Source organism: Adiantum capillus-veneris, chromosome 26 (genome assembly GCF_014529385.1).
Source record: "Adiantum capillus-veneris isolate H3 chromosome 26, ASM1452938v2, whole genome shotgun sequence".
Taxonomy (NCBI): Eukaryota; Viridiplantae; Streptophyta; class Polypodiopsida; order Polypodiales; family Pteridaceae; genus Adiantum; species Adiantum capillus-veneris.
In genome coordinates, this window is record NC_140956.1 from 48428157 (window position 1) to 48500245 (window position 72089).

The 72089-nt window shown below is 42.0% G+C and overlaps 3 protein-coding genes and 1 non-coding gene across 5 annotated transcripts in view; all 4 read right to left on the reverse strand.

The window, feature by feature from the left end:
• Nucleotides 1-1949: 1949 nt before the first annotated feature.
• On the reverse strand, nucleotides 1950-18998 carry LOC147423393 (uncharacterized). Its single transcript, XM_086501476.1, has 6 exons — nucleotides 18715-18998; nucleotides 18497-18626; nucleotides 3355-3705; nucleotides 2701-2717; nucleotides 2404-2467; nucleotides 1950-2331 (listed from the first exon to the last, which is right to left on the reverse strand). Exons 1-6 carry the CDS (start codon nucleotides 18996-18998, stop codon nucleotides 2206-2208), a joined length of 972 nt encoding a protein of 323 aa, XP_086357602.1. The 3' UTR covers nucleotides 1950-2205.
• Nucleotides 18999-20922: 1924 nt separating this feature from the next.
• On the reverse strand, nucleotides 20923-26859 carry LOC147423394 (callose synthase 12-like). Its single transcript, XM_086502346.1, has one exon. It carries the CDS (start codon nucleotides 26431-26433, stop codon nucleotides 21103-21105), a length of 5331 nt encoding a protein of 1776 aa, XP_086358472.1. The 5' UTR covers nucleotides 26434-26859; the 3' UTR covers nucleotides 20923-21102.
• On the reverse strand, nucleotides 23398-23477 carry LOC147423395 (small nucleolar RNA J33). The gene has a single exon (XR_015186710.1). It is a non-coding gene; the product is annotated as a small nucleolar RNA J33 (small nucleolar RNA).
• A 44073-nt stretch (nucleotides 26860-70932) lies between the features above and the next one.
• The window catches only part of LOC147423396 (uncharacterized), a 19088-nt gene continuing 17931 nt past the window's right edge, over nucleotides 70933-72089 (reverse strand). For both annotated transcript variants that reach the window (XM_086500886.1, XM_086500887.1), the window contains one exon: nucleotides 70933-71928. In XM_086500886.1, coding sequence (XP_086357012.1) covers nucleotides 71728-71928 — 201 coding nt within the window. In that variant the 3' untranslated portion in view covers nucleotides 70933-71727. The remainder of the gene's footprint in view (nucleotides 71929-72089) is intronic.

Genomic DNA, 72089 nt, shown 5'->3' on the forward strand with positions numbered 1-72089 from the left:
ATTTTACAATACAATTCTTTGTGTTCCTTCAATACTAGCTAGTGCAATGAAGATATAAAACTTCATGCACTAAGCAAAACACTTATCAAACACAACATCAGTTCACTCAGGGTCTCAGACCCAAGACCTCACACACCTTCGAAGATGGTGAGAGCTAGCAGATATGAGAGTAGATTGAGAGGAGGAAGGAGTATTCTTACGAGAAAGATGTACATCTCCTCAAATAATGCATAGCTTAGCTTAGTAATTAGCATGGTAGAGGAGATGAGCATGCATTGAAGCTTGGCTCTTGGTTGGATTTGCATCACAAAGCCAAGAGTTGTTGGTGTAGGCCTCCCTTCTCATAAGCTTGGAGTAGGTGGTAAGCTTTCCATTAAATCTTGATAAGGAGAGAGAGAGAGCCTTCTTGCTTCACACATAGATTGTGTGAGTGTGTAAGTGAATAATGCCTTTGAAAAATCAGCCCCCTCTCTCTCTCTCTTGGTCGATCCCTCTTGCTATTTGCTCTTGCTAGCACCTCATTAGACCTCCCCAGACTTAGCCAATAGGATTTCAGGAGCATAAGTGATAGCCTTCTGACATGTGTCCCTCTTTCCCGTTTTATGAGAGCTCTTTGTAATAATAAATGCAACTACACTCTCATTGGACCCCTTTGCCTTCTGGCCAATAGGAATCAGGCAAGCCATTGGGCTGTTGAATGCTCATTGGACGCCTTGGGAGACTGTCCAATAGTCTTCTAGAGAGCTTAATTCTTATTGGTAAGTGTTTTTAAATTGATTAAACTAGATTTACTCTAGCCTAATTCTCATTGATCCACCTCCAAGGTCATCCGGTAGGATTTGAGTACACCTTGTGGGCATCTGGCCTAGGGAGCTGACATGCGTCCCTGATTCCCTTTGTGTAAAGGGAGCTAATTGTGTGTGTGTGTGTGTGTGTGTGAGTTTCTCTCTCATCTCCTACAACTAGGGCTCGCTCCCTCCTATGTAGGGATGCATGAAGACTTTTGGGACACACACAAAGCATCCAATTTCCCTAATGTTTGACCTTTGGACACAACCTTTGAATTTTGGAACCTTAGCATTTTGGAAGTCTTAATGGGCTGAACCTTAGAGTCTTTTGAGCCCATTGTTGCACATTGCTCTTTTGCAAATGGCCCCCCTTTTGGATCCCTATTTTCTCTCCTTGGGATCCCTACTGTGGCCGGTCTGCCAGCATAACCAATATTCTAGCATTTTCTGCCCCGGCACTTCCCCATATTAAATGATCAGTTTAACATGAGAAAATCATTTAGGAGAATTAGATATTAGTTTTTATGACATTACGTCTCTCTTGAAATCATAGTCATCCTCGACTATGGGGTAGAGAAGATAAAGCATATTCATTAATCCTTTTTCCTAGCGGGTAGAGGATCACTATGTTACCCTACGACATCGTTCCAGAATGGATGAATAGTCCATTTGGCGCTTGAAAGCCTAAGCTGCCGCAAGCATGTATGCGCATTAGTCCTATCAATCTTCCATAGTAGAGTGACAAGCTCTACTTGGTGTTTGAAAGACGTTGGGAAGGGGGAAATGGGAACAAACCCAGCACACAAGTAACCTGCCTCTCTATACCCCAGGGATTAACCTGCACCCCTAACCACAGAGAAACTCATACACACACACACACACTTTCTGCCAACCTTCACATTAAAGACTTGCCTACGAACAATCACTGCTACACGCACTCGACCATAACCGCAAACACTTGTCAACAAACCACCATATCCTGACACCAATGGATGCATACAACTCCCCAATCGGTAAATGCACGCACACAGGGAGGCGACACACGCCTCGACCACACACAACTCACTCAATCATTCCCTCCCTCCCTCTCTACACACACACAACCTGTCTGGAGCCAACGCTACCACAAACTCACTGCACGAGATTAGAGACAAACAAAGATTGAATTCAAACCACTCAAGATAACTCCAAGCACATTATGCATCACAAAAAAAGCATCTAAATACAATGATGGCGTCACTTGGCGATCACTTCCATGCTATGCGACGGCCCTCTCCCTTTACGACCTGGCGGGTGTGTGCCTTCACCAACTGCAGTTCCAAATAAAACCCTCACGATAGCCTCTCGACCCCTTCTCATACAGTTGGAGGCATCCCTCTTCTGCAAAAAACGGCTCAGCACAAACTCCTAAGGCCTCTCACTTTGCAACGCTGACCCCTGTTGACGGCCTCCAACGTGCAGCACCTCGGCCAAACTCTTGTTCCTTTCCCTTCAGATGGCACCAATCCTTGGCACCCCCCTTCTGGCCATGCAGCTCTTGGCTCTGTACATATGCATGCAAGCAGTCCACAAACTTGGTCATCTTCAAAAAATCTGCATTCTCTACAACAGTTACCTTAACCAACTTGCTCCATATGGCCTCGAATTCCCACACGAATGCTCGAAAATCACCGTCAAGGCTTTGCTTTAGGTTGTCGATCATCTGCTTCACTTCACTCCACTACGTGTTGGCCACATATCGGCTTCAGAATGCCGCTTCCAATGTGCTCCAATCCTGTTTTTCTTCAGTCTGCAAGCCCTCGTACCATACCTTTGCTTTTCCACGAACCAGGAGCGGGAAAGCTTGAGCCACTCCCTCTTCTCCTGACAAGCCGCTCTCCAGCAGAAATAGACCATAGTTTTGCAGCCAAACCTCAACATCTTTAGCACCTGTAAAAGTCGAAAAACCCGACCATGCCATTCTTGTTAGATTCTGCTCTTCAAACCATGACACTGTCTTAGACTTCACCAAGGAGCAATCAGTATATCCTCATTGGGGGCACCACTGATGGGAAGGGGGAAATGGGAACAAACCCAACACACAAGTAGCCTACCTCTCTATAGCCCAGGGATTAACCTGCACCCCTAACCACGCAGAAACTCATACACACACACACACTTTCTGCCAACCTTCACATCACAGACTCGCCTACGAACAATCACAGCTACACACACTCGACCATAACTGCAAACACTTGTCAAGAAACCACCATATCCTGACACCAACGGATGCATACAACTCCCTAATCGATAAATGCACGCACACATGGAGGCGACACACGCCTCGACCACACACAACTCACTCAATCATTCCCTCCCTCCCTCTCTGCACACACACACACAACCTGTCCAGAGCCAATGCTACCACGGACTCACTGCATGAGATTAGAGGGGAACAAAGATTGAATTCAAACCACTCAAGACAACTCCAAGCACATTATGCATCACAAAGAAAGCATCTAAATACAATGATGGCATCACTTGGCGACCGCTTCCATGCTATGTGACTACCCTCTCCCTTTACGACCTGGCGGCTGTGTGCCTTCTCATACAGTTGGAGACATCCCTCTTCTGCAAAAAACGGCTCAGCACAAACTCCTAAGGCCTCCCACTTTGCAACGCTGACCCCTGTTGACGGCCTCCAACCTGCAGCACCTCGGCCAGACCCTTGTTCCTTTCCCTTCAGATGGCACCAATCCTTGGCACCCCCCTTCTGGCCATGCAGCTCTTGACTCTGTACATATGCCACTTCGGGTCCCCTTTCCCATGCAACCCGCTCTCTTTCTCCCCCATCTTGGCAGCTTTCCTTCTTGCCTCCTCCAGCCCCGTTTGTCAGCTCTCCAAGCCCTTGAGGGGTCGCCCTTGCAACCCTTGGCGGCTATCAGCACATCACCGACCTGCGCTCTCCTCTGATTCCTTCTCTGGAGTGCCCTCTATCCCCTCCAAAACTCAGCGCTCTGCATGGCCGGTGACCAGCCCGGCCTCCTCCTCTGCTCTGCTCATCGCCTCCCCACTGCAGTCCTCGTGTTTATGATGTTGCCCTGTTAGCTGCAGACTCCTCAGGTGGCCCTCAACTGCAGCCCCTCGTCAACTACTGGCCAGCCCCACCTCTAGCAGCCCTTGCACACAGTGGCTCTGCACCAGCCCTCGATCATGGCCCCGTTCACCTCCTTTACTGCTCACCCTCTGTTTCTCATCCACAGACCCTTTGCATTCAGCCAACCTTGAGCTCGCGGCTCTCCCCCTACACCCGTCAACCTCCTGCTGGCTATGGAGGCCCTGTTTGCATGGCCATTTCTTTCAACTGCAGCGCCCCTTTCCTCTGAAGTCGGCCTTAGTCATCACGAGCCTACTTTCCCATGCAGACTGACGCTTATCTCTCCTTTGCCACCCACCTCAGCATCTTCTCCAGTTGACAGCTATAGCGCCCCCATAGCTCATTTGATTCCCTTTTTTTTTAGCTGCAGGCTAATTTTGCATTCACTTTATAAGAGATTTAATTTGGTCCTCTTTCCCACGCCGTCGATGGACTATTGACCCTCGTGTGGTCGTTGACGAAACCTCCTTCGACTTCACATCCTGCACACCCTTTTGACTCTTGAGCTCCTTTTCTTTAGAAAAAAAGTGCTTAGCTTCCCATCGCCATGCCTCCTTGCCATAGATTCAATGAGCTTCAATGCCCTCCAAATGGATAGTACTTCGGGGAAGAATCGACCAAAAGCTTCAATTGCTTTGGCAAGAATACCATAATTAGCATACATAAAAAGAGCACTGCCAGGTTGAATACCCTGTCAAGTAGCGTGTCCTACAAATATCTCAATCAAAATCCCATATCATAAACCTGATAGCACCTGCATCCAACCTCCCTTGTCTCGTTCCCAAGCTTGTGATATCAACATTTTCTCCTGTCATCTGTGATAGGAAGAAACACTGACAGTCTCCACTAGCAAGTGCTCCATCTCGGTATACCTCTCTCCTAGCTACATCCAATACCTGCTCAAGGTCCTTGCCATTTGCCTGCAAACTACCATGCCTGGTTTTCTTGCACTTCTATAGGTCGGCCATCTTCAGCTGTACCAACGTCGTCTTCGCAAACTTGATCTAAGCATGCATACTGCTTCATTTTTGTGCATAATAAAGAAAAAGAGTCTTTTAAGACAAAAATTTTGTTCATTTTTAACATTTGTACATTTTCTTACTCTAGGGAAGCATTGTAAGCATTGACAAGGTTTAGGTTATCCTTTAATTTTATGCGTTGCATCCATCTAGCATCTTCAAAAGGATAATTCTTAAACTTAATAAGATATCGTCGGATAGTCTTACCACCTCTTAGTACCTTGTCTTCATGTCGGAGAATGGACTCGGGTTGCAGCACCTGTTCTTGGTCCTCGATCTCCGGTGGGTCTTCAATAGTTGGTTCTTGAGGTGGCTCTCCTTTGTAAGGCTTTAATAGGCTCATGTGGAAAGCATTGTGTATGAGCCAATGGCTGGGCAACTTTAGTTGATAGGCCATCTCATTGATTGGCCTAAGAATCTGGAAGGGACCACAGTACACTTTTTGCTAACTTAGCATAGTACTTTTGGTGTCCCGTAGGATTCTTGCCCGTCGTGTGCCTTAATCAAGCCTTGGGAAATTTTAATAAGATCCAATCATTTTCTTTAAAGGCTTGGGCTCTTCTGTGCTTGTCAGCAACAGCCTTTTGCCTTCGTTGTGAGATAGAGATAGCATCCTTAATCTTTTGGAAAGATTCTTGTAGGTCTCGGCTATACTCATCTGCAGCGAAGATCTTCCCGTGTACCTTAAGTAGCAGGGGACTTTTTGATCTCCCCTCAATTATCTCAAAAGGTGCTTTTCCCGTGGAAGTATGTACAGTGTTATTGTAAGCATACTCCACTAAGGGTAAGTACTTCTCCCATTGGGACCTTTGATCTACTTCCGTTACATAGGCTTTTAGTAGATCAAGAATTGTTAGGTTAGCTATTTCACTTTGTCCATCCATTTGCGGGTGATAGGCCGAAGAGAAATTTAGCCTTGTCCCTAAATTCTCAAAGAGACCCTTCCAGAAATTACTGGTCATTCTAGGATCTCTATCCGACACTATGTACATTGGCAAGCCATGGTACTTGAATATTTGTGGAATGAAGAGGGTTGCCATTTGATGGGCTTTGATAGTCTTTTTGACAGGTATAAAATGAGCTTGTTTACTGAACCTATCTACTATTCCATATTCCCGTATTCCCATGGATAGACTTAGGCAATCCAAAGATAAAATCCATGGATATGCTCTCCCATGGTGAATTAGGGATTGGCAAAGGTTGGAGCAATCCAGGTTGCTTCCCTCTATCAAACTTCGTCTTTTGGCATACCACACATTTGGAAACATACTCTTGTATGTTTGCTTTCATGATAGGCCAATAGAAATATGTTTCAATCCCCTTAGGGTAGACTGAATCCCTCCATGCCCCACATAAGGAGGGCCATGAGATTCATACATTACTTTCTCACGTAGTGAGTTAGTAACACATAGCATATTGCCATAGAGAAGATAACCATCTTGTAAGGTAAATGGTTCTTCCATCTTCCCTAGTGTAAGGGCTAATATCACATCTTGAAAATCGGGATCAATACCGTACTCATCTATCATAAAAGATAGATCATTGTGAGTTGCTTTGGATACCGCATTCACTCTCGGTCGTCTTGAGAGTGAATCGGCTACTTGATTATGCTTGCCAGCAATGTGAGCAATATGAAAATGAAATTGCGAAAGAAAATTTGCCCACCTCATTTGTTTGTCAGAGAGCTTAGTCTGCGTCATGAAGTACTTAAGACTTTGGTGATATGTTTGCAAAATGAAAGGAGTCCCCAATAAATAGTGCTTCCATGAGTATAAGGCATGTAGAACTATGAGGAGTTCCTTTTCATATATACCTAGAGCTTGCTCAACAGGGTCGAGCCTTCGACTTTCATAGCCTATGGCGTGCCCTTCTTGGAGAAAAATAGCTCCAAGGCAATCACCACAAGCATCACATTGGACCTCAAATGGCTTTGAGAGATTTGGTAGTGTAAGCACAAGTTGAGATATAAGCTTTTCAAAAGCATTGTTCTCCTTGGCATACCATGTGTACCTAACATTTTTCTTTGTTAGGTCATGTAATGGTCCTGCTATTAGTGAGAACTTTTTTATGAAGCGTCTATAGTATGCACACAAACCTATAAAGCTTCTTAGTTCATGAAGATTCCTTGGTTTAGGCCATCCTTTTATTACCTCTAACTTTGATGGATGCATTTGGATGCCATCTTGAGAGATAATGTGACCTAAATACTGAATCTCTTGTAAGAAAAATTCACTTTTCTTTCGATTAACATAAAGTTTATTCTCTTTTAAAACTTGAAATATTACCTGGAGGTATTGCTTGTGTTCGTCTAATGAATTAAAGTAGATGATGATATCATCAAAGAACACTCCAATAAAGGTTCAGTGAGGCTTGAATAGCTTCTCCATCAAGCGGTTGAATGTGGATGGTGCATTAGTCAAGCCAAAAGGCATGACAATGTATTCGTAAAGACCAAACGTAGTGCGAAATGCGGTCTTTACAATGTCTTGATCAACTATCCTTATTTGATGATAGCTACTTTTTAGGTCAATCCTACTGAAGTAGGTGGACCCTTGTAGCTTATCAAATAGGTCTTCTACCCGTGGAACGGGAAACCTATTCTTGATAGTGATGCTATTTAGTGATCTATAGTCGACACACATATGATATGTGCCGTCTTTCTTTTGCACTAATAGCACAGGAGAACAAAATGGAGATGAGCTAGGCCTAACCATGCCCTTCTCAACTAACTCATGCACTTGCCGCATAATCTCCTCTTGTTGAGCTTGAGAAACTCTATAAGGAGGTTTGTTAGGCGGTGAACTTCCTGGAAGAAGTTCAATTGTATGGTCATCATTGCCTCGTTTAGGAGGTAGCTCACAAGGGATTTCGTCAATAACGACATCTTGAAACCCTTTGAGAAAATTGGATAACTCTAATTCCTTTTGATTGTGTATATTTTCTTTTTCTAAAACATTAGGTTCATTTGAGAGTCTTTAACAAAAATCATGTATACAAAAATAGAGCTCTTTATTGACTTATTGAAAGCTTGTGTATGTACAATGGGTATGGTGTTACCCATTTCCTTAGCATCTATGTACATATCTTTTTCCCTGAACTTAAAGGAGATTCTCCTTTCAAGGAATTTAACATTGGCAGCCATGCGATCAAACCATGGTGCCCCTAGGATTACATCCTCATGCTTGAGAGGAGAGATAAAGAAGTCCTCTGTGTCCACATAGCTTTGGACATGGAGCCTCAATTTCCGGATTAAGGGAGTGACTGAAGCTTCTTGCCCCTTGAAAGCACCGTCTGCGGGTAAGACATTTCCCATCTTGTAAGCTTGTATGCCTAGCTTGGTGGCCAACTCTGTGGATATGAAATTGTGAGTAGAACCGGGGTCAAAGAGAATAAAAGCATCATGTCTCTTAACTTTCCCAAGCATGGCATAGAGGAGATCCTTTGCGGTGAATTTCCTCCTCTTGGATTTTGGCCAAGGTAGCTCTAGGAGGTTCATGGCGGGTGTTTTTTTGGAGACAAGCGCGGTACACATGCCCTTGCTCGCCGCACTTGAAACAACAGTTATCCTTGCGATAACGCTCAAGCTCTTCAGGAGAGAGGTTGTTTTTACCTTTGTAAACTCCCTTCTCTTTAGCTTTGTTGGAGTTGCCCTTAGGAGACTTTTGGGCATTGTCCTTTCCCTTAGGCTCATTGGAACCCTTGTTTTTTGTGGGCTTAGAATTTCTTTTAGCCCCCGTTTGGAAATTGGTTCAAGAAGGCACCATAGTATGGTGTATAATCGCCGATATGGTGCGTGACCTTTGGGAGTTGACATACTCCGCCATTTCTTCAGTTAAGCCCGCACAAAATTGTTGCTTTTGCTCTCCAAAATCCAACTTCTTAAAGACAATGGCTTTGAGTTGTAAGTCCCAAAACTTGTCTACATCTTTGGGAATGGATTTGTAGGGAGAGAGCTTCAAGCTTCACCATTCGGTGAGTACTTTGTCTTTGGCATTGGTGGCCAAAAATTGCTTCATAATGGAAGCTCTTAAAGCTTTTCATGTTCGTGGAGCTTCACCTTGGCCCGTAGGCTAGACCACCATTGCCTCGAGGACTTTTGAAAGTGCATAGCTACATCCTGTAACTTAGAGGACTTCGTGAAGCCCTCATCCCCAAACGCCGCATTGAATTGTTGGATAAAGGCCAAGACTTTGTTTGTAGCACCAAAGGTGCCATCATAGGTAAGGAAAGAGATGCTCTTCCCTCCCTCTTTGAACTTCTTGAGCTTGGACGACCTTTTTCATGCGGCATAGGATTTCCTATGGCCTCTTCCATTTTATGGTTCAAAGGTTGCACCATCACTTTCTTTTGAAAATGAAGAATTTGAGGAAGATGGAGAAGAGGGTGACCTCTTTCTTGCCTTTTTCTTGCCTTGATCTTCTTTTTCTTCACCATCACTTTCATAAGAGGAAGAGGATGAAGAAGATGGAGAAGAGGGTGTCCTATTTCTTGCCTTTTTCTTCTCTTGCTTATTGTCATCCCTCTTTGAATTATGGTGTGGAGAAGTGTGCGATGGTCTTCTCGGTTTTGGGGGTGATGGAGAGCGTTTAGCCCACTGTCTTTGTGGCGCCATCTTTGCCGAGGTGGCAGGAGACTCACTTCTTTCTCATTCCTTCGGTGGAAGCTCTTGATTTCTTCTTTGAGAGGAGATGCGTCATCAAGGAGCAAATTTCTGAGCCCTTCATATGGATCCTCTTCTTCTTCCCGAATCGGAGAGAGGCCTCTTTTGGAAGTGTCACAAGGAGGCTTCATAGGTGCTCTCTCATCATGGTGGGGAGCTTGGAGAATCCCATGAGCACGTTGCTGCTGTTGCACTTCACTTTGGAGGGATGGATTACCCATAGCTTGATGAAGCCTAGAAACAAGGTAGTTAACAAGCATAGGGCATCATTAGTAGCTTATTCATTAGCAAAATCAAAGCTATCAACATTAATTTCACTCTCTTTACTATTGTCAGTCATTCTAACAACTTTTAGGTGTAAACTTTTTAGGTGTACTTTGGCACTTCAAGCCCTAGTTGCTACTCCTCTTTACCCCTTTAGAAAAAGCACTCAAGCTACTTTACTTGTGGCTCGAATACCATTAATTGCAAGGAATAGAAGAGACGGTCGTTCAACACCAAAACAGTACCGGCTCCTGTCAAGCTTCTAATAGCTCAATAGTGGTTAATCCATAAGCAAGCCCCGTAGGAATCCACTAGTAAGACCATAGCTCTCGACGGTGATGCCCCGTTAACTGCACGAAGGCAGGCGCACTGCAAAGCTGAAAATTCCCTATTCTACTTACTCACATGCAATTAATAATACCAACCATTTATAGCTAGCTTGAGGACCTCCCTTCTTGAGCAAGAAAAGAGAAACCTTGTGCTCTAATACCAATGTAACATTTAATGGTCTAGTAACTTGTGTGTAGCGGAAAATAGCATGAACATAGTGAGCATTTCATTGGAATAGATTTCTAATGAGAATAACAAGAGTGCTTGGGTGGAGAGAGAGAGCAACAAAAAGTATAACACCTAGTTAGATAGCATGAACAATACTTCAAAAGAGAGAGAAATTAAGCAATTGACAACAGTTGAGGACCGGATTTGCATGGAGACGGTCCCCCCTCCAAAAGGCTTTGTATTATGGTTTCTCCCATCAAGAGAGACATTTTACAATAGAACTCTTTGTGTTCCTTCAATACTAGCTAGTGCAATGAAGATGGAAACTTCATGCACTAAGCAAAACACTTATCAAACACAACATCAATTCCCTCACGGTCTCAGACCCAAGACCTCACACACCTTCGAAGATGGTGAGAGCTAGCGGGGTATGAGAGTAGATTGAGAGGAAGAAGGAGTATTCTTACGAGAAAAATGTACATCTCCTCAAATAATCACTCATATTAGCATAGCTTAGCTTAGTAATTAGCATGGTAGAGGAGATGAGCATGCATTGAATCTTGGCTCTTGGTTGGATTTGCATCACAAAGCCAAGAGTTGTTGGTGTAGGCCTCCCTTCTCACAAGCTTGGAGTAGGTGGTAAGCTTTCCATTAAAGCTTGAGAAGGAGAGAGAGAGAGAGAGAGTCTTCTTGCTTCACACATAGATTGTATGTGTGTACAAGTGAATAATGCCTTTGAAAAATCAGCCCTCTCTCTCTCTTGGTCGACCCCTCTTGCTATTTGCTCTTGCTAGCACCTCATTGGACCTCCCCAGGCTTAGCCAATAGGATTTCAGGAGCATAAGTGATAGCCTTCTGACATGTGTCCCCCTTTCCCCTTTTGCAGCTTTGAGTAATTAATAAATGCAACTAAACTCGTTGGACCCCTTTGCCTCTTGGCCAATAGGAATCAGGCAAGCCATTGGGCTACTGAATGCTCATTGATCCCCTTGGGAGACTGTCCAATAGTCTTCTAGAGAGCTTAATTCTTATTGGTTCTTTTATTAAGTGTTTTTAAATTGATTAAACTAGATTTACTCTAGCCTAATTCTCATTGGTCCACCTCCAAGGTCATCCGATAGGATTTGAGTACACCTTGTGGGCATCTGGCCTAGGGAGCTGACATGTGTCCCTCATTCCCTTTGTGTAAAGGGAGCTTGTGTGTGTGTGTGTGTGTGTGTGTGTGTGTGTGTGTGTGTGTGTGTGTGTGTGTGTGTGTGTGTGTGTGTGAGTTTCTCTCTCATCTCCTACAACTAGGGCTCGCTCCCTCCTATGTAGGGATGCATGAAGACTTTTGGGACACACACAAAGCATCCAATTTCCCTAATGTTTGACCTTTGGACACAGCCTTTGAATGTTGGAACCTTAGCATTTTGGAAGTCTTAATGGGATGAAACTTAGGTTTTTTTAAGCCCATTGTTGCACATTGCTCTTTTGCAGATGGCCCCCCCTTTGGATCCCTATTTTCCGTCCTTTGGATCCCTACTGTGGCCGGTCTGCCAGCTTAACCAATATTCTAGCTTTTTATCCCCTGGCACTTCCCCATATTAAATGATCAGTTTAACATGAGAAAATCATTTATGAGAATTAGATATTAGTTTTTATGACAATTATATTATCAAAGAACACTTCAGTAAAGCTTCGGTGAGGCCTAAATAGCTTCTCTATCATATGGTTGAATGTGGCCGGTGCATTGGTCAAGCCAAAAGGTATGACGATGCACTCGTAAAGACCAAACGTAGTGCAAAATGTGGTCTTTACAATGTCTTTATCAACTATCCTTATTTGATGATAGCCACTTTTTAGGTCAATCCTACTGAAGTAGGTCGACCCCTGTAGTTTATCAAAAAGGTCCTCTATTTGTGGAACGGGAAATCTATTCTTGATAATGATCCTATTTCGTGCTCTATAGTCGACACACATACGATATGTGCCATCTTTCTTTTGCACCAATAAAATTGGCGAACAAAATGGAGATGAGCTAGGCCTAACCATGTCTTTCTCAACCAACTCATGCACTTGCCGCATAATCTCCTCTTATTGAGCTTGAGAAACTTGATAAGGAGGTTTATCAGGCGGTGAGCTTCCTGGAAGAAGTTCAATTGCATGGTCGTCATTCCCTCATTTAGGAGGTAGCTCACAAGGGATGTCGTCAATAAAAACATCTTGGAATCCCTTTAGGAAATTGGATAACTCTAATTCCTTTTGATTGCCTATATCTTCTTTTGCTAAAGCATTATGTTCATTTCGAGAATCTTTAACAAAAATCATGTACACGAAAATAGAGTTCTTTATTGACTTATTGAAAGCTTGCTTATGTACAATGAGTTTGGTGCTACCCGACATCTTAGCATCTATGTACATATCTTTTTCCGTGTACCTAAAATAGATTTGTCTTTCAAGGAATTTAACATTGGCAGCCATGCAAGAAAACCATGGTGCCCCTAGGATTACATTCTCATGTTTGAGAGGAGAGATGAAGAACCCCTCCTTGTCCTCATAGCTTTGGACAAGGAGCCTCAATTTCCCAATTAAGGGAATGACTAAGGCTTCTTGTCCCTTGAAAGCACCATCGGCAGGTAGGACATCTCCCATCTATAGGCTTGAATGCTTAGCTTAGTGGCCAACTCTGTGCATATGAAATTGTGAGTAGAATCAGGGTCAAAGAGAATGAAAGCATCATGTTCTCTTACCTTTCCCCAAGCATGACATAGAGGAGATCCTTTGTGATGAGCATCCTGTCCTTGAATTTCGACTATGGAAGCTGTAGGAGGTTCATTACATGTATTCTTGTGTGGGCAAGCACGATAGGCATGCCCTTGCTCCGCGCACTTGAAACAACGGTTATCTTTTCGATAACACTCTAGCTCTTTAGGAGAGAGTTTATTTTTGCCTTTATAAACTCCCTTCTCCTTGGATTTGTTGTTGTTGGAGTTGCCTTTGGGAGACTTTTGGGCGGCGTTGTCCTTCCCCTTAGGCTCACTACGGTCCTTGTTCTCCATGGGCTTAAGATTTCTCTTAGCCCCTTGTTGGAAGTTGATTCTTGAAGCCACCATGGTATGGTGTATGACCGCAGATATGGTGCGAGGCCTTTGGGAGTTAATATACTCCGCCATATCCTCATATAAACCCGCACAAAATTATTGTTTTTGCTCTCCAAAATCCATCTTTTTGTAGACAATGGCTTTGAGATGTAAATCCCAAAACTTGTCTACATATTTGTGGATAGATTCATAGAGAGAGCGAGAGCTTCAAGATTCGCCATTCGGTGAGTACTTTGTCTTTGGCATCTCTAGCCAAAAACTACTTCATGATGGAAGCTCTTAAAGCTTTCCATGTTTGTGGAGATTCACCGTTGCTCATAGGCTAGACCACCATTGCCTGGTGGACTTTTGAAAATGCATAGCTACATGACGTAGCTTAGAGGACTCCATGAAGCCCTCATCTCCAAACGCCATGTCGAATTGTTGGATAAAGGCCAAGACTTTGTCCGTAGCACCAAAGGTGCCATCGTAGGCTACGAAAGAGATGTTCTTTCCTCCCTCTTTAAACTTTTTGAGCTTGGACGACCTTTTCTAGACGACAAAGGATTTCCTGTGGCCTCTTCTCTTGGGCGATTCAAGAGCTGCACCATCACTTTCTTCAGAAGAGGAAGAGGATGAGGAGGATGGAGAAGAGGGTGACCTCTTACTCTCCTTTTCCCTTGTTCCTCCTTTTTCGCACCATTACTTTCTTGAGAAGAGGAAGAGGATGAGGAAGAGGGAAGAGAGGGTCACCTCTTTCTCGTCTTTTTCTTCTCTTGTTTCCTCTCTTCCCTATTTGAATTATGGTGAAGAGGAGTATGTGATGGTCTTCTCCGTTTAGGGGGTGTTGGAGAGCCTTCTGCCCATCGTCTTCGTGGAGCCATCGCCGCTGAGGTGGCAGGAGACTCGCTTCTTTCTCGTTCTTTTGGTGGGGGCTGTACCGTTGAAACTTGGGTTCTCCTTTGAGAGGGCTCATCGAGTAGTAAGTTTTTGAGCCCTTTGTATGGACCACCTCTTCTTATATCGGAGAGAGTCCTCTTTTGGAAGTCTCACCAGGAGCTTTCCTAGGTATTTTCTCTTCTTGGTGGAGAGTTTGGAGAATACCATGGGTGCGCAATTGCTGTAGCACATCACCTTGGAGGGATGGATTGTCCAGGGCTTGTTGAAGCCTAGAAACAAAATAGTTTACAAGCATAGGGGCATCATTAGTTGCTCTTTCATTAGCAAAATCAAAGCTATCAACATTCATTTCAATCTCTTTTCTGTTGTTAGCCATACTAGCAAATTTTAGATGTAAATTTTTACTTGTACTTTGGCATTTCAAGCCCTAGTTGCTACTCCTCTTTACATTCAAAGATAAGCACTTAAGCATCTATACCCGTGGCTCAAGTATTATTAATTGCAACAAATAGAAGAGAGGGTTTCACAGATCCAAGGAAGCACCGGTTCCTGTCAAGCTTCTAATAGTTCAATAATGGTTAAGCCATAGGCAAGCCCCGTAGGACTCCATTATTAAGACCATAGCTCTCTACGGTATCCCTGTTAACTACATAAAGCAGGCGTGCTTCAAGGATGAAAATCCCTATTCTTCTTACTCTTTTGCGATTACTAGCTCTGATACCAATGTAACATTTAATGCACTAGTAACTTGTGTGTAGCGGAAAATGATAACATAGTGAGCATTCCATTAAGAACAAGTTCCAAATGAGCATAGAGAGAGTACTTGATTGGTGAAAGCAACATAGCAATTTACACCTAGCTATTTTGGCATGGACAAAACTTGAAAACAAAGAGAAATAGAACAATTGACAACAGTTGAGGACCGGATTTACATGGAGCCGGTCCCCCCTCCAAAAAGGCTTTGTATTATAGCTTCTCCCATCAAAGGAGACTTTTGTACAATACAATCTTTGTGTTCCTTGACAAAACTCGTTGGTGCCATGAAGATGGAAGCTTCATGCACCAAATTATGCTTGAAAAACACACCTAGTGGGCCTAGCCTCAGTCCCAAGACCTCACACACCTTCAAACATGGTGAGAGCTAGCAGGGAATGAGGAAAGATTGAGATGAAGAAGATGTGGCTTACAAGAAAGAAGTATCCTCATCACATAATCACTCTAATAACATAGCCTAGCTTAGTAATTAGCATGATAGAGGAGATGAGCATGTCATTGAAGCTTGTCTCTTGGTTGGATTTGCATTCCATAGCCAAGAGTTGTTGGTGTAGGCCTCTACTTCTCAATGCTTGGAGAAGGAGATGGAGTTCTTGCTCAACACATGAGTGTGTGTGCGTGTGCGTGTGTGTGTGTGTGTGGCAAAAATTGGTTAGTCTAAAATGCCAACCTCTCTCTCTTCTTGGTCGACCCCTCTTCCCATTTGCTCTTGTTGGCTTCCCATTGGCTCCTCCAGAGCTTATCCAATAACAATTAAGAAGCATAGTTGATAGCCTTGTGACAAGTGTCCCCCTTTCCCCTTTTGTGAGAGCTTTAGGTAATTAAAATAATTTATTTAAACTCTCATTGAAACTTTTAGTCTTCTGGCCAATAGGAATCAAGCAAGCCATTGGGCTGCTGGATGCTCATTGGACCCCTTGGTAGACTGTCCAATAGTCTTCTAGGGAGCTTAATTTCTATTGGTTTTTTTATCAAGCATTTTGAAATTGATTATACTAATTTTACTCTAGCCTAATTCTCATTGGTCCACCTCTATGGCCATCCAATAGGATTTGAGGGGAGATTGGGGGCATCTAGGCTAGGAGCCTGCCATGTGTCCGTTATTCCCTTTGTGTAAAGGGAGAGCTTGGGAGTGTGTGTGTGTGTGTGTGTGTGTGTGTGTGTGTGTGTGTGTGTTTCTCTGTCTTCCCCTACCTTTAGGGCTCGCCCCCTCCTTCCTAGGGATGTGGGAAGTCTTCCCATAATCATCCAATTTTCCCCCTTTTGGCCATTGGACTTACTAATTTATATTTTGGAACCTTATCCTATGGAAGTCTTAATGGAGCTGAACCTTAGGTCTTTTGAGCTCCATTGATGCACATTGATCTTTTGTAGATTGTCCCGTTTTAGACATAATTGCCTTTTTTGCGATCGTAACTGGTGACAAATTACGTGCTGAGCACTTAAAAACGGATCTCAATTGTCAAAAACGAATGAAGATTAGAAAATCTTGAACAATCCAACCAAAATAGATACAAGGGTATTTTGGGAATTTTTGAAATTTGAGGGGCATTTTGGGAATTTCCTCAAATTAGAGGGGTATTTTGGTAATTTTCCCTTTTCTATAAGGCAAGCGCATGGCAACTAGCGGAGACTGGGAGCCATTTGTGGGAGTAGTATTGGTCAGTCGGGACCATTCCCGACCTTTACAGTCGAGAGGAGTGGGGGCAACAGAATTGTTCGACTGGGGGGTGCCAATCATGAGGTCTGCGAACAAATTTTGCACACACTGTTTGGATAAGATTGGATTTCCTTCTCGCTATTGGCATGGCTAGCATCCATCACCAACAAGCTAGATTATGAACCAAAAGGTTAAGGGACTGTGAAGGTTTTTGCACTAAATTACACTAAATTTTGTAGGTTTTCTCACCTTCAATTTTTAAAAACCTACGTTTTTTTTTTAGCACACCCTAGCTCTCAGGGGAACCTGATTTCTCCTTTAAAAAGTTAACTAGTATGCCTTGATTGATTTGCTATGAAAATGGTGTGAATTAAACAAGAGGAGCAATGTTGTACCTTTCACCTTATATCGTCTCTTATTTTGAAAGCTCCATAGCATCTATCCTCGAAGCTTTCGCCAAAAACTCTATGACCTCGCATCACAAACGAGATGTTGCATTAAAAGATGTGTGGATGTGAAAATTTTCACATTATAATAAAAATGAAGAGAGATGCACTTCGTGCATTTGCGATGCTTGTGTCCATTAAGAAAAAAAAGAAAAAACCATACGTATGTATGGTGTGGAGTTGGCACCATTCTCCACATTTATAATAATACCGTAAGGAACGTGCCCTTCCCCCGCCACTTTTATTCCCTCCGGTGTTGAAGGGGGACTTATGCTTCTCCTCCAGTGTTGGAGGGACTTTCTTATTGTAAATATACTACAGTTGTACAAGGAAGAACTCATTACCGATGCTTTATGAAAACATGTATCATTCCACGTAACCATGCTGTGGTGTATTGTCCATGTGTCCATTTGTTGGGCATCACAAAAATTCTTCAGCCCTTGTCACCTTCTTCAACAATCTTTTGAATGAAAATTATGTAAATTTATTGCTTTAATGTGTACATGATGCAATCTAAGTACTTTTGGGATCACAAAAAGGAAATCAAAATACGTAATATAAGTGTACCTTTGGTATTGGTCGTGTGGATCAACGCACAATCTTGGATGGATCCGATGCTAGACCTTCCTTATGTTGTTCTACCACTTTCCATCAGTATACCTTCTGTCATCGTCATCCATTCTACGACTTCTGCAAACATGCCGACTTTCGCATTCACTCTTGCTATCATGCCTACCGTTACCTGCACTACTTCTAATGTTCTTGGTTTCAAGGTATGTTGAATCTGCCTTATTGTTCGTTCGTAGGCTCACACATACACACATACACAAAGTCACAGTCTTTGGGGCACCCCATCTAGCATACATATCGATCAAAACACAGCCAAGCACAACATCTTTCTCCATGAGTCCTTGCTTCGTATCTGCTGAAAACAATCCTAGAGCTTTTTGGCGCTACCCTTTTGGGAAAAATCCCACAATTAAGAGAGAGGCCATCACTTTGCATCTGTTGAAAATAGACTAGAGCTTCTAGCCCTGTTCTTGTGGGGCCAATCCTGCAATCACTAAATTCCAAGAGTCCACACTCCGGACACGAATCTTTTTGAGAAGTTTTGATGCTCTTGAAGTGCACCACATTTACCAAGCATGTCAACCAAGGGATTGCCAAGCACAACATGTTTTTCAACAACCCGTGACTAACAATATGCCCAGATCAGCATATTGCGTAAAGCTAGATGCCTTCAAAATGAAAGTGATTGCGTTTGGAGAGAGGCCTATCTTTGAATCTACTGAAAACAACCCAGATTTTCTTGGTGATGCCCCTATTGGGCATATCCTGCAATCAGGCACGACATCCCGCACAGGAAGCTCGTCAAAGACTTGTTGCACCATGACATGTGCACCACACTTGACATACATACTGCAACGTGGTCGGAAAGTATATGTTAGCTTCAAGAACCCACTATTGCGAATATCAGCATGAATCCTATTGCTCACAAAAGAAATACTTGTTTCTTGCCCCTGCCCCTATTGGGCATATCTTGCAATCAGAGACGACATTCCGCATAGGAAGCTCGTCAAAGACTTTTTGCACCATGACAGGTGCACCGACCAACATGTTCCTCAAGTATGTGTTCTTTTCACGTGATCCACTATCGCAAATATCAACATGAATTTGCTTGCCTTGGTACAAATCCTTCTTCTCAGCACAGTCTTTAAGTGATCTTACAAAAGAAATACTCGTTTCCTGGCCCTGCCCTTGTTGGGCATATCCCTCAATCAAAGACAGCATCCCGCATAGGAAGCTTGTTAAAGATTTGTTGTGCCATGACAAGTGCACCGCACTTGACATACATACTGACTAACATGTTTCCCAAGTATGCGTTCTTTTCAAGTAACCCACTATCACAAATATCAACATGAATCCTACTACCTTGGTACAAATCCTTATTCTCAACACGGTCTCTAAGTGAGCTCACAAAAGAAATACTCGTTTCTTGGCCATGCCCTTGTTGGGCATATCCTACAATCAGAGACGACATCTTGCACAGGAATCTCATCAAAGACTTGTTGTGCCATGACAGGTGCACTGCACTTAATAGGCATACTGACCAACATGTTCCCCGAGTATGCGTTCTTTTCAAGTAATCCACTGTCACGAATATCAGCATGGATTTTACTTCCTTGGTACAAAACCTTCTTATCAACACAATCTTTAAGTTATCTCACAAAAGAAATACTCGTTTCCTGGCCCTGCCCCTATTGGGCATATCCTATAATCAAAGAACATCCCGAACAGGAAGCTCGTCAAAGACTACATTCCGGACAGAAAGCTCCTCAAGCACTCTCTATGCTTTTTGACGTGCACCACATTTGGCATGCAACAACCCCGGACTAGCAATATTAGAGTGAATTTTTAAAGTGCACCACATTTAGCATACATATTGACCAAGGCAGTGCCAAGCACGACATCTTTTTTCAACAGCCTCTGATTAACAATATTAGCGTGAATTTTTATGCCCATATTAACAGCCACATGCCTTCAATATGCATGCTTGCATCTTGAGAGTGACCCTCCATCGTCACCTATATTTGAAGAGACCAATCACTTGTTGCCACATGGCATAGCTAACCTTGCTTCTTTCTCCAACTCAATGTTACATAATCAAGGTAAAAACTGCTACTTTAATGCAGAGCTTGACTCGCTGAAGGAGCTCCCTTGTTGGTCATAAGTAGAACTGCTATGAACAGTCTTAAGGATTTTGAAAAGATTGAAATACCAAGCGGGAGGCACACTTGATCTTGATCTCCTTTAGCTGCTCTCCCATTCACAGTACATGGCGTTTTGCAAAAGAAAGTTGATGGCTAGCACCCCTATATACCTTGATCCTGTGGCTAGCTCATTTGATGTTCAGCTATGCGGTACCAAGCTCGACACCCTCGGACACAAGAATCAGGCTGGCTTCAAACAAACACACTTAAGCCTCAATCTCCCCCCACCACTCCCCCCATTAACATCTCTATGAACAGGTGTTAATCTTGTGTATGGCTCATGTGACCTTCAGCTATAGGATATGGTGCCCAACACTCTCACCCACGTTTCTTTGCTGTGAAGTGCAAGGAAACTCTTTGTTCCCAGATCCAGAAATGACTCACCATTTTCAACCAATCTGCCGAAGCCAATCAGGCCTGTCGGCTTCTCTTTCTCCACAAAATCTTAACCGTAAGGCCCTGGGGGTCCAAAGTAATCACATTTGCACCTGAACCTCAAGCGCCCACATGGTCCCAAGCGTAGAGATGCACCTGGTTCTAGCCACATTTGCTCTATGCCTTGAGAACTTTTCTGCAGTTGGATCTTGGCATAAACAAGTTCTGTACATAGAAGCAGAGAGAGAGAGAGAGAGAGAGAGAGAGAGAGAGAGATGAAATAAAATGAAATGTTATATTAACGTCTTCAAAAGGCCAAAATGACCTATGAGACCAGAAAGTTACAATGTGGTGGATCTAATACAAAGTCAGAGTAACAAAATAACCTAACAACAGTACAAAACAAAGATATATATACTATGGGATCCTAGACTGGTCGATGTGAGCTAAGCAGAGAGAGAGAGAGAGAGAGAGTTTGAATCAGAGTTTTGACAGTTAAAACCCCTGTTGCCGAGAAGGCTTTCTCTGCTTACAATTTTTGCATCCGATCAATAAACCGAATCATATCAGACAGCCAAAGAATTGCAATATATTAAACATGTGCAAAAGAATTTGCCAGTTAAAAGGTACAAACTCAAAACTCAACTATCCACATGGAAAACCCTCATGTGTCAGAAACATGTGTTGCCACAAGCTCCAGCCCACCATTTGGTACACCTCTACAATTTAAAGCACATCACTTACAGGGCTTAGTATCCTGGGTTTGGCTTCTTCCCCACCAGTATGCGGGAAATGTGAAGCCCTCTACTAAAAGCTTCATTGAAAAGGATGCGTGTTTGCATTGACTGAAATCCTGGTAGCCATGAAAGAATTCCTACAGGTGTGAAAACAATGACCCCAAAACCCAGCTCATACATCCGAGCAACAGACACTATTAGCGGCCAAACCTTGATTCGCTCTAGAAAGCGCCTGAAAATCAAAGCTATGCACAGGAAACCCCATCCAGTTGGCGCAAAAGCTAGCACACTAACCAAGGCATCCAGGAGATGAAATGGAGTGAACTGAACAAGTACCACCACCAGGAGGACGATGAAGAAGATCACCAGGGCTTGTATTGACCTGTAGTAGATATGATTTTTGACAGAATATCTAGCTGCAGCCAGGGCAAGGGTGACATAGATGAGAAGGGCACCGACAACACAAGCCCAGGAAACGAGGTACACACCAATGCTCTTGCTATTGTCCGCAATTTGTAGATGGTAGACTATACCATATTGGAAGATGAAAAAACGCAAGCTTAGCACTACTTCAAGAACTGTTCCCCAAAATCCAGTACTATGTAAGTGCTCCTGCTCCTCATTCCACCACGCTTCCCAGCTCTGATCTGACTTAACTGAAATACCTCCTCTATACCAAATCCAGTCAAGAAAGTCGTCAAAATCCTCCACTGTTTTTAGCCAATCAAATCCCGACGGATTGAACAAAAAGGGTGCCAAAATCCAAGACAGAACCAAAAACCAACTTGAGATGGTGATGAGGATATATGCAGTTGAACTCCTGCTCGCGGCACTGAAGGACATGTACACTATTAGTAAGAGCATTAGCTCAATAGCTTTGACAAAATGGCTTCTGGCAAAGAGCCTGTAGATGTGAGCAAACTTCTCATGCATCACAACAAAGCCGCGGCCAGTAGCTCTATATTTAGCGCCACCATGTAATACCGTTCTGCCAAAGAAGTGGGCTCGAGTTCCTAGCGAGAAAGTAAAGAACACAGAGGAAAGCTGCAGTTGCATCGTGAGAAAATCCCACACAGAAGACGCAAACCCATGCTCGATGGTGTTTTCCACTATCATTGGCAGAGCAGTAAACATCCCAAGCTGAACAATGAATTGTTGATTGATTGAGGCAGTGAGAGCACCATTTGCAGAGGTACTTGCAACTGCGCTATCCAGACCGCTCAAAGCTAAGTAAGCACGGCCCCATAAGAATGCATAAACAGTTAAAACCACCATCATGTTGCTGATAAAAAATCCCACTGTTGTGTAGTAAAATGAAAGCATTCGAAAGAAATCAAGGTGATGCCCCAGACGGTACACATCTCGACTAAGAATCTGCTCTCCATTCCCACTAGCCACCTTAGCCTCAAAAAGTGCTGTTTGATTCAGGCCCACATCCCTGCCCTTACCCACCTGAATGTACTCATGGTGAGTCACATTGCCTCCTCTTAGTGTACAATTGAACCCAGCAAATATGTCTTCACTAATATTAATCACTTTGGAGGCTTTGCTAATGCCTCCCCTTGTTATAAACCACAGGCGGTCAAATACATCTGGATGGCCATAGTGCATTCTTATCTTGAGAGGATTTGCAAGCACTCGCTGACCAAGTGTGACAAAACTAGTTTCCTGAGCTGACATAAACCATGCCAAAGACGATACCGAACCAGTAAATATGTGCTCCCGCACTCCCAAAATTTGAGGCCTTCGCAGCCCATACTTCCTTGTGAATTCCTGAAGCAAATTTCGAGCTTTCAGTGCCTCCTCAAAGTAATTATCCTGATTCATGTCGATAGTCTGTACGGCATCTCCCCTTGTAAAAATAATAGCATGATTTTGATTTTCAGGCTTGCCTTCTCCCAGCTTTAGAGGACCAGGTAACTGAACTCGGTAAATCTCAACCTCCCTCTCCATGAGACGGTCGTACTTCACAAGGACGGAAAAAAATTTCTTTATACCGTCTGTCAGAACTTCATCAACATAGGCGACTCTGAGTGTCTCATATTTCTTCAGTAGATACAAAATATCCTCTGCTTGCACTTCCTTTTTTGCTTTCTGTGCTCCATAAATTTGACACGTAACAACATATGTAAATTTCATGCTGGCAGTAGCTCGTTGCTGAGCTTCCTTAAAGAGCGCACCAACACCACTACTAGTGTGCCCCAAAGACAACTTCTGGCTAGAATTGGGCGTGATCTCAGAAGCAGAAGAAACAGAGTTTGATTGTCCCCCTCGCACTGAAAAAGCAGCCATGAGCTCTATGCCCTGCCTCATGTCCACTTCTGAAGCATCATCCAAGTATGCAAGCATCTGCAGGGCTTTGTGATAGTAGGTCATGCCCCGAACGGTGCGAGCAAGAGTCTGGCCCCTGTATGAAGCCCATAACCTCAGCTGCAATGCCTTGTCTAAATTCCACAGCTCTTTGGCGTCCTTGATTCCCTCCTCTCTGCGCATGCGCTCCATAAAGTTTTCCCACTCGTCTGGAAAGATCTTATTGAGATAATAAAGGATTGAGATTCCATCCTCATTCTCAGCTAGCAGCTTTTCTTTGCTATACAATACATCTTCACTGTAATATGGCGTCAAAACACTGAATGCAAGCATTTTTTCGACTGGAGGAGCATGAGGCATCTTCATAAACAGCGAGTTGCTGAAGAATGCAATGCGCCTACGGGCCTCTAGATTTTTCGGTACATTGCTCATGGCTTCTCGTGTGCTTAGAGTGGTTTTAAACCTTCTCAACTGGCGGAAGAAGGCTTCATCCTCTGGGTGAGGAAGCTCGATGGCATCCTCAAATAATAGCTCCGAAACAACTGCAGTAACACGAGATGACATTGAATCCTCCTTTTCCAGCTGCAGATCTCGAATAACAACTTCGAACAGGTTTTGCAATGCCCGTACAACAGCAGAAAGGTCTTCAGCACCTGGGTTTTTTCCTAGAACCAGAACAAGTGCCAAAACTTGGGCCTGTACTTCTGGTAGCTCTTTCACCGCATAGTTTTGTGAAAACCTACCAGTGTCTAAGGAAACCTTGATGTCGTACAAAAGCCTATCAATGACCTCATGTTCCCTGCTGTTTTCCTTTACGATTCTAGTGAGGACATGCCTAGTGCTTTCATAACACTCAATTACTGCACACCTTCGGTACTCACTCCGGCAGACCTTTCTCCATAACCGCTTGTCATCTTTTCCAGTCCAGCTTTGAGCCTGACGTAGAGCAAGTTGCAACTCATTGGATAAGAGGACTGAAGGCCATTGAACTACAGAAATATTCCACGCAGGGGCAGGAATTTCAAGAAGCTCCAAATCCTTATCACTGAGAATATCCTCCTCCCTAAAGTTTTTCATGATATTGTTCCAAAGAAATGCAAACTTTCCAGCCTCCAAAGAATTCGATTCAAGCTTTTTGTAAGTATTGCCAAAACCATACCTAAGCTTGACCCTGTGCCAAACATCTTTGATTGATGCCGTCCAATTACCCCATGTTTTTACTTGCAGAAGTGACTCCTCAGGCATGAGATTGAAGAAAACCGCACTTGGCAAGAACGGAAACCTGAGCTTAAGCTGTGGCAGGTTGCGAATCTCTCCCAAATGAGCAAAGAGACCCACCAATGCCCCAACCACAGATGAGAACACTGTATACCATATTTGTGTGTCCATGAAGTAGATTAATATTACCGGTGCCCACAAAACCACAATACCAAACCTGTTGCTCCTTCCCCAAAACTCATGCCAAGTATACTGAATATCTCCCAAATCTAGAATTTCCCTTGTTGGCTCGGCCAGAGGCTTGACCTGCAAGAAGTAGCTGAATGAAATCTTAGCGAGAAGCACAAGGAACCAGAAGGCTGTGTATTTGAAGTTGTCCCAGACTCCCTCTCTGAGGCCTCTGCCAACAAACCAGCGGGCTTGGAACCACCAAGTTAGCACGTGAAAAAACCTCCATTCAGACTTCTCCACCAAGTTTCTAATCCAGGGAAGAACAAGCAAGACCAACGCAAGCACTTCTGGCAGGATAAAGGCAGCAGCAGCATAAAGAAACTGAAGAAATGCAGTCATTGCTCTGCCAGACCAACTTCCCACTGAGTTCCTCTCACGCCACATTCTGATGTAGAGGACCATAAAGGCAAGAGTCCAGGCAACTGCAACCACAAGTTTCAAGACCATGCGCAAGCCAACAAGTACCGTCTCAAAAGACACCAAGCGAAACTGCATTAATATATCCAGAGCAGCCTGGAGAACACGAAGAGCTGCCCATGTGATAAAGACTGTAAGAAGTTTGGCCTGCACTTGTCTCTCTGTTAGCTGTGTCCAAGGACTGTCGTTGCTGTTGAAGGCGAGAATAATCATGGCTTGCAGCAAGATGATGTAGCCAGTCCAAAGATGATGAAAGCTGCGATATATATTCCAAAAAGACCGCTGCTCCACAAACCCTGTCTTCCCCACTTTCCTGTGGCTAAAGAACTTGCCTCTATCTGCAGCTGGATCGACCATGAATGAGCAAGACAAATTTAAAGGCCATGAGAGGTGAGTGAAACACCTTTTAGACCAAAAGTACTCATTCATATCATCATAATTGCGCCAAGCTGAGTGTGGCGCTTTCCCTTCATGGGACGCCTGCGCTTCGGCCTTGACAATATTGTAGAGTGGGGTAACAACCCTCTCCAAGAATGCATTTTGGCCCGTGTAGGCAGGCTGAGCTGGCTGTGCAGAGTCATCTATGTAGTGCTCCAAGACTCGATTCATCTCATTCGCCATGTTGTGAAAAATGAAACACAAACATTCTGGCATGAATCTGAGATTTGCAGCCTCTCCCCAAATCAGAAGAAAGAGGGAAGTGTACAAGAGTTCGCGCTGCTCATTCACCTGATTCTTGTTCTTTGGAAGCCAGAGGTTGCTCTTCTTGTTAAGATAAGAGCACCAGTTCATGTAATTCTTAAGAACTTTCTTTCTGAGCTTGCGCACAACCTTGGCATCCATACGATCAATGGGATCAGGAGGGGGCTGGAGCCTCATCTGGTCGTTTGCAAGAAGCAAAACAATGTGTTCACGTTGGTTTTTCACATTTCCAGCTTGAAAACCAAAAAAAGCACCAAGCCAATCAAGCAGATCCATTCCCTGCCTCCATCCGTGAGGCCTTGAGAGCTCTCCCACTGATTGCAGAGCTGCATGTGCAGCCCTCACCTCTGGAAATCGCAGTGCATCATGATCTGCTAGCATATCATGCAGAGGTAAAATGTTGAACGTCTCCTCCTCAAACGCTTCCTCATCGCCTCTCCTCCCTCTTGAGAGAGGCCCCTCCATAGCAAAGATAGGAGAAACCACAGCTGGGCAGTAATGTCGGCAGCAACAAGGAAGAAAGCCCTAAATTAACACTGAAGCAGGTTGAATTGGGCTCGAGTTTACCTGCAGAAAGGCTAGGCTATGACAGGATGAAATGAAGAAAAAATCAACCTGGGTGTCTGCGACGAGAGTGGGGTTTAACGAAGTATTTGATGAATGAAGACCTTTACAGTAGAATTCAAGGTCGCCATCGAGGCTCTAAGGAAGTATTCGAAGGAACCGTGTTCCTCTATTTCGACGAATCTGGCAACACGACAGTGAGCGAGCCGCGTGCGGGCGTGGGCTGAGAGAGAGAGAGAGAGAGAGAGAGAGAGGTGCGTATGCGTGTGGAACCGGAGGTTCAAATTCGCACCTCCCCCGCCCAAGTGAACCTTGTCTCCTTCCTCCTCCATTAAATTTGTTGTTTCGTCGAATGTGCTGCTAAAGTTCAGCAGAAAATCAAGGCCACATGTCCAGTGTCCACTATTGCTCAAATTGCCCCAATTATTTTTACTACCTACATGGAACAAGTCTGCACCCTCGGGACTAATTGACATGGGCATGGAGGCGAAAGATTTGTCGGTGTCGCTAAAAGTAATCTCGGGTACTATAGATGACATGTCTGGCTTTTGGATATATATACTTTTAATGACACCGAGTCATATCTGGTAAAAGAGTAATTTCGGTCCCATACCACCACGAAAAACATATGGGTGCTCGTGGATAAGGTATGGGAGTCTCAAAGGTGAGGTCAAGGGTTCGAGCCTTGGGTGTGGAGTAATCTCGGGTACCCATTGAGATTACTTTTTGTAATCTCGAATGCATGAGATTACTTTGATCGATTTGTTATGATCTACGACTCTCCTTCATCTCACCGTGGATCCCACCCCCTCAATGCCCGTGACAAGTCCACCAGCAACACAACTTACATATTCTTAGACTGCTCTATTGAGCACATGGTTGTTGGGGATAAAATTTTGGGATTGTTTTTTTGGGTTGGGGTGTGGGTCTAATTAACAGCTCACTTGTCAAGTGGGAGCAACCATCCCAAAAAGGCGACGAGGACACTAGGCAGCATTGGATATATCTCGATCGATCCAACACCAAACCATAATTAAACTCATGAATCGTGGTGATCCCATTAAATGTGAACTAAAAGTGAACCCAATATGCTATCGAAGTGAACTCAAAGTAAACCATATGCTCGACGTGAACTCATGTGTTCTCAAGTGAACCAAAAGTAAGCTATATGCGAACAGTTTTTTGTTTTATAATTACTGATGTGAAACATCGAAGAAGCATGCAATATCTTGGTGGAAAAGCATTCGCTTTCCAATCGGAAGGTGTAGGTTCACAATGATCACCTTTTGCTAACCAGTCTAAGCCCACACTATCTGATAAATGATCACTCCTAACCATGGAAGTGTTAATTAGTCCCCTTGAGAGTCCCATGGGGATCCCTCAACCCTAGAATCAACCCCTCAACATGCTCTGCAGAGAGAATTCATTGACTCTTCCATGGATCTATCCTGGATCTGTCAAGAATGCATACACTAAGACACTATTTAGTCACACATGAAACAGACAAAATGTTGAATATACAAAATCATGCAGCACACACACATAGGACAAATAAAAGGAGACCTTACTTTCCTAATCATGCCCCAAATTAGCAATTAAACTTGGGATAAATACAAAACTGCCCCACACAACCCTTTTGCTTAACATGTGTTTGCTTGTGGTGTTGCAAAGTAATCAAATAACCTCATGCAATCCTGCATCTAGTTGATGCCTAGCATTCCTCTCCCTAAGAGGCACACTCACATTTGGGTGAAAATTGATATATTCCAAGATAGCTCCTCTATCATTTGTACATAGTTGTGCAAATCACATGAGTAGTGGGACAAAGAGGGCAAGGTCACAATTGAATCTGACTATGCACCAAGAATTTTCAATAAATCAAAAGCATTTTTTAGCTTTTATCTACCCTATGTTTATATTATCAAATAGATTTTTTTTTGTGTCAAATATTGACATTCTTTGGACCTAAACTACTTTCAAAAGAGAGCTCATGCTATTGTATGCAAAATTATCCATTGCATATGGCCTATTTGTTGTCACTTATTGGCTAATAAAAGAGGCAAGCTTAGCATTGTGCTCTTGCATTTACTACTTAAGACCCTTTCAGTACCACAAAATCGGGCGTATCTCCTACAGGGTAGAGTTTACTCCATGGTTTGTACTCGAGGTTTAGGTTTTTTATCGCTAATTGCGCAGACTAGGGATTAGAAAGAATTTATATTTGGATCATAACAAACATGTCTAATCTAAAAAGAACTAGAATTATCGAGGCTATTGAATATCTAATGGTGGAACCCCATCCCAAATAATTCATATAGTGTTCTAGAGAAGTGGTTATGTGCATATTGCCATAGCAAACAGCCCCTCGATATTGACAAATTAGAAAATAGGGAAAATCTATGTAGATTAGTCCTCTTGAGAAGTTGCCCACTTTGGCACATGATAAATTATAAAGTGGGCTACTATCCACAACACTATATCACATGGGGTCATTAATGAAGCTTGAGAGATGGAATCGACGATGGGCAAAGATTTGCGTGGATCTCGAGGGGGATGAACAACCCACAAAATGTCAGTAGCATCGACTTCCTCATTTCCAAGCTAGCTCTCGAACCTGTGACTTCTTCGTTGGCAAGCTAGTGTACTAACCATGCGTCCACTTGGATTTGGATATCCAACATCTCACCTCGGAGCATGATAAAGTGAACATGCACAAGTAAAAGTAAACTCGGCCCTAAAAAGTAAATCAAATGTCATCCAATGGATGTCGGTTGTCACGAAAATTGTGCCCGTGTTCACAATCATTGATCCCATCTTTTGGACATCATTCAAGACCCCATGTGATATAGTGTCGAGGGCTACTATAATCTCCTTCAATGATGAAAAGCATTTTATCATTAGTGGGCTTATTGCAAAGCCTAGAGTATAGGACATTCTAAAAGAAGACGGTTCTGAGATAGCACCCCATACGTGCAGTTCTAGTCCTTTAAAATGTGAGTGATAATTGTATTGTCATACTTACAAATTGGGTGTAATGAGACATCTATTAATTAATTACATTGGAAGATTCGCTTTCCAACTCTCCGCAATGTAAAGTGTTCCACCTTTGGTCCTATTCCCACGTGTTGCTTTTGCGCTTGTCTCTGCATGCAACATGACGATGCTTTGCTCTCCACTTTGCGCCTTGCCCACCTGCACGATGCCAACGTCCTGCCCTTGACCATACTCCACACGACCCTCCCTCCTGTGCCCATCACGCAAAGCCCCATCCGCATGGTCTACTCCCTGTGCCTGGACCATCTCTGTGCCGTGCGCTCTGATCAGAGCACACACTGCCCGGTACACGCCAGGGCCATGTTGCAGAGCCCCCTGCATCCGCAGACCCCTTGCACGAAAAAAGTTCAAAAATACGTCTATTTCCTGCAGCTCGCACCTCGTTAGGGCCTGCCGTCTGAACGTACTGAAGCTGAACCGATTGCACCCACAACGTGTTGCTTCCTTGCTCTCATTGTGCTATTGCATACAGAGAACTCGCGCGCCAGCAGTTCATACATGTGTCTCCCTCTCTCTCTCTCTATACCGTCGGCCCGACAAACAGGGAGCTCTCTCTCTCCCTCTCTCTCTCTCTCCCCCCCCCCCCCCCCCCCCCCCCCCCCCCCACACCTGTCACTCCTCCCGTTTTCTCCCCAAACCATTGGAAGCATCTTGCTAGATGTTGGTTAATTTGAGTTGCTTGCAACATTGTACAGACATACTCCAAAAAGATTTACAAAAGTAACCCTACTCAATTCGAGGCAGGACATCCACAAAACCATAGGGTGGCTCCCATGTTAATCGATGATTTGGAGGTCTATGCCTTTTTTTTCTTTGCCAAAGCTCACAATGGTGAGTAAATTATATTGACAACCACAAAAAAATACAAATTCTTGCCATGTTCGTGATGAGATCGACTAATAAGGGAGCCACCTCTCGGCCAACAAATATCCTTATCTTTGAGAGTCAGTTACTATGGTGCCAATTAGCGTGCTCCATTCATCAGAGTTCTTACATTCCCCGAAGGCTAGGATGCTCCCTTGCTTTCTTGTATTATCTCTGTGAACTTGGTAGTTTCCATGGTCTTGTCAAATATACGATCGTTCCTAGTCTTCTAGACCTGTTTGAAATAGCAAAATCTAACAATTTGTGTTGCATTGAGCAACTCCTGGCTTTTAAGAACCTTTCCTCCCACGAAGAGATCATTCTTATAGAAGCCTATCTTCCACGTCCTTTGCCCCCATTTGCATTCATTACAAAGCTGCTTAATTAAGGGGGATCTTGGGAGATCCCTTCCATCGTTTCGAAGTGAAAAAGTGGGGAGCTGTCACGTGGAGGAGAGAGAAAAAGGGATGCCATGTGCAAGACGGGCAAAGTGTGAGAGCTTGATATTTTTCCTGTGAGTTGGCAAGGGAGAATCAGGTGATGATGTGCACATGTTCTCGGCATTAATGCGATAGTGCAGGGCAAGGGATGCCATGTGTGGACAAGCGAGAGATAGATATTTTTTTCTTGTCCTCGGTAGCAGTAAGTATTAAAGTGATCAGGGGCAATTGATGCCCGTCAGCAGCCTGTCCACAATAGGTGGCGGAAATCATTGTCTGTGTTGTCTACTACATGCAAACATAGCTCAACAGTGCGCATCAATGATGCACCAATGTAGTAGGAATTCATGGGGCATAGAAGCTGCACGTAGCGGCAACTTTGCCTAGTCCGTCTTCCCAAACAAGGCCATAGAGTTCAGAATAACCAACCATCTCAAATCCATCCTACGAGCATAGAGAAAGCTATAGGTCTTGTGAGATGCAAAGGTGTAATCTTTTTGTCTACAATCCCCAAACTGCCAACTTAGAACTGAGCTTGCATGTAGCACAAGGGATAGCAAAGAAACAATGGTGCAAGCAAACTCGGAGGCATGACCACCAAATGCAAGTATACAATAGTTCAATTTGATGAGACTTCTATACGAGACATGAATGGAGTTATTAGATAGAAAGATCACCATTATATCACGAGGGAAGATATTTCTTAAGATCTTTTTAACAATGTCTGCGATCTTTGGAGCAACCCTCACGTTAATGACTTTAAAGCGAGGCTATCAAAAGTAATAAAGAGAATTACATTTTCTTAGAATGTGCTCAAACAAAAGGATATCTTAGAACAGAACAAGTGACGAATCACGAGGCCTGCCCTGCAAAGATACAAACTAAACATAGCATAGCTCTTTTTGCATACCAGAAAGGAAACATTTCATGAAAGTGCTAATAGTTTCACCACAAACATGTTGCTAGACTATTGTCCACACTTTGAGAACAAAATTCATCATAGGGTGTGGGTGTGTGTGGGTGTGTGTGCATGTGTGTAAACGCTACCAATCACCCCTAGCTTAACCACATCCAATGATTTGACCATCCGATGAGCAAAGAGAGACCTACTCGCCATTGTGTTGACAACAATGTTCAGGAAAAATCATTTTTCCAAACATACAAAATTCCTTTCCTTAGATTTGCCAAGAGGAAATTTTAGAAAATTCGGTTTACTTCTTGGGTTTTTACACTATTTTTCTCTATTTTGGAGCGAAATTTCTCCCTTTCCCCTCGCCCTCTACCGGCATTTTTTAAGTTGACGATATTAGGCTAAGACATGTTTTTTCCAAACACTGGTTGACAAGCATAGATTGGTTCTAATAGCACTCATGCTTAAACGCTATAGAAGACACACTCCTATCATTTAGCACTATACAGAAGACACTAGAAAACAACAATTCTTCCTATATAAGGTAATGTTAGGACAATCATTAATAGATGCAAAGAAAATTTCCATATACATAAGTAAGAGCCACGTGTAGTAGCAATCAGCCCTCAGTCGTACTAATAATCATCGTAGGTCCTCGAAGTGAGGCTTGCAAGCTTGAGAAATGCTGCCATTGGCAATTGCTTTGCCATGACTTTAGCAATGCAATCTTCCATGCTCCTGCCATGCATCCTTTGAAAGCTATGGTAGTAGAGATCTACCACGCTCCTACCAATGCAACCTTTGAAAGCCATGATAATAGAGATATGATAGGTCATCCTCTGGTGGAAGTTTCTTGCTTGAGGCATTCCTTCATGTCACTACTCATGGATTAGAACATTTGATGGCATACAATATTCGATTTATTCAACAGAAAATGGAGATGCATCTGCCTCCCTATCACTCCATGGCTTTCATTCAGTAGCAACATAGGAGCGAACCATGGAGTCGTTGAGGTTCCACTCTCTTAATAGCATGCATACATGCAATGAATCATCTTTAAAGACAATTCTGGATACTACATTCAATGCCAAAGTATATAGCTGGATTTGCAATATGCACCTTGGTACCGTCCATTGTACAAAGGTAGTCATCTATAAATTTCCAAATCCCTACAGTGGTGGTAGTTTCAAGCTGGTGACACAAACACTAACATTAGTGCACAATGAACACTTATTTCACTTGAAGATGATGTTATGGGATGCTAATGTAATCTTTATGCTACTAGAAAGAAAGAGAGAGAGAAAATAAAACTATTATTTTGCATTATTCTTCAGAGAAGAGATCCTGTGAGATTTGGCAAAAGTAGGTTGGCATGAACGCGACTGTGGGAACATCCATCGCGGAGCAGTAGGAAACGAGGGGCAACTCAACAAGGAGCACCTGACAAACGCGATTGTGAGGAACTGTCTCTATGGGAGCAAAGTTGAGGGACCCACTATTGTCAGCTGCTCCTTGCTGCGTTGTGAGGGTAAGGGTGGAGAGAGAGAGAGAGAGAGAGAGAGAGAGAGAGAGAGAGAGAGACTACAAGAGCCTATTAATACACGAGACATTGCAGTCTACAGCAACTCTATGGGGCAGCACAAGGGCACCAAAGTGGCGCACATGGCGAGGACGTGCAGAAACATGAACGGATAAAGAAGACCGGGCTAAAAGAGTAATTGGAAGCACATAGGGGTGTTTGACATCAGCAACATAGGAACGTGTTGGCAGCGGGTGTTGACAAGTCGAGTAGGAGTTGTGAACCAACTGTAGGGTAAGATGGGTGCAAAGCGCAGGAATGCTAGCACCAGGGCGAGGTGTGCAGGCGCTAGACAGAACAAAGCAACAAGTAAGCTTTGGCAAAATCGATAGATTAGATAGAAACCAAGCAAGCTTTGGCGCAAACGACAGATCAAGCCAGAGTGTCTTGGCAAGGTCATTGAGACGGCGAGCGAAAGCTCTGATATCTATGGCATTCATACATGGAGAGAGAGAGAGAGAGAGAGAGAGAGAGAGATGTGTGGGGAGAGAGTGGAAAAGAGGAAGAGAGCGAACCGTGGGGAGAGAGAGCAAGATCGAAATCTTTAATTGAGAATCACTGTCACTTCTCCATATCTCCCGACTCTCGAGCTTTATCTCTTGCTTCATCATTTTTTAAAGAGCTTTGTTGCCGGACGTACAAGCACTCATAAGCTACATTCTATTTTACCACAAACATAACAACTAATTTTTTTTAAAGACCACTTCCTTTTTCATTAGCAAAAAGGGAAACCATCACTAGGGCCTCCCCCTTTGGGGGAGTCCAAAAAGAGAGAGAGAGAGAGAGAGAGAGATCTTGAGAGGTAGAAGGAAAGGTGAGCTAGAGAGAAATAGAGAGCACTAAATATAAGAGACCTCCAACAATTATTTATGTGCTTATCAACACTTATTACACTGATTAAAATCCTCTCAAACAATAACCCATCACACGTAAGACCAATTGCTACATCACGAAAGCCAATCGAAGGCGCTCCCGTTATAGCAAAGCGAAAAAGGCGTCAAACTCGTGCAAGGTTCTAACACCCGCATTCGAAGCTTCTGTAAAACCCCAAGGCAACTACCCCACACATAGGAGCATTGTTCAGAATAAATCATCTCTCCAAACGTACAAAATTCCTTTCCTTGAATTGGCTATGGGGAAATTTTAGAAAAATTAGGTTTACTTTTCAGGCACGAGTAGCAACCCGCTTCGCAATTCCAAGATAGTATCAAAAACTTAAAAGGACGTGCACCTAAAAGCCAACAGAATCAACCACCAACTCTATGATTAGCAAAGCACCTTTTGGTTGCCTTAATGGCCCTTGCGTGGCATGATTCAGGGCATGCCATCGTGTGAAGCACGCTAATACAACCTTGTTTAGTTTAAAAAGTAGGCTAAGTTAAGAAAACAGACGCTTAATACAATAAGCTAACAAAGAGCAGGTCGTGGATTACTAAATGATGTTAAGTTTTTAAATACAACCAACACATTGCTCCATATGCACTACTCGCATATGCAATGGCGGGACAACAGTGCCACTAGAGATCTTGGGTGAATTCGTTCCCGAAACGCGAAGTCGGGGCTTCAAGCCCATCAAGGGCGACAACCACGACCTCAGGCTTGTCACTTCCATCCCTTCCCCGCCAATTGCTAACTTCTCCGCATTTTGCAAAGTTGATGCTCCACTAATCCCAAAGCTCCTCAAACATAGAAACTACACAAACACCAAAGCCCTTCAAACAGGTCTCGCATAACAGATCCAACTCGTGAAAGTCACGTTAGTGAAAATATGATGAAGCGGCAAAATTATTGCCTTTCGAGGGGTCGAAAAGACCTCCGCAAGAAAAGAAAGAGCGTGCAAGGTTAGTGTGTGAAGGGAAGAGAGCTTCGAGCATGGGGTTGTTAGCGCATGAGGAGAAAGGAGAGGGGAAGCATTGAAAAACGGCGTGAGATGCTCCTCTGCAAGAAGCCGAGCACAACTGAGCCTCAACCTGCAAAGAGGCTTGCACAAGGACTAGGTGGAGAGATGTCGAGGGCTTGAAAACCCAATATATGTATAGGATTGTTCAGAAAAGCGTAGGGTAAGAAAGAGAAAGTGAGCAAAAGACAAAACTTGAGGGAAGGGACCTACGATTTTAGGGGACTAGTCACTACTCTCATCTAACGAAGAAGCGAGAACCTCAAAAAATGAACCTCCACAATGCCCTTCCACAATGATGCCATTTCGGTAACTGCACCTTTTTAAGTTTTCACCCACCAATAGAGGATCCCTCGGGCCTCCATACTGGCACATCATTAATCGCACTCAAGAACCCACTACCCTTAGTCATAACTTTCTTTTGAGCACTCATTGTAACACTCAGCAATCAAAAAATTTCTCCCAAAAACAATTTACCTTATTTTTAACGAGCCAAAAAGAGAACCCATCTCTACCAAAAATGAGACCTTAAACATCTTGATCCCAACATATCGTAGCAAACACAATCTCAAACACCAATTTAGACATTGATGGACTTGTTCATGTGCGAGTTTTGGTTTTGTACTTTCCATTTGGCACTTATTCAAGGGTCTGAAATTTTATTATTTCCTAGATGAGTGGACCCACTTTACTTTTTCATGTGAAACATTGAAATTTATTTATTTATTTATTTATTTATTTTTTAGTTTTTCAACGTGTCCCTTCATTTGGAGAGCTTTGCATATTTAACTTGCTTTGTTTTTTTCTTTTCAAAACTCATAATTGTGAGTGATTGTATTAGAATGCCACCAAAAAATTACAAATCAGTCTCAAGCTCATGTCGAACTTTGAGGGCCATATGGTTACATCAGAGAAATATCTACTAACATACTATTACGCATTCTTTCACAATGTAAAGTTCGATCAGATGGCGAGGGTCACCCTAAGCCACTCATGCGAGCTTTGCCTTTTTCCTAACACAAATATGAACTCCTTGCTTTCTTGCACCATCTTTGAGAAGGTACCACAAAGAGGAAACTATCAAATACACGAAAATTCCTAGCCTTCCATATATTAGTGAAGAAACAATATCTGACAATTTGCGTGCAGATTAGAAGTGCAGGGCTTCAAAACTGTTTCCCACCAAGACAGAGATCCTTCTTGAAAAACCCTATCTTCCATATTCTTTGCACCCATTTGCACACCTTCCTTGCTAGGCCTCTAATTGTTGGGCATTCCACGAAAAGGTGGCGAGGTCTTCTAGCCAATCTGCACATTATATTGTTGCAAGGAGTATGAGCATATAGTTTTTGGCCTGCCCAAAGGGCTAAGGCCATAGTGATGTGTTCCCTTTTTCCTAATGGAAAATAAGAGGTTGTTTTAAAAAAAATTGTATATTTTTGGCTTTGCCCTTTGAAATGGGTTCTCTTTTTGGCTAGCTAAAAATAGAAGTAATTTTTTCTTGAACAAAAAATTTTGATTAGTCAGTGTGTTCAAGAGAGTTATGAGTGGTAGTGGTGCATTGTTGAGTAGAAGTGGTGGCTCTGGAGTGGAAGTAGTGGGCTCCTTCATCATGGCGTTATGTGGTGCCACAGGCTGTGACTCTGTCTCAGAAAGTTAATATAGAGAATCATTTAATTATTTCCTCCCTTTCTCTTTGTGAAGCAAACGGATCCAGAGTCTGATTCGAGACACTTTCTCTTATTGAAGTTGACACTACATAAAACCCATTAATTAGCTTACGAGATTCCATTGGAATTTCCATTGAAAGGAAAAAGTGGATAGTCCCCCGCCCCGCCCCCGCCCCCAAGCCTGCTCCATGCACATCGCCGCCCTCCTCGGCCATAATCGGGGCTACTCCTACGATGAGCACCCTGCAGGCGCGCAAGCGAGAAATAGGAAACAAGTCCCCCCCCCCAACCAAAAAAAAAAAAAAACAATCTACCATGCCATGCTCACTCTAGGCTTGCTCAGGGCAGATGCACCTTAGTCCCTCACCCTATGCAAGGGATAGAGAGTCGATAGGGCAGTTGAGCACTCCCTTGTCATTCTCTGACATAAACAGGGGCAGCTTGCCCTGCGCCAGAAAAAGAGACGCAAGTTTTCCTTCGCATCAACCTCACTCCCTCCACCATTGTTGTGCCCTTGCGTGCTTCCACAGCCCTGCGCTCCCTTCCGTTTGCAAGCAAGGAGAGAGAGAGAGAGAGAGAGAGAGAGAGAGAGAGAGAGAGAGAGAGAGAGAATGAGCTCGTAGCCTTGTCCTCAATGTCACATCTCTCTCCCTGATCCTTGTGTCCCAAATTATGGAAGTCGAAGCCATTGTGTGTTGCAAAGAGTGAGTCGGCTCTCTCTCTCATCGCCCTGACAGCGCATGTGCAAAAAAAACCCACGGTTGCCACTCTTGCATCGCCCTCTGGCTTCGTGTGTCTCCACGTTAAAAAAATGTCGTACCTTCATGATGGTCTCTACCGCTTGCAAAAAGAATTCTCTCTACCTGCTCCACGTGCCATGCCCATGCGACATCATCCCCCCCCCACGCCCCAAAAACCCTTTCATTGAGCTTAGCTTTCATCCAAGCTTTTACACAAGCATCTTCGTTGATTCTTATAAACACTAATGGAAAAAACGTTTGTGAGACCTACGGCCTCTTAGTGCATTTTGATATGGGTAGGCCTCGTGATTTCATCACTTGTTTAACTTTAGGGTTGCGAATGTGCCTTTGAGTACCAAGATATGTCTTTTAATTTATGATATTTTGGATACAAATGTTCTTTTTGACGTTGAACCTGCAAGCATGAATTTCATCAAAAAGCTTCATAGAAAGTCTTAAAGTTAATACTGTATATGCAAATCTGCTTCCAACCTTGAACCTTCTAGCATGAATTTTATCAAAAAGTTTCTTAGAAAGAACGTTGGTGGCTGAAATTATCGTTTGATATTGCGTTCCACCCAGGATTGCTTTTTGTCGATCATTTCACTCTCTGAAAATGTGAGCAACCCTGCAAAAAAATACACAATCACCATGAAAAATGCCAAATCCTTGAGATTTGAAAGGCAAGCACAGGAAGTTTTGGACAAATTCTCACAATATTTCCCACATAGTGACTTACCTCAACATCATGAGCTTCTGCTCGAGAGGCACCGCATACCTAGCTAGGTACGATTGGGGGCAGGAGACCACCGGTCCCCCAGAAGCTCATGATGTTATGCATTATATGAAAAACACTGAGAAAGACTCCGTTTTCCTACATGAGGAAATTTCTAAATCTTCTTGTGAAGCGTGCTGTCAAAAATCAACCTTGTAAATTCTGTCACATTAGTTGTTCCTAGTCGAGTTTAGAGGTTTGGCAAAGGCACAAACCTAAGCTTGAGGCTCGAACTTACTAAAATCTAAGTTGAGCCCTTAGCCTAACGATGATACATTTTATGGGTAGCCATGTCCTTAAGACATCTGTTGTGGATGCCAAAGGGGCAAGAGCCACAAACCCTTTTCGTCCGCAATTAAACACAAGAAGTTTTGGACAAATTCTCACAATAAATCCCACATTGTGACTTACCTCAACATTATGAGCTTCTGTGAGGGAGGCACCGCATACCTAGCTAGGTACGATTGGGGGCAGGGGACCGCCGGCCCGGGGGGGGGCCGGTGGTCCCCTGCCCCCAATCGTACCTAGCTAGGTATGCGGTGCCTCTCGAGCAGAAGCTCATGATGTTATTCATTCTATGAAAAACATTGGAAAAGACTGTTTTCCTACATGAGAAAATTTATAAATCTTCTTGTGATTGTTGTGGATGCTAAAGGGTGCAAGAGCCACAATCACCCTTTTTATCTGCAAATTTTCAAGAGATAGTTTAGCGTACAAGGTGCACTTGAGCCATTGACTCTTGCCTTACATGAGAAAGGAGGCCAATTTGCATAGTTGGCGCAATTTTGACACCGCAATTGCACACCAACATTGTCATACCCCAGCGCAATCATAGTGCTCAGTGAGATGCCATCAATACAACAACGATAATCGATCAAAGAGAGAGTGAACGATGACTCTATTTATTTCTCTTATGAGTTTTTTTTTTCTTACTATGTTTCATATTTTAAATTGACCATTGCCTGGTAAAAGTTTCATGTTGGATGTGCAAAGACACACAAGCTGGATAGCATGTTTTGTCATGGCATCTTGACATGGGATCCTTCAATTAATTCAAGAAACTCATTGGAGTGGTTGTATTTAATGACATTAAGACCATAAAATGTGGAGCGTGGATGCACAATATCCACCACTGAAGCCCTTCTTGCATGGAGAAGACTCTCTCCTTTAGAGAAGTAGGCATCGCATGTGGAGGACAACCCTTCACAAAAATGGCCATACTTTAGGTTATAATCTTACAAGCCAAGCTCAAATGAAAGCTCTCTTCAAGCTTTATGCATCTATGGTATCACTTTCCTGTTTTTAATAAGGTTTACTATTTTTTATAGTAGCAACTTTGCTCGCCAGTTATTCTCACGAGCCTTGGAGAAGACAATGGAGAAGTTATTTGCCCTACATAAACCATTCATGCAATTGTGTATAAGACTCTTCTAAAGAGATTAGTATGTGATCCGCGTGCTGCTACGGCGAAAAAAAGCATGGCAGTTGGATCTCTCTCTCTCTCTCTCTCTCTCTCTCACACACACACACACACACACACGTGTGAGGAGCGTGGAATTGCAGTCCTTAGAATCACTCTAAGAAGAAAACCCATGTACACTGTGCGCGTATGTCGCATGTGTCAATGCAAGGAACTTGCCGATACACCGTGTGCGAGCCACAAATGGCTCCAAGCACACAACAAGCATAAACTAGTAAGCTCAAAGAAGGCGATGGTGTGTCACTCACCGTTCTACGCTTGCTTTCGTGGAGGATTCCTTGCCGCGAAGAAGAAATAGCCGCTGCTGCGCCGTGCTCAACCGCTTCGTCGTCGTCGTGCCGTCGTTGCAATGCTCGATCGCACTCTCTCTCTCACGCATACACACACACAAGGAGATGAAGAAGAAGAAGAAGATGGAGATGGAGCAAGAGCACTCTTCTATTACACAAATGAGAGAATGAGTGAATTTTAGGTTTAGTTGACTTTTATATGAGCTCGCCCCATTCACACTTGGGCGCCCATGCTTAGCCAACTAATCCCTTGAATGTTCCAGTTAGAGTGCGCCTCTCATCGGTGATCACTCTTACTCTTTTCCTATTGGACCGACAAGCCCGGTACCTGACTCTACCAAGTAAATAATACAACGTTCGTCGTAGGTGATAGGGTGTCCATGAGCCATGAGGGTTAACATGCCCCCCTTCCTGATGTAGATTCCGTCCTCGGAAGCTATTGAGTTGAAGCTCGTTCGTTGAGGTGGAAGAGCATTTGAGAGGAATGTCCTTAGCCTTCACTACAAAATCAAACAACATTGGCACAGTAATTGCATTCTCATATACAATTAAAAAGCATATGCAATTTTAGGCAGACAAATTGATTAGTAGCAGAATTCTAAACCATTTGTCAGCAATATACATTAAATTGCAATATAATCAAACGCATAAATAGTTGTAAAGGTAAAAAAAATTAAACAAGTCTGGGGTCGCTAATGTAACGATTGAAAGGCACTAAAGATTGACTATTAATACCATGGATAAGCTTCTTAATTTTCTCTGGTCAATTAAGTTGTTTAATCGTGAGAGCCAAGTATTTCATGTTCGAGGGCTGACTAGAGGCTATATTTAGAAGACCTTGTAGTTAAGCTACGATAAAAGGAATTGCTCATGAAATCATCGCCTGACTTATTTACTTTTCTTTGACCCCCCAAAGTCTTTTCAAGTTGTTTCAATTTTGATGTGTGTGCTTATTTTGTATGCCTTGGGTTTTTTGCTTTTCAAGGAAAAGCGCCCACATTGGGAACCTCTAGGGCTCTAGTACCATCTGCGATACATGTGAGTGAAGTACCAAATCAAGCTGAGATTTCTCTTCCAGCTTAAGATTTTACATTGTGGCACTTTGATTATTATTTTTTTGTTCGTTTCAGCATTTTAATTTTGTAACTTTGGGGAGTCATATAACACTGTTACACCTCCCCAGGCTCATCACACTAGTAAACTACCTTTATAATACTTAAGCTAAAGGTCAATAGGGTCAAGCCCACTTGAAAGCCCTAGTACATTTCACACAATGCTGCCTAAATCGGATTAAGAACCTAAGTAACCATTGATTATTAGGAAGGCATTCCCCATGGTATTAAGAGAAGATCTCTAACACCTAGCTTGGTCAAACTAGCTTAGTCGGACTGCTTGATTTTTTAAACCTAGATAAGTGATTATGACAAAAAATTACATTGAATTTAATGTTTGGTACTAAGCAAATGCGCTGAATATTATGCTACCAATCACAATCAAAGCAGACAAACATGGACGCAAAAAAGATAAGGGACAATGCTAATGGACAAGAAACACCTGTTTGTGTTGATGGTCGCGCTTGATTTGAAAAGTGGATGAGAGAAAGATTCTATGAAGGTCCAAATCCTAACCACAGCACACGTTCCTGTACATACGAGGAAACACAAAGAATACCTCTAGGAGGCACATCAGTGGGAAGAAAGAACTTTGCTAATCACTCAACTCTAAAACAGAAACACTCCTATTGTACTAATCCTACCTACCCTCCATCACGCGAGTGATGAGGATCAAACGTGTCCTATGACATAGGTCTTTGTTTCCTGTCTGAATGTGGATGTGTAGGTCTGGTCAATGTTTTGACTTTTATTGTGCATACTCGTTTGCTAATTGCTCTTGCTCTTTATTATTTTTGTATTTTGTGAGTATAAGGCTTTATATATACATTCCCTTAGATTGGAGATTGAGAGGTCAGGGAGGAAGGTTGAGAGGAGAGTGAGTGAATAATGACTGTCAGCCAACACTCCGCCCTTCCTTGAGTAGATCATACCGTTTGAAATGTGCTCGTCACCCTTTGAAACCAATTGTTCCAGTTGATAATAGGTGATGATTTTTGCCAATAGTTTTCTATTACCTTAGGTGCCTCATCGAGTTGCAAGGGTGGTAAGGTACTCTCCCAGGATCGAATTTGAAGTGGTTCATCAGGTGATTCTTGAACACTGGGAGGTGTGGAGTCCTTTGTAGCTTCATGGAGGTCCACTATTGTAGGTGGAGACTGTGGAAAAGCTTTTACCTCTATGGATGCATTACATGAGGAGCTAGAAGCTTCATGGGACTCCCCCCTTCCTGAGCTAGGTGGAACAAATCGTTCTTTCTTCGGTACCCAAACTAGCTCTGGAGCGGGTGTGTAGCGTTCTGTAATTTTTTTCTTTCCACGATCGTTAATTTGTTTTGGAGCTATAGGATTGAGCCTAGATGGGCCCGGTGACAAGTAAGAGTACAATTTACATTTTGGCACCCAGATTTGATCATTTCCTTGATAGTAGCCTTGGGCTTCCAATAGTCGTTTAGAAATCCAACACCACGTTTCCTTACATTTCTTGGAGCGAGTGGGACGTTTCTTACAAGGCTTTTGTTTTTTAGCACTAGCTATGGTCGCTAAAGAAGCTTTAGAGACTACTTGTATGTTTTCTTCGTTATATTAGGATGAGTCTTGTCAGAAGCTATATGCATTGCTTGTAGCATATTTAAAGGTACAGTGGTGACATTTCATCCCCCTCAGGTGTTACCCAGGTCGTCCCCCTATTTCCCCAAGTGTCTATGGTTGCTGCTAGGTGGACCCAATCCACATTGTTCGACTCAGTCATCCCAAGTAGTACATCCATATAAGGAGAATCTTTCCCAACATCAGTGTCCGCTTTACAAGTGTAACAATACTGTAATGGGGCCGAGTGAACTGTGGTGTCAGATCTATGATCAATTATAAACCTGTTTCCTAGAGGATGTGCTCAACCATTTACAAGATCCACTCTAATGACAGAATCTTGGAACTGCAGGTAGGCATGGTTTTTAGACCAGTCATGCACCATTTTTGCTTCCCTCATGAAAGGACGTCCTAAGATCATCTCCGATGCCATAGTGTGTTTGGAGAAATCCATAACAATAAAGGTGGTCCTTATTTTATGTCCAAAGACCTTGATATTGAGATCTTCTAGCATCCCAATAGGTTTAATAATAGACCCATTGGCCATCTTCACTACTATGGTTGTGGTCGCAAGGTGAGGTCTTCCCATAGTTTCCCATCAATTTTTAGTCACAATGCTAACCCCAGCGCCACCATCAAGGATTCCCTTCACAGTTAATCCCTTAGTAGTGATTGGTATGGTCGCATTGGATTCATCACCCTCAAAGTATTGTCCCAACTTGTTAACATGTATTTCTATAACAAGGTTCTCATCTAGGTTGGGTTGTGGATCTAAGTGTTCCTCCTCTATTGGCATCTCCCCAGCTCCATCCATATGTGCAAATTGTGGTAGCCCAAACTTTAGTTCTCCATTGAGGAAGGCTCGAAGAGTCGAGACTAGCTCAGGGTCTTTATATAGTTTGGACATGATAGTGGTTCTAACTTCTGAAGACATGAAATCCATCAATTTGGCAATGTTTAACGGCACCTTTCCTTTTGGACCTCAGTCCCTTGACGTGGGGAATATGGAATCTCCATTTCTTCGATAAGATCAAGTAGTCCCTCTGTAAACATTCTTTCCATCAAGAAGTGAGTACGCCCACTTTCCCATGACTTTAAGCAACTTTCTTCTTGGATGACACTAGGTATGGCTAAGGGTCTATGGACTTGGTGAGCTTGTTGTTGCCTAAGGAACACTGTGTCTGTAATCTGGATCTACTTAGGTGCTGGTTCTAGATCCCTTTGGGTATCTTCTACCAAACTCCTTAATTGCTTGACTCGCTCAATCTCCTCTGTAGGGTTTAGATAAGTTCCTACCTTCTTCTTGGATCCTGGCCATTATGGATCATGAAGGTCTTCCTTGTTGGTTTCTATCTTGGTGGACGTTTTGGTCTTCATGGTTTCACCTGATTCAGAATCCTCTTCAGCGTCGTTCATATATACGGGGTCGTCACCAGTCCCTATGTTGGTCTTTGAACTTGGGTCTGACTTCGCTGTTTTTTGCGATCTCTTCCTTCGTGTTTTCTTCTTTTTTTGAGATTGGGCAATTGGAGCATCGATCGTGTGAGTACGTTTACTTGTACCACATATGTACTTTGTGATGGCTCCTCGGTAACTTCAATCAAGTTTAATGGCATGATCTTCGGTGCATTTGGATTATTTGGACATTGGGCAATCAAATGATCTATGCCACATCGATTACACATGAGTATCGGCATTGTAGATGTGCTTTTGATTGGTTTGCATTAGTGTGGCGTTCTTTTGTAGCCTAATAGTTTACTTGGCTACACGATGTGGACCTCCACACTCATAGCATTGAAGAGGTGGTCTCTTAGCAGTGTAATTGATATTTTGGCCTCTTGCCGCAAGAGCAGCTACTTGATAATATAGGTTTGACTTGTCCCCAATAGTCCTCCATGTAGTATTGTGGACTTTCTTCAAGCACATCCATCCCATTGGCAATATTAGGATCTATATCTTCCTCACAGCCTTCCAAACAAGCAATAGATGACTCACAACCAACTTGATTCACAGAAGTGATTCTCGGATGTGGTGGTTGCGATCCTAGCACTGGAGGTGGTAAGGGTGTTGTTTGAACAACATTTTGGGCCCTAGGGACCATGTGTTGTGCTGTTTGTTCAAGAGGTGAGGCCGACATCAATGCAGGCACTCAAGGTGTGTCTAGACGTCCATGCTAAGGTTGGTCTATTGGCCATCGCGTGCTTAAATATTATGCAATCCTTAGCTTGATGACCATACCTCCCACAGGCATTGCAATTCCCATTGAATTTTACTCTAAAAGTAGGGCATTCACTGGTACTATGCGGTCCATAGCATACTGAGCACCATTATTGCTCCCTTCTTGGATACATATGATTGTTTTGCGGAGCACGATTGTCTCTAAGACTCTCTTGAATATCCTTGGTGAGATTTGTTCAAGTCATCTCAAATATCTTTGGCTGCTTAGCAATAGGCTTTAGGGTCATTGGTTGATGCCCTGATGCCCTCAAGCTAATAGATTTAGGCTCAGTAGATACTCTTTCTCCTTGAATTGTTAAATTATCCTCCAATTGGATCGCATTGGTGGTGACTGCTTCCCAAGTGGTGATACCTCTAATGACTAGGCCATTGTAGATATCCTCATGTCGTAACCCCCTAATGAATCTATCAAGCAATTGGTTATTGTTGAAGCGTTCATTTGGATTACAACGAGAATTCAAATGCTTTAAGCAACTAATAAAGTCTCTCACCGACTCTCCTTCCTCTCGTTGGGCTTTCTGGAGTTGAGAGGCTACACCCCAAAGCACGCCCTCTCGTATGTATTCTTTCAAGAACAGTCTCCTAAGAGTAGGTTAAATCATTTTTTCTTCCACCCTTAGGGTTCTATACCAATCCCCAGCCTTCCCACTTAAGGTTAGGCTTAAAGCATTACTCTTATGCAGGTCATTGTGTTCCCCTAGAGAATCCCATATTTGTTCAAACACTTCGATATGCTTTCTCACATCCCCGTCTCCACTAAATTTTTGTGTGAGCTTGGCTATTTGTACTGCCTTACTGCTAGGCTCTCTATCAGGTGTGTTACGCATATTCTCAGCAATAGATCAACCAATACCTTGAGAAAATGTTGCCAAGTCACCTAAGTGAGCAGGCACCGTGGGTGAAGGCGCTCCAGAGACCACATGTGGAGTAGGTATTGGCATTGGGCTTGGCGCATAGGAAGCCCTTGGGTTCCACGTTGGGTACGATGTTATGCCATGTGGTGGCCCAAAGTTCATATGTGTGGCCCTAGGCATAGCAGATGTCGGATGTGACATGCTAATGCTAGCCAGTATAGTCCCATGGAAATAAGAACTTGGGTGTTGTGGTTGTGGAGCATAGGTAGTTGAAACAATGGGAGGGGTAAGGACTACATGAGTATTATGACCCATAGGTGCATACGATTGGTACACACTTGTAGGTACTGTTGCAGGCATTGAGCTACCATGTAGTGGTGCTTTACTAACAAATGAGGTCCATGGCGTGTTTCTCGGCATGCCCATCATTGAGGTAGGCATGGTAGCCGTGGTGTCATCAAGGGAAAGATGAGCTAGACTTGGAAATGTAAAGCTATCACTTGTGGGCTCAGATTGCACCGAGACCCCTGGTGAAACAACATATGGGGGATCCATCAGACTTATCGAGGGAGTCTCCATTTGCGATAAGGTCGGTTGTTTAGCCTTTCTTGTATCCAAAAATCTCATGAGATCCATTGAAGGCATGTTGATCCCCTTGTTCTGTCTCTCTAACTCAATCACCCTATGGATGACCTCACAAACTCTTTGTTGTTGATCCTCCACACTAGTAGCACCCATTGTGGATTGTAGGACATCTAACCAACCCACGTGATAGGTGTGACCTGTGTATAGGTCGGTCAGAGTTTCCATTTGTAGTTCGTACTCCCAGTTCTCATTTAAGAATGCTCCATCTAGGATTGAGGTGCTAGGGGTGCCCTTTGAGCTAGATGCAATGTTGCTTTCTAGGGGTTGGCCCTTAGCGGTTGCTAAGTGAGGAGCACTCGGTTGCTCTCCTAGCAAGGATATTGACATAGAGGCTTTTGCTTTTAACTCTCTTTGTTGCTCCGCCTTGCATAAGCTCTCAATTTCCTTTTCCTTGCTGCAAGGATATATCGCTCAACCTCTTGCACTTTAGCAAGGCTTCTACCATCGGGTAATATGACCTCAGAGGGGAATAGCTCTGAAGAGTCAGGAGGTGCAGTGAATGAAGTATTCATGTGTACATTCTCTAAGAGTATAGGGTCTACGTTGTTTACGAATGGAGAATTTACTTCTCCACCCCCCTCATTTACATCACTAGCTCCATGTTCGGAGCGAGTGGCTCTACTAAAGGTTTCCTTCAAGCGGCTAAGCACGCTTGGCCTGGACCGTGGAGAAATCCATAACAATGAAGGTAATCCTTATTTTATATCCAAAGACCTTGATTTGGAGATCTTCTAGCATCCCAATAGGTTTAATAATAGACCCATTGGCCATCTTCACTACTATGTTTGTGGTCGCAAGGTGAGGTCTTCCCATAGTTTCCCATCAATTTTTAGTCACAATGCTAACCCCAACGCCACCATCAAAGATTCCCTTCACATTTAATCCCTTAGTAGTGATTGGTATGGTTGCATTGGATTCATCACCCTCAAAGTATTGTCCCAACTTGTTAACATGTATTTTTATAACAAGGTTCTCATCTAGGTTGGGTTGTGGATCTAAGTGTTCCTCCTCTATTGGCATCTCCCCAGCTCCATCCATATGTGCAAATTGTGGTAGCCCAAACTTTAGTTCTCCATTGAGGAAGGCTCGAAGAGCTGAGACTAGCTCAGGGTCTTTATATAGTTTGGACATGATGGTGGTTCTAACTTCTGAAGACATGAAATCCATCAATTTGGCAATGTTTAATGGCACCTTTTGGACCTCAGTCCCTTGACGTGGGGAATATGGAATCTCCATTTCTTCGATAAGATCAAGTAGTCCCTCTGTAAACATTCTTTCCATCAAGAAGTGAGTACGCCCACTTTCCCATGACTTTAAGCAACTTTCTTCTTGGATGACACTAGGTATGGCTAAGGGTCTATGGACTTGGTGAGCTTGTTGTTGCGTAGGGAACACTATGTCTGTAATCTTGATCTACCTAGGTGCTGGTTCTAGATCCCTTTGGGTATCTTCTACCAAACTCCTTAATTGCTTGACTCGCTCAATCTCCTCTGTAGGGTTTAGATAAGTTCATATCTTCTTCTTGGATCCTGGCCATTGTGGCTCATGAAGGTCTTCCTTGTTGGTTTCTATCTTAGTGGACGTTTTGGTCTTCATGGTTTCACCTGATTCAGAATCCTCTTCAGCGTCGTTCATATATACGGGGTCGTCACCAGTCCCTATGTTGGTCTTTGAACTTGGGTCTGACTTTGACTTCGCTGCTTTTTGCGATCTCTTCCTTCATGTTTTCTTCTTTTTTTGAGATTGGGCAATTGGAGCATCGATCGTGTGAGTACGTTTACTTGTACCATATGTGTACTTTGTGATGGCTCCTCGGTAACTTCAATCAAGTTTAATGGCATGATCTTCGGTGCATTTGGATTATTTGGACATTGGGCAATCAAATGATCTATGCCACATCGATTACACATGAGTATCGCCATTGTAGACATGCTCGCTTGATTGGTTTGCATTAGTGTGGCATTCTTTTGTAGCCTAATAGGACACTCGGCTACATGATGTGGACCTACACACTCATAGCATTGAAGAGGTGGTCTCTTAGCGGTGTAATTGATATTTTGGCCTCTTGCCGCAAGAGCAACTACTTGATATATAGGTTTGACTTGTCCCTTATAGTCCTCCATGTAGTATTGTGGACTTTCTTCAAGCACATCCATCCCATAGGCGATATTAGGATCTATATCTTCCTCACAGCCTTCCAAACAAGAAACAAATGACTAAGATGTATATCTTCCAACAACAACTCACATGCCTCGCATGATGTAGACATTCTTAATGACCTGCACATTAATATACACTCTAAAAACCTTTCCACTTGCAACATTTCAAGTACACCTCCATGAAAAATGATGACTTCCATGCAGCCATTGACAAATTCAATGACCAACAACGACACATATTTGACGACATAATGCTGAAAAACAAATTCAACCCAACAAACAAATACACCTCTTTCTCATAGGAGGTGCAGGAATAGGAAAAACATTCACATTACTATTGTTAGTAGAAGTGATTTTACAACCATAGAAGCGCACCAAATCCAGAATCTCCAACAGCATTGCTAATGGCATACACAGGAAAGGCAGCTTTTAATATTGGTGGCACCACAATCCACTCAGCACTTCACTTGCCTCTAATTACTTCTACACAAACAAGATTGAGTGCCGAAAAGTTGGATGCGCTTTCTCTCCTTTATAAAGACTTGAGATTTGTAGTTTTTGATGAGGTGTCCTTGATAGGTTCAAGCGTGTTCTCCATGGTTGACTCTCGTTTGCGAGCAATCAAGCGCATTCACGATAAATCATTCGGTGGGTTGGATGTCATTCTTTGCGGTGATCTATGTCAGGCAAGCCCTGTTAAGGATACATGGATCTTCGCGCAAAAACATATGCTTTTACAAGCAATTTCTCCATCATATTGGCACACTCATCCACAATGCTACGAACTTACATTAACAATGCGACAAAATGATCCAACGTTCATGTATATTCTTAATAGACTTCGAGTTGCAAAAACATACTTCTGAGGATTTGGAATATCTTAAGAACAACTACTGTAGACCTATTCCAACCAACCATCAAGTTTCTCATCTATTTTACTCCAACAAAGAAAAGGACACTCATAATCTTGCCGTTTTCAATCAAATGGAGGAAACACCACAAAATTTCACCGCTATTGATAAAAGAAATAATTCATGCAACAAAACCATTAGCAGTATTGTAGATCCCAAACCCATTGGAGGATTGCATTCCACACTAAGCCTAAAAGCAGGCAAAAGGAGGAAAAGGGGAGTACAAAAACTCTACAAAAACAAGCAAAAAAACAATAATTTGGGTTCATTTCTCCAACCCTATCATTGGAAAGAGAAAACGCTATGAAAATCAAGCATTGTATTCATCTACCATTAACAAAGAATGGACCCCAATAGAACGAGTCGTTCGTGAATTCCAAGTCGGGAAAAGCTACTCGAACATCATCTCCAGATACCAATTCCCATTGCAACCAGCTACTGCTCGAACAATTCATCGTTCCCAGGTTCAAACACTAGCCTTCAATCCTGAACACATAAGAACACATGGTCTCACATACGCAACATTGTCACGCGTTCGAGACCCAACTAATCTTTACCTACTCAAAAGAATACAACCTTCCCATATCAAGGTCAACTAACCTGTACTAGAAGAACTAGATCGCCTAAAAGCACAAGCTAATGGATCTCCACCCAAAAGTCATTAGAAGCTTACTCAAACACACATATTATAAGTCAATCTCTTAACATTGTGTCCTTCAATAAACATGTAAGAAAGATTACAAAAAATTCCACCCTAATGGCATCACATGTACTTTGTTTGCAAGAGACAAGACTAACAAAAGAAATACCACATCCAATACCAGGCTTTCTACAACACCAATTTAATGCAAAACTGGGTGTTTCAATTCTCCACCAAGAAACAATAATCCACTTTGCCCATGGGAATATTTCTCGTCCAAAAATTGAGATGTTGCATACAACGATCAAGTTCACAAACAACAAAATCATCAAAATAGTTTCCCTTTACAATTCACCTTCAACACGACTAACAAACTTAATAGACACATTAAAACATTGCTTCAACAACACACTATGGAAATTCCAATCATTATCTTGGGTGGCTTCAACTTGGTAAAAGATGTTACAACTATCTACGGATCTTCTTTAGACCATATTTGGGCGAGCTCAGCAATCTCCGAATACGAATCAGGATCCAGCTACATGTACTGGACCAATCACTCTGCGACATACATTATGCTGCCTTCTGACCACCTTTGACATAGCCACTCCCCATTCATTCATCATACTGCAGGCCTTCGTGATCTCTCAGCTTGTTATGCTCCCACAAGAGGAAGAAGAGACGTGACAAAAGACGAAGATGATTCTTCTTCAACAAGACGACTTTGTGAGTCTATTTCTGCTCAAAGAAGGCAAAGCTATTGGCTCGATCAGAAAATACTATTATGTTTTCATCATAAAAGGACATCTTATTGGCAAGATGTTAGCGGGTCACCATGACAAACATCTGTAGCATAGCTATCTTGCACTAACATAACAATGTCAATACTCAAAGAAGTGATTTAAATGGGGCACGGAGACTCTTTGAGGTTGTCAGTCCTCAAGAAGTGAATCTAACAAGCAAACGCAGCAACTCAACAAGCAAATCACCACTCCCAGATCAAGAAATCTGCATATGTCTTATCTCACCGCTCTAGGTCATCACCCCATTTCAACAACCAAATGGACTCAGATAGCCACAAAACTTTAAGGGAAGCTAAATTTATAGGTCTAAGGGGGACATGCCTACAAAGTCTCGTTGCAATCTGATAAGGTGCTAAAATCGTGATCCATCATATACCAAGTCATAGACACTACAATAGAACATCCCAAACAGGGGCCCCTAAGGTCTAATAACTCTCTCCTATGGTCAATGTCAAAATACAGTGATTTAAGCACTCAAAATTGAAGATTGGGCTCGTAGACACAAATTCACAAACCACAACACAATATGAAATGCTTACACTTGATTGAAAGAGCATGGAAAGAGGAGCACGATACAAATTTTGGAATCAAACGGATTACCCAATCATGAAATAAGTTGATTACAAGTTGGAGTTGCTTGGCTTCTTGAGTGTACGTACACCAAAGCCTCCTTTCTGCAAAAGATAAGCCTCCTTTTCATACTAATGTTATTGTCTTTTATACCTAGGGCTTTCTAAATGGCTAGTGGCCGGCTCACATGGGCCTCTAAAATTATCATGAAAGAATTACAACTCATGGAATCGACCTGCTACTCTGGAATCAGATTTACACATAGTGTAGCTACACCGGCTCAAAAAAATAATAGAGCATAAATATATTAAAAATGTGGTGTCAGGCGAGGTGGGCGCCTGTATGCTGAAATGGCCAAACGTTCCCCATTGCTAGCTCATGTCATCCCTTGACACGACCATGTGAAATCTTGTCATGAGGGTTGTCTTTAGCTTTGTCTTTGAGATTGGTCTTTAGCTTTGAAATTGCTTTGTAATTGATGACACTCTCCCCTTCTGTGAGTGATTTATATGTGTTGTGTTTTGGTTGGCACACGAATTGGGCTTCTATTGTTGAGGCAATTTTACATTTTGTTGCACATTCTCTTTTACATTGCCACTTTTTCCGTGAAGATGACTATGGTGTTGCCCATCTTTTTTAGAATCGGGTCTCTTTGGGTAGTTGACTTTATGATGGATCTTGCACATGGCTTCCAGTGCAACGTGAGTCCTTCGCAATATTGCACCAATTTGAAGCAATGTGTGAGCTCCTTATGGTTGTTGTTGATAACTCTTTTGTTGAATTCGTTATTGCTTGTCAGTTGGTTTTGTATGCTGTTCTCCAACTTGCCATTGCTGATTGGAGCTGTGTTGTTGTCCTTGAAGATAAGAATTGCTCTTGACAAGCATAGTTGAGACCTGCAGTTGCTGCTCTAATTTTTTTATGATTGGTATGGGTAACAATTTGCTTATTGCTGATGTAGAATGAGTATATACAAGAGGATAGTGATGAGTATTTCTAGATTAGGGTCTAAAACTTGGATGACCAAACAGAAAAAACCCAGTGGGGAAAAATTACCTTTGGTATACGCTCTTATTGGAGTTGAGCAGTTGGACTTTAAGTACATGTTCATGCAAGGTGAGTGCTTGGGAGAGACAAAGGAGGAGTATCTGTCATAAAATCCTATATCTAATATCTAACCAACCCAAATGGTTTCCTCATATTAAACTAATCATTCAATGGGGGAGAATAAATGGGAACAAGGGTTAGGATATAGACATGTGCTTATGGATCTATCTCAACACGGGACCAAGGTAAAAGGGTCCAAATGAGATATGTTATGTCAAAGAGAAATGCTACCTAATGGAGCTTAAAGACCTTAGGGTTAGCTTCATTAAAGACCTCCAAAAGTTAGTGTTAAAAAGTCTTTTGACCTTAGGCAAGCTAGGGCTGTGCTTGAGGTGGAAACCCGGCCCAATCTTGAGGTGCTTGTTGTGCTTGCTGACTAAGGTGCTTGTCCTGCTTGATGTTTAAGGTGTTGAGGTGCTAGAAATGAGCTTGATGTGGGAACCTTCTCCAAGCTTGAGTTGAGCTTGTAGTGAGAACCTTCCCCAGCCTTGAAGGGTTCAAGGTGTTCCCAAAAGTCAACATACTCCCTACTCAAGGGGGGGCGAGCCCTCATAGTAGGAGCTAGAGAGAGAACACGCACATCCTCACACAAGTCAAGCTTGGTCTAAAGAAGCAACTAGGACACTTGTCAAGTTCCTCTTCATGTTACCCTCATGGTGTGCCTAAAGCCAATTGGTTGGCCTCTCAAGGGGTCCAATGATAATTTAGTTAATTAAATTAATTGATTATGCATTCATCAAGTCCTCTCTCTCAAAGGGGAAAGGGTGACACTTGTCCCAAGGCTAGCATTCTTGCTTGATATGCACTCTGCATGTGATTGGCCGGAGTCCAATGAGCGTCCATCTTGAGCTAGAAGAGGGGGTCGACCAAAGGACGGAGGGGGCTAGCTTGGGGGGTATGCTCTCCCACTCTCTCTCTCTCTCTCTCTCTCTCTCTCTCTCTCTCTCTCTCTCTCTCTCACTCATTGTGTGAAGTGCAAAGTGCATGAGCTCCATCTCCTTCTCCAAGCTTGTTGAGAACTTGAGAGCCTACACCAACACTCTTGGCTATGGAATCAAAATCCAACCAAGAGCCATGCTTCAATTCTTAAGCTTGCCATCTTCTTCATCTTCATTACTATGCTATTATGCTATGCTAAGCAAGAAGAGTGATGAAAAGTGAGGAAGTATTTCTTTCTCCTAGGAACGTTTCTTCTTCCTCTTCCCTACCCTCATTCCCCGCTAGCTCTCTCCACCTTTGAAGGTGTTTGAGGCCTTGGGACTGAGGCCAGGGATGGTTAATTTTACAAATATTATGTTATGCTCATGCTGCATGAAGCTTTCCATCTTCATTGCATCACCTTGGTCACAGGGGACACAAAGATTGTATTGTACCAAGTCTCACTTGATGGGAGAATCTATAATACAAAAGCCTATTGGAGGGGGCCGGCTCCACATAAATCCGGTCCTCAACTGTTGTCAAGTTCTCTAACTCTCTCTCTTGCAAAAGTATTGTTCATGCCAAGTTAATTAAGTATTATGGTTACTGTTGCTACCACTAATTAAGTTCACCCGCTATGTTCTCAAAATAGTCTCACAAAAATGCTCACTCTAATTCTCTTAATTCCGCTATTGTCAAAGTTCATAGGTCATTTCCATTACATTGGTATCAGAGCTATTGGTTTCTCTATTCTTGCTTAAAAAGAGAGGTCCTTAAGTTGTCCATGAAAGGTTGGTCTTGTTCATTGTACTAGGGTAAGTGGGACAGGGATCTACTATCTTGGTTTAGAAGGACTTAGTTCAAGGTACACGGTTGGGAACTATTGTCTTAATAATGGAGCCTCTTGGGGATTGCCTTTGGCTTAAGCATTATTGAGCTATGAGCAAGCTCAATAGAAACCATAATCAACCAAGCAATGTTAGACCCTCTCCACTAGTCTTTGCAATCAACTGTGTCTAAACCACGAGTGTGGTTGCTTGAGAACTTATTTTCAAAGGTAAAGAAGAGTAGCAACTAAGGTTTTTGAGGGTACCAAATCACAAAGTAATCTATACATAAATTTAATTAGCGTGGCTGACAATAATCAAAAAGTGGAATGAACATTGATAACTTTGATTTTGCACATGAAGGTGCTAATGATGATGCCCCCATGTTTGTTAATTATCTTGTTACTAGGTTACATCAAGCTATGGGCAACCCTGCTTTGCAAGCCGAAGTTACCCAACAACTTTGTGCTTATGGGATTTTCCTACCTCTCCAAGAGGAGAGAGAGCTCAGGAGGCCTCTTGATGAGACTCCCAAAAGAAGACTCTCTCCCATCAGATAGGAGGAATCCAAAGAACAAGAAACAAGCGAATCCCTAAGTTCCTCTGAAGATATGGCTCCACGAAGACGGTGGTCTAGATGATAGCCAAATCCTCCCAAGAGGAAACAATTAACCCATAGTCCTTCTCCTCCTCACTTTGAAAGGAAAGAGAGGAAACAAAGGAAGAAAAAGGCAAGAAAGAGGTCACCCCTTTCTCCTTCTTCTTCACCTTTCTCCTCTTCTGATGAAAGAAATAGCTATTCTCCTAGAGAATACAAGAGGAGAGGACATTGCAAATCTTACCCTACATGGTGAAGGTCCCAAAAGCTCAAGAAGTTCAAAGAGGGAGGAAAGAGGATCTCTATTCTCAGCTATGATGGCACCTTTGGTGCTACCGACAAAGAATTGGCCTTTATCCCACAATTTGATGTGGCCTTTGGAGACAAGGGATTCACAAAGTCCTCTAAGCTACATCATGTAGCTGTGCACTTCCAGAAGTCTACTAGTCAAGGGTGGGCTAGCCTTCATGGCAACGAAAAGGCCCCAAACACATGGAAAACTCTTCGAGTTTCCATCATGAAGCAATTCCTTGTAAGCAATGCAAAGGACAAAGTGCTTACCGAATGGTGGAGCTTGAAGCTGCTCTCCAACGAGTCTATCCACAAATATGTGGACAAGTTTTGAGATTTATATTTCAAGGCTACTATCTTTCAAAAGATAGACTTCACCGAGCAAAAGCAACAATTTTATGCGGGATTATCTGAAGAGATGGCGGTGTACGTCGACTCCCAACGGCCTAGTTCTATCACCGAAGTAATCCACCACACTATGATTGCTTCGCGCATCAATTTCCAACAAGGGACTAGAAGGATTGCCAAGCCCATGGAAAGCAAAGACAAAAGTGATGCAAAGGGGAAAAACAATGCCCAAAATCCTTCCCAAGACAATTCCAACAACAACAACAACAATAATAACTCCAAGGAGAAGGGAGTTTACAAAGATAAAAAGAAACTCTCTCCTGAAGAGCTAGAAGATTTTCGTAAGGACCACAAATGCTTTAAGTGTGGGGAGCAAGGACATGGCTATCCACAATGAGACTCCTAGAGCTTCCACAATCAAAGCTTCAAGAGAGGATGCTCATTGCAAAGGATCACCTCTCTCCTATGCTTGGGAAAAGGTAAGGGAGCATGATGCCTTCATCTTGTTTCACCTTGGCTCTACTCACAACTACATATCAACGGAGTTGGCCACTAAGTTGGGCATTCAAGCTTTTGAGATGGGAGATACTGTAACTGCCGATGGATCTTTCAAGGGACAACAAGCCTCGGTTACTCCCTTGATTGGGAAGTTGAGTTTTCATGTCCAAAGCTACATCCACAAAGAAGACTTTTTTATCTCTCCTCTCCAACATGAGAATGTTATCCTAGGGGCACCATGGTTTAACCGCATAGTTGCCAACATGAAGTTCCTTGAAAGGAGAATCCAATTTACCTATAAGGAAAAGAGCATGTATATAGATGCTAGTGAGTCTAGTCATACTATACCACTTGTAAATCCTCTTGCTTTTGATAAATTGATGAAAATCTTAGTTTTTGCGTACATGATTTTTGTCAGAAAGCCCCTAAAAGGTCCTAAACGTTTCATCAAATGTAAATGGTAGGAATCAAGAAGAGTTAGACTTTTATTTTCTAAATGGGTTCCAAGATGTGTTCATCGATGATATCCCTATGGACTTACCTCCAAAATGAGGGGATGATGACCATCACATTGAGCTCCTACCAGGAAGCTCACCGCCTAACAAGCCTCCTTATCGAGTTTCTCAAGCTCAACAAGAGGAGATCATGAGGCAGGTATAAGAATTGGTAGAAAAAGGGATGGTGAGGACTATCTCCTTTCCCTTTTGTTCTCCAGTCCTTTTAATGCAAAAGAAAGATGGTACATACAACATGGGTGTGGACTATCAAGCACTAAACCATATCACTATCAAAAACAAATTTCATGTACTGCGGGTAGAAGATCTATTTGATAAGCTACAAGGTTGTACCTACTTCAATAGGATTGACCTTAAAAGTGGCTATCATCAATAATAAGGATAGTGAACGAAGATATCCTAAAAAGACCGCGTTCCGTAGAACGTTTGGTCTTTATGAATATCTGGTCATGCCTTTTGGCTTGACTAATGCACCAGCCATGTTCAATTGTTTAATGGAGAAAATCTGTAGACCCTATCGCAAATTCATTGGAGTGTTCTTTGATGATATCATCATCTACTACAAGTCCTTGGAGGAACACAAGCAACATCTCCAAGTGATTTTCCAAGCTTTGAGGGACAACAAGCTTTTTATGAATCAAAGAAGAGCGAATTTTTCCTTCAAGAGATTCAATACTTAGGTCATATTATCTCTCAAGATGGTATCTGTATGGATCCATCAAAGCTGGAGGTAATAAAAGCATGGCCTAACCCAAGGAATCTACATGAGCTAAGAAGCTTTATTGGTATGTGTGCATGCTATAGACGCTTCATAGCAAAATTCTCTCAAATAGCAGGACCATTACATGACTTAAACAAAGAAGAACGTTAAGTACTCATGGACTACTAAAGAAAAAATTTCTTTTGACAACCTCAAAGAGAAGCTTACCTCCCAACTAGTCCTTCTGCTTTCGGATCTCTTAAAGCCATTTGAGGTCCAATGTGATGCTTGTGGTGATTTCCTTGGAGCAATTTTTCTTCAAGAAGGGCATGCCATAGCATATGAGAGTCGAAGGCTCAATACCGATGAACGAGTCTTGGGAATATACCAAAAAGTGCTTTTAGCTGTTCTACGTGCCCTAGACACATGGAAGCACTATCTATTGGGGACTTTATTTATTTTGCGAACGGTCCACCAAAGTCTGAAGTACTTCTTGACGCAAACCAAGCTTTCTGACAAACAAATTAGGTGGGCAAATTTTCTTTCACAATTTTATTTTCATATTGCTCGCATTAAGCACAATCAAGTGGTCGGTGCACTTTTACGATGACCAAAAGTTAATGCGGTGTCTATAGCAACTCACAATGATCTATCTTCTATGATAGATGAGTATGCTATTGACCCTGACTTTAAAGACATAATGTCAGCCCTTGCATTGGGGAAGAAAGAAGAACCATTCACTTTGCAGGATGGTTATCTTCTCCATGGCAATAGGCTATGTGCTACCCACTCCCTTCATGAGAAAGCTATGTATGAATCCCATGCTCCTCCCTCTACGGGGCATAGAGGCATTCAACCTACTTTTTGAGGAGTAGAGACATACTTCTATTGGCCTATTATGAAAGCATACATACAAGAGTATGTTTCAAAATGTGTGGTATGCCGCCAAAAGACCAAGTATGATAGAGAGAAGCAACATATTACTCTAGCCATTGCCAATCCTGAATTCACCATGGGAGAGTATATCCATGGATTTTATCTTTGGATTACCAAAGTCTATCCATGGGAATACGGGAATATGGACAATAGTCGACAGGTTTAGCAAGCAAGCACATTTTATTCCTATCAAAAAGACTATTAAGTCACACCAAATGGCAACTCTCTTCATATCTTAGATTTTCAAACACCATGGATTGCCAACATCCATCGTGTCAGATAGAGATCCTAGAATGACCAGTAATTTTTGAAAAGGTCTCTTTGAAAATCTAGATACAAGATTAAATTTCTCTTCGGTCTATCACCTATAAACGGATTGCCAAAGTGAGATAGCCAATCTTACGATTCTCGATCTACTAAAGACTTATGTTATTGAAGTAGATCAACGCTCACAATGGAAGAAGTACCTACCCCTTGTAGAGTATGCGTACAATAATATTGTCCATACTTCTATGGAAAAGGCACCTTTTGAAATCATAGAGGAAAAACCTAAAAGTCCCTTGCTACTTAAAGTACATGGGAAGATCTTCGTTGCCGAATGAGTATAGCCACGACCTACAAGAATCTTTTCAAAAGATTAAGGAGACTATATCCATCTCTCAACAAAGGTGAAAAGCTGCTCCTAACAAGCACAAAAGGGCCTTAACGTTCAAAACAAATGTGGTCCTACTTAAGTTTCCCGAGGCTTGATTGAGGCAAACGACGGGCAAAAATCCTACTAGCCATCAAAAGTATTATGCTAAAATAGGAAAAAGATAATATGGTCCTTTTCAAATATTGAAGCCAATCAATGAGATGGCTTACCAACTCAAGCTTCCCAACAATTGGCTCGTACACAATGCTTTTCATGTGAGCCTACTTAATCCCTACAAAGGAGAACCACCAAGTGAACCAATTATTGAAGACCCTCCAACAATCAAAGACCAAGAAGAGGTGCTACAACCCGAAGCTATCCTTCAACATGAAGACAAGGTACTACGACATGGTAAGATTATCAGACAGTATCTTATTAAGTTAAAAAATTATCCTTTTGAAGATGCTAAATGGATGCAAGGAATACAACTGAAGGATAGTATGAACCTTGTCAATGCTTACAATGTTAAGTTAGAGTAAGCAAATGTACATGTTTCTTTTAAATGACCGATGTTTTTGTCTTATAAGACTAAACTCTTTTTATTGTGCACAAATTTAAATAGTATGCATGCTTAGAATCATGTTTGTGATGACGACGTCTCTCAAACACCAAGAAGAATTTGTCACTCTACTTTGGGAGAATGAAATGGACTAAAGAGCAGACATGCTTGCGGCAGCTACGTCCCCCAAGTACCAAATGGATTAGTCATCCATCTTGGAATGATGTCGTAGGGTAAAAAGGGATCCTCTATCTACTAAGAAACATCGACTAATGACTAAGGCTTTATCTCTTCTACCTCATAGTTGAGGACGACTATGATTTCAAGAGAGAGGTAATGTCACAAAATCTAATATCTAATATCTAACCAACCCAAATGATTTTCTCATATTAAATTGATCATTAAATGTGGGAGAATAAACGGGAACAAGGGTTAGGGTATAGACATGTGCTCATGGATCTATCTCAACACGGGGCCAAGGTAAAAGGGTCCAAATGAGAGATGGTCTATCAAAGAGCAATGCTACCTAATGGAGCTTAAAGACCTTAGGGTTAGCTTCATTAAAGACCTCCAAAGGTTAGTGTTAAAAAGTCCTTTGACCTTAGGCAACGCTAGGGTTGTGCTTGAGGTGGGAACCCGGCCCAAGCTTTAGGTGCTTGTCATGCTTGCTGACTAAGGTGCTTGAGGTGCTTGTCTTTCTTGATGACTAAGGTGCTTGAGGTGCTTGTTGTGCTTGAGGTGCTAGGGATGAGCTTGATGTGGGAACCTTCTCCATGCTTGAGTTGAGATTGTAGTGAGAACCTTCCCCAACCTTGAAGGGTTCAAGGTGTTCCCAAAAGTCAACATGATCCCTACTCAAGGGGGGGTGAGCCCTCATTGTAGGAGTTAGAGAGAGAACACACACACCCTCACACAAGTCAAGCTTGGTCTAAAGAAGCAACTAGGACACTTATCAAGTTTCTCTTCATGTTGCCTTCATAGTGTGCCTAAAGCCTATCGGTTAGCCTCTCAAGGGGTCCAATGATAATTTAGTTAATGAAATTAATTGATTATGCATTTATCAAGTCCTCTCTCTCAAAGGGGAAAGTGGGACACTTGTCCCAATGCTAGCATGCTTGCTTGATATGCACTCTGCATGTGATTGGCCAGGCTTTCATTGTGTGTGATGGCTACTCAGGCTACTTTCAAATAGGGATTGCATTGAAGGATCGATTGAAAACAACCTTCATGACTCCTTGGGGCTGCTTTGCTTTTAGAGTTATGCCATTTGTCCTTACAAATGCTCCGGCAACTTCAACGATTCATGAACATGGTGTTTCAAGCATTCTTTTGGAAAGTCAATTAGGGTGTTCGTTCATGATTTTTGAATTTATAGCTCAAAATCATTGCACCTATAGAAGATAGAAGAAGGTTTGAAGAAGCTGTACGACACGGGATGTCAACTCAGCCCCGACAAATGCCACATGGGTGAGGAAGAAATGATCTTGCTTGGTCCCAAGGTTTCCTATAAAGGCATTGAGGTGGATCCTTCAAAGGCAAAGTCTCTTATTGAGTTAACCTCCCCCAAGAGTCTCAAGGATTTACTTCATTCATTCAAAAGATGAAGTATATGTCACGCTTCATTCACTTAGCTTTGGAGTTACTTCACCCCTTGAAAAATTTGACACAACAAGTTGAGTTTGTTTGGCCTGATGAGCTTGAAGATTATTTTTGTATCATTAAAGTCATTCCGTCAGAACTACCAACACTTATGCCTCCTTTTTGGGAGTACACATTCTTTGTTAGTTCTAGTGTTGGGAACGAAACAATTGGTGTTGTTTTGTTATAACAAGATCCCCACAGTACCAGGATATGACCCATCTACTTTGCTATTAGGGTCATGAATGATTTGGAGAGAGGCTACATAGAAAGAAGTTCAGGTCATCATGGTGGTAGCAGCTATCAAGCATCCAAAGTACTAGGGAATGGAGTCATTGGCTCCATATGTTGGTTACATTTTGGGGGGTGAGTTTCCACAAGGCTTCACAAAGGCTCAGAAGAGGAGACTTATGTAGAAGGCAAGTCTGTATCTCTTCCTAGAAGAAGGCTCCCTTACCAATGAGGGAAGGATCAAGTATGCAAGAGTTCCAACAATTGCAGAAATTCCACCCATTCCAGAAGGTTTGCATGAGGAAGCATGTGGTGGTCATTTTGCCCAAGCGTTAACTATGAAGAAGATTTTCCTTGCAGGATATGTTTGGCCAAGCTTGCACGTTGATACTCAATATTGGTGTAGAAGCTATCATAATTGTCAGGTTAATGGAAACAGAAGGTTGGTGCACGGTCCAAAGAAAATAGTGCTTGCAAATTGACCCTTTGAAAAGTGGGGCATTGATACTATGGGTCCATTGTCTATAACAAAAAATGGTAAGCTTTACATTCTAGTGGATGTAGGCTATATGACTAGGTGGGTGGAAGCACAAAATGTAGCAAAGGTAAATGAGAGGAAGGTGAGCAAGTTTGTCTATACTCACATTTGTTGTAGATTTGGCACACCTTTGGAAATTATCTCTAAAAATGGTCCAGGATTTAGAAAGGGTCTACTCACAGAATTTTGTGAAAAACTTCACATGTTACATCGTCACAATACACCCTACTCCCCACAATCAAATGGTTTGGTAGAAAAAGCTAATGGCATCCTTGCAAGTATCATCAAAAAGATGATAAAAAACAAGACAAAGTTGTGGGATGACTTCTTGGATGGGGCATTATGGGCGTATCAGACCACATACAGGGAGGCCACAAAGTTCACACCATGTCACTTGGTGTGTGGTCAAGAAGCTTTGAAACCTATTGCATCTCCATGACAAAGGGACACAAGGTGACCAAGAGACATGGACGGATTGACTTCTTACCTTAGCTGAACTTGAGTTGAAGAGAGAAGCGGCTTATGAGTGCTACAAGAGGAAATCTACACAAGCAAAAGAGAAACTCGACAAGAAATTGAAGAATAAAGGCATCAAGGAAGGAGATCTTGTGCTAACATATGACAATCAACTTGATAACCGTTTTGATACCAAATTTGAAACTAGATGCCAGGGACCATACATAGTCAAGAAGGCTTTCAATTCAAGTTACTACCAGCTCATGGGCTTGAATGGTAAAGAGCACTCCAAAAAGGTGAACGGGTATTGGTTAAAGTCCTATTTGAGTCACCTTCTACCAAAGGATCTACCAAAGCACTATCAAAGAGTGACTATCTCGTATAAGTTGTGCAGCATGGTGCATGTGTGTAACTCAAGCCAAAATGACAAGGAGCCACACAATGAAAATCTTTTCAACATACCAAATATCACATAGGACTTAGAATCACTCACTTTGGAAAAGATGCCTGATGGTACATGAATGTACCATCATCTTGGGGGAGGGCTAATGATAGCCATTTTTTGGCATGATCCATATTTGACATAGTAAGATATCTCACTATACCAAAATCACATAAACATTATGGCTACCTTCACTTTTTCATTGTACATAGGCATGTGTGAGTTAGAGGGCCTTTCCCATATCTCCTTAAAAATCTTCAGCTAGCTAGTCATTAAGCTAGTTGAGACAATAAAATAAAACAAAAATATATGATGGCCCATTTTTGTGTAAATATTTAATTGAATAAGAGGGCTAAATATAGGTGGTTTTATTATTTTGATAGTTATTTGTCTAAGTATGTTAAGTATATTGACTCATTATTACCACAATTTTTCTTACCATTGTGCATACTCTTCATTTAATAAATAAATCTTTTTATCCAAGCCTCTCTAAATTTTGGCGTGAATCCACTCCAAGAAAAAAATCACAAATACCTTTCATTCGGTCACTCTTTTTTACTAAATTAGTATTTTCTACATGCATTTTTTCTTGCTTCATGTAAATAAAATTACATCACTAAATACAAATGAAGTCCCTCTCACTTGATTCCTCTATATTTTTATATATTTTATTTTCTCACTTTATATTTATATACAGGTGGCAATATTCTCAATTCCATGGATTGTTTATAGATTAATCTATTTTTCTTCACTATATCTATATATCATATTTGTGAATAATCATAATCCGTGCATGTTTTTAAACCTTTAAAAATCTATTAGATCATTCTCTCATGCAAGGAGAGGCTCACTTTTGGAGCCCTATGCAAACTCAACAAAAGGGGGCCCACTTGAAGACTTTTGCAGAGTGAGAAAAAATAGGCCCTTTGTTGGTGAAATTTTTGGCGTTCACCTCCACTCCAATTTTGGAGAAATGGTCACAGTAAAAAGTGTAGAAGATGAGCTGAATAATCTCCTTAATTTCTTCCATAATTTTTGGAGCTACCACCCGTGAGATATGATTTTTTTGGTGGACCTCATTCTGGCCTCTTTTCTCACAAGTCACCCCTAGTCTTCTCTCACCTCCCTTCACACTTCCACACATACACACGCATACACACACACTCATTCATCTCCATCCCTCACTCAAACCTACACCTTCTATGGCTTCTCTCACCCTCTTCACCATTACCCTCCTCTCTTACCTCCGTAGCTCTCATAGGGCCTTCTACATGTACATACACCCTCTCTATGCCTCTTTCTATCACTTCTAAGTTACAATCTTATCTTACCTCTTCTTAAAATAAATAACATTCAATATGTAACCATGTTTAACCTCTTCTAATTGGGGATTCTCATCAATCAAAATTTGTCGTTTTCATCACAGTGATCGAACTCAGCGACGACAACGTAAAAAACAAAAGAAGAACAAGAGGATCAGCTGTCATTTTTTGCAATCTACACAAGAGTAAATCCAATTTTGTCAAAGCTTCACCATCACACAAATTTCCTCACTTCATTCACCCATCTTCCTTCAACTACTCAATTCATTTCATCCATTATAAATATCTTAGTAACTTTTTTTGGTGATTACTAACTACTAACTTACTAACACAAATATCCATTGACCTAACCTAAAAGGCACCTCTCCTCAAGATATGTACATAGTAAAATCTCTCTCTCTCTCTCTCTCTCTCTCTCTCTCTCATTAAAACTCTAATTCACCTTATCTACCATCAATAATGCTCTCTCTTGAGTCCACATCCATGACTCAAGCAAACAAAGAAGGCCCATAATATTGTGATATTAAAAAGAAAAAATCATAATCTTGATTTGTTAGCTTGTAAGATAGAATTACCAATAATCTTATTGAGGGGTCTCCAATCTATAAATAGGTCCCTCTCCTTCTTGTAAAACATCTCTCATTTCCGATCTTTAATCTCCAATCTCCAATCTCCAATCTCTCACACAACACCCCAACACTCTACGCATGAGGAGAGACTTAGGTGTAGTGACTACTTTGTGAGCTTTACACTTGGTGTGAGAGAAGATTGACACTACACATTGCAAGTGAGAGAGTATGAATGCCATATCCCAAACCACTATATGTACATGCTCTTCCATTATCAATAAGTTGAAGTTTTGGTGTTTCAAAAGCGTGTTTTGGCTTCAAATCTTCGTCTTTCCACTTGTCAAATGCGGTTTGGTGAATTCAAGGAGACTAGTATCTTTTAAGTTCTATCATTTGAGTTTGTTTGAGAAACTGTTTTGTGTGTTTTTATTGTCAACTTCTTGTTCATTCTAAGAGGGTATTGTGGTGAAAGGTCTCCCATACCCTAAGACTGTGTGTGTGTTTGTGTGTGTACTGGCAATGTTAAGCATTCATTTAGTTTATGCAAGCCCTGTGATAGTATCAAAACAAACAACATCACTTTGCTCTATTCCTCCCTTTGCTCTACATCTTTCTTTCTCCATTCGATGTGTGTGTTTGTATAAGATTATTGGTGTGTGTTTTGTTGTGCCTCTGCTTGGTTGTGACGAAATCTCTCTTGCGTCCTAGTTCGCATCCTATAACTAGGTGTTGCCCCTTCACTTGTTTGGCTGTGGATTTGTTGTTCTTTCTCTTGCTTCTGGTTGCCCTAGCCCTCATTGAGCAGCACCAGAGCTTTGAGGAGTGTTTAGAGGTCGTTTCTCTTGTTTCCCAACCCGCACCGCCACAATACACAAAACATAAATACTAAAGAACTACATGGAGTCACCTAATGTTGGAAAAAAAATCTCGGCCTTGAATTCTAAGGGAAAGCTATTGACAAAAACATGATTTGTGTCAAAATCTAAGGGATTTATAACTAATGTACACCAATTTTGACCTTGAAAATTAAAGTTCACTTAAGTTATAGCCATGTTTTTTCATTTCCCATTGGGAAATCTACAGTACAAGCCTTAAGTCCACTTAAGTTATAGCCATGTTTTTTCATTTCCAATTGGGAAATCTACAGTACAAGCCTAGATACGTGAGCATTGCCACCATCACTCACCCATTGTCTAGGAAAAGAGGACCTTGAGTTTATAGTCCAATACCATTTTTAGTATAAATGTGTGGGTAGAAGCATATATATATATATATATATATATGTATATATATATATATATATATGTATATATATATATATATATGTATATATATATATATATATATGTATATATATGTATATATATGTATATATATATGTATATATGTATATATATATATGTATATATATATATATATATATATATGTATGTATATATATATATATATGTATATATATATATATATATATATATGTATATATGTATATATATGTATATATATATATATATATATATATATATATATATGTATATATGTATATATATGTATATATATATATATATATATATATGTATATATATATATATATATATATATATATATATATATGTATATATATATATATGTATATATGTATATATATATATGTATATATGTATATGGGCAATGGGATCTTTTTGTGCATTGCCATATTAGAAAAAAATAAAAAAACAGCTATGTATTGAAGATTTTGTTGTATCTTTCTTGTTTTTCTTGATATAAATATCCCACAAAATGTGGAATTGCAAAACAAAAAGAATTTTACAAGCAAGGCTACAACCCATACTAGATTTTTGCGCTTTATTGGCATTCTTTTGGTGCGATCATTGAAGTTTTGGATTATTTAAATTTTTTATTTACTTGCTCACTTTGCTTACCAATCATGGATTTTGCTGCAAAGGTGAAAGCCTCATTATAGAGTGCTACATTAGCAATTTTTGCATTGAATTGAAATTGAGCCAAAGTAGTGGAAAATATTTGTGAAATTGTGCTTGCTACCTTGTGGTTGTTCCATTTCAGTACTTCTTTGGAAAATACTGACAAACTTTATTAATTGATACTAATTATGTATCTGTTGATTGGGAGAAGAAAAGGGGGCGGACGAGAGAAACATCAAAATGAAGCGATGAGGGAGAGAGAGAGAAAGAGAGAGAGATTCCTTTTCATCAAAGAAAGATAGTTTTTTAACCCTAATATTGTGTTTGAAGCAACAATCATGGTGTTTCATAGGTGTACCTCACAAAACCCATAAGAAGGGCGATTTTTGTCAAGCTCTACGTTCTTAAACATACCAAACTTTAATATTATTAATCATGTTTTACTGCACTTTCATGTTTCACAAAATAAAAAAAGAAAACATGAAAGTTTCCTTGCATGAGAGCGTTTGCAGAGGAGCTTAGTGAGAGCTCTCAAAAAATACACCACACTTTTGACATACATGAGAACCAAAGCATAACAAGTAAAATACCTTTTCTAATTAGCCCTTGACAAGCATCTCATCATGAATTTGTTTGCCCATGTCAACATCTTCCATAATTTCCTATGCCTCTCAAGACACACACATAACTTAGGGGTAGACATTTGGAGAGGGGCTTCACTTTCCATACAACCAAAAGTTTCTTGCCATACCTTGCACTTAGCCACCTCCTACAATAAGTTCAGTTTATGAGACCTGAGTCTAAAAGTTTAATGTACTTTAGTGACCAATGCGGTTTGTAAGTATGTGTCTTTTGAAGTAACCATGGAAACACTTGAGAGATTCACGCCTTACCTTTGTTAGGGCATATCATTTTTTGGGAGTAGCCCTTGCTCCACATTCAGAGTGAGAGTGGCTCAAAGCTTGCTGGTTAGTCATTGTTAGATCAGTGAACATGAGAGGGTAGCAATACCCAAGCTTTCTCTTAGCACGCAAATTGTGTCGTGTGTGCTTATGAGCACCATTCATAAAATTGTCTACTTATTGTTCCTAAGGGAGGGGGGGGGGGGGGGGGGGGGGGGGGGGGGGGGGGGGGGGGGGGGGGGGGGGGTAGAAGGTCATAACCACTTAGGAACAATCCCAAGATACCTTAGGAACAATCCCAAGATACCTCAAATGTTGAAATCAAGATCTGTTATTCAAGAGGGAATTGGGATAACCAATCTATCACAGTTGGGTGATAGAAAATCCATGTTGGGCATATCTTGCAATCAATGCGCTCCACGAAATGATTGGAAATGACATCCCGGAGAAGATGCCCATCAAGAACTTTTTGTTCTTTCATGAGAGCACCACATTTGGCATGCATATCAATAAAATGCCCGCCAACCATCAAGAAGTTTTCATGCTTTCATGAGGGTACCACATTTTTCATACACTCACCAATACCAATGTGCTCCCTAAATATGTGTCTCTCTAAAGTAGCCACTTTTGTGTAGCTCAATTATCCTTTTGAATCCTTCTTCTAAGCACAAGCTTTTAGTCCAGTACAGAAAAGAAAAACTCAATGCTATTGACTCCTCATCATGCTCTTCTTATCTATGCTTGACTTTTGTAGCACGAATATTGCTTCTTCCCTGGATTTGTTAGTGGACTTGCCACGGCTCTCTTTTTACAGTCGATGGGCTTGATGTCTAGATTCAGGAGTCTACATCAACTAAATTTTGTGATGAAGAAGGATATGACATAATGCCTTTAATGACGCACCATTTACTTATTCCACAAGATGTCAAGGCACGCGTAGGGCATCGCAGGGAGGTCATGTAGAGGATGGATAAAGGGTGGAACAAAGTCGGATGTACCAGCTGAGAGGGAAGTTCACAAGTGAACGACGTTGTTCCTATAAATAGGGTAGTCCTCAAGCTATGGGTTGCCTATGAAGTCACTCATTGACATGTCTCAAGGGTCCAAAAACGCATCCAATATAAGATTTCCAATTGGGAGCTCATGTTGCAAGATTTTGAATGGAGCTCATATGCAATCGAAGTCTCTAGTGTGAAAAAACTATATGTACAAGGGGGCCATGTGAGGAGTAAAAAATGAACCACTGAGGCGGTGCATAGTGCCAAATCATGTGATATTGGTCCATACTAAGGTGCAAAACCATTGTCACAGAGAAATGATTGACAGTGCTCCTCCACTGCCCTTCCAGAAGGACTTGTTGATGTATCCCACTGACAATGCAAAGTGTGCAGTAGTTCTGAGTGTATATCTGCCAAGGTATCAAGACATAGATGGAGTGGCAGTCAAAACATGTGTGCTTGAAGCCTTCCCAATGATCCATAAAGTAATGTTTCTTGTGTGACCAAGAGCCAACCAGTCCAATAGGCCAAGAAAACCATGAAACCACCCTGTGCCAAAACAGGATGGTTGTGGTCATAAAGTTAACCCCAACAACCATCATGGAGTGGCATGGTCACATCCATGCTATTCATCCAGGACAACTACCTCAATATAAGCCATATAAAAAAAAAGAACTCGGCAACTCTGAGCATAGGCTTGACCAGCGAAGCATTAGATAAGAACTTTGTGGGCTTCTCGTTTGCCAGTCAACATCATGCTCAACCCACAAAATAGAATAACGCTTTGACAACAAAGTCGGAAAGCAGGGCATGGCTCTGCATCACAATGCTTGCGTTTTATTTCTTTTTCAAAAACTTGGAAAACCTACATATGAAAAATTTCAAAGGTAAATTAGCTATATTTGAAGGGTTTTCTACTAAATTTATGTCATTTGGTAGGTTTTCCCACTTTTAAATTCAAGTTTTAGAGGTAAATCTCAAAATGTGTAGCATAAAATACACTAAACCTAGGTTTTCTTTCAAGCTCTTCTCTGCGTCTATAATTCAATGATATACCAACCAACCACCCCCCCACCCACCCCCAAACCACGCAAGGTCACTTGAAAATAACAAATCTCCAGTTCAGACTCATTGGATAAGACCTTTGAGGTCTCTTGGATTGTTCTACAAGGTTAAAACTTCTCTCTCTCTCTCTCTCTCTCTCTCTCTCTCTCTCTCTCTCTCTCTCACACACACACACACACACACACACACACACGCGCGCGCGCGCGCGTAGTAATGGTGATGGACAAGGGATGGGTATTTTGGAAAAGCCAAAAGGAAGCCAGGTGAGATGTGTGGGAGATACACGTAGTACAAGGCACTAGAGTAAGAGACTAGCTAGTGGTAGAATTTGCTTGCAAGAATTCAAAATCACTCAACAATTTCACTGCTACAAGGCAAGGTGCATGATGGTTCTACCATCGAAATATTTGATTCTCTAAATAAAGAGAGTACCAATGAGGGTATTTAGGTTGGTTTGATGGACAAAATAGTTGAAAAGGAAGTCCTAAGAAGGGACTATTTGCAAACTAAAATAAGTCTTTTTAAAAAACAAAAAGCTAAAAAGAAGTCACGAGGCTCTTCAATGAAGGGATCCATTCACAAACTACAAAATTGGATTAAAAAATGTGAAATGTGTACGCCTGCTCGACAGCATGTTTTAACGTGCCAAAAAAATGAACTGATTACCATACATTTTTAATGAGCTACATTATAATAGGCTATCTAATATCACGAGGAATACAAGGTGTTGCAAAGGCATAAACTAATCTCTTCTAGAATGTTATACACCATGCTAGAGAACATTGTAGAGATGTTATGTTTACCTACATCAAGACCCATCAAAGTTGAATCATGCATTAGGCGAGCATTATATCAACCCAAATTTGCAACATGAATAAAAAGGGCACTTAATTTTTTTCCATGCAATATAAAACTTCTTCCTCTTCATTGACAAGGTGTAGTTCATCTTTACCGTTGCATCCATCAATTAAGGTTTTTTTTTTTTTGGGTGCTTGCTTAATTTCTCCTCTAGAAAGGGTTTGGTGCTGCCTCAGAACAGCTTGCACAAATTTGGATTTTAAAAGGCAAGAAAACACATAGTATAGATTTTCTCATACAGACCCAAGAGATCCAAACTCGCCTTAAGCCCTAAAGAGCAAGAAACCAAGGATAGACTTGCTTGCGCGTATCAATTATGCCTTCCAATTGGCATTAGCAATATGCCTGATCCATTGTCTTCAAGAAAAGTGTCTCAGCTTACAATTGCGCCACTTGAAAACTCAATAGTATCGTTCGGAAAAGAGCAAGAGAGAGGAAATATTCTGCCTAAAACTTGGGAAAATTAGTACAGAATTTCAAACAAAAAAAAGGCTCAAACTTCTAGAATTTCCTCTTTGAAAAAGCATAGAAAGGAATGGGAAAATTATTTTTTCCACACTGTCCCTGAATATAGGGCAACAATGAGATAACACTATTGATCTTAAAGCTGATTCAAAATGAAAAGGTGCTTGACCTCTTGGAGTACTGTTACAGGAAAGACTGAATTGGCACCACTCTTGACCTGTTATTTCCCGAAAGATAATAGCGTATCAGTTCGGCCAATCAAACAGCCACAGGTTGAAATGCTCTGATGGAGTGGTCGTTTCCTCTTTCTTTATATAGAAGATCCCAAGCCTCTTTATATAGAAGATCCCAAGCTGACAAGATGGGAGTAGGCTCTCCTCCATGGTGCTTGTTATCGAATATATTTCAACCACCTTGAGACCCTGTGCATGCCGTTCTTTATTTACGGCTCGCTGGGGCGGAATATAATATAATCCACATCATAGTGGAAAAGATCTCCTCGAGACTTTGATACAACTTGATTTTCAGCAAAGCGATACTTAAAAAAGATGATGGCAGTTGATAATTGAGGGTTGACAAGACAACATCATGTATGTATTATTCGAAGAGGAGCCAGGGAACATTTAGTGTACACTTTCTTAGTATCAACTTGGAAGTTTGGTCCGTAACGTTTCAATCTCGCGCCGCAGCTCTACAACCTCAGTCAGAGCATTGGATTTCTTAAGATCTTGCCTTAACCTCTCTGTTTCTTGTTCAAGGGCCCGTATCTTGGCATCTTGATGCTGGCCTGCCAGTGAAAGTGTGCCTATATCCACAGCCTCTGATCGTTCATTTATAGCCAATGCCTGCATAACCAACTCTCTCTCTCTCTCTCTCTCTCTCTCTCTCTCTCTCTCTCTCTTAGGGGATGTGTGTGTGCGCACGCAGACGTGTGAATAAGAAGAGGAAACTGGAGTAACTTTTGTTTCACCCAAGTGTGGTAGATTGGTTATCCCGTTTCCCTCCG

Excerpts from the sequence above, each read along its gene's own strand:
- LOC147423394 (XM_086502346.1), bottom strand. The coding sequence starts at position 26,433 with ATGGAGGGGCCTCTCTCAAGAGGGAGGAGAGGCGATGAGGAAGCGTTT.
- LOC147423393 (XM_086501476.1), bottom strand. The coding sequence starts at position 18,998 with ATGCTGTCTTTGATTGAGGGATATGCCCAACAAGGGCAGGGCCAGGAA. Across the intron at positions 18,627-18,714 it reads GGGGCAGGGGCAAGAAACAA|TATGTATGTCAAGTGTGGTG; the intron begins GTATTTCTTTTG and ends ACCACGTTGCAG. Across the intron at positions 2,332-2,403 it reads TATGGAGCAAGTTGGTTAAG|AGCCAAGAGCTGCATGGCCA; the intron begins GTAACTGTTGTA and ends GCATATGTACAG.